Source organism: Maniola jurtina, chromosome 7, assembly GCF_905333055.1.
Source record: "Maniola jurtina chromosome 7, ilManJurt1.1, whole genome shotgun sequence".
In the NCBI taxonomy this organism is placed as follows: Eukaryota; Metazoa; Arthropoda; class Insecta; order Lepidoptera; family Nymphalidae; genus Maniola; species Maniola jurtina.
In genome coordinates, this window is record NC_060035.1 from 15,636,529 (window position 1) to 15,704,170 (window position 67,642).

Sequence of the window (67,642 nt, forward strand, 5' to 3'; positions counted from 1 at the left end):
CACCATACCATATAAATTATACTTTATAGGTACAAAAATAAAACGCTAATCTAGAAATAAAGTAAGTAAAGGTAACTAATTCTGGGTGTAGTTTAACGTCCGAATTCATTAATTAATAATAATCTGCTTGAAGTCTGCTTGTTGTAACAGCGCGACAGCAGGCGAGCTCGCTGGTATCAGTAGCGAGTAGCTGGTATCTCGGCAGCTATTTCCACCCATCGCAGTGCCAGTGTAGATACACTTCTTGGAAAGTTTATTTCAATAAAAACTTTATTTCTATCTAGCCCAGGGTTCTGTTGGCATGGCATTCCGTAATTTCATCGATGTCGTAATTTACTTTGCCTACCTACTTTTAAAAAAAATTTTAATTTATCTAATGCAGAACATGCTGATTGCTGATGCAGCGTTAAGTAGACCTCGCTCGCCTCGCCTTGCATATTCAGTCTTAACTTGAAAGAACCTATATTAAACGGAAGGAGAAAACTGAAGGCGGAAAGAACTCCTAATAAAGCATAATCCCTGCGGATGCCTGCGTGCTGCGGCGCAAGCGGACAGACTCGTTACATCGTAGCCATGACGACACGTAGCAAGATCATTAGCATACCACCGCGCGGCCGCCCCTGCCACAGGGGACAGGCCAGCTCTCGTCGATGCCATGAGCGATCGCAGCTGTCGGCTGGTGCGGCGGGGGGACTGCAGTGACGGCGCTGGTGTCTGTTGCGAACTCTCTGTGGCGACATGACAGGGATTCCTTTTTCGAATGTGTCGTCGCTTGTTTCGCGTCGCGACTGGATGACAACTTACCGACAGCCATTCAAATAACCTGAAAACCTGCAAACTAATGAAATTATTGTTTGAAATCAAACCCGTGAAGTAGCCGAAATCAGTGTTTTAGTGATTCTGTTTTCGCCCGCTCATCCCGGAACGTAGAGGTTATCGTACTGTGAAACATTAATGCTTTGGTGCGAGTGAATGTAATTGATGTGCTGTATCGTGCTCGCGGCGTGCGAAGAGTGCTACTTGGTCGTGCTGGGTGCGGTACGCGGGGCGCTGCGCGATGAGCGTGTCCATGCGCTCCCTGTTGGTGGAGGGCCCCCAGCTGGCGAGGCCCCGGGGCCCGTACACGTATGCTAGCACGCCGCGCGCGCTCTACAACAACGCCAAGCTGAGGAGGGACCCGTCATGGTGAGTACTGCAGCAGTGCGAGGGCGCTGCGCGATGAGCTTGTCCATGCGCTTCCTGCTGGTGGAGGGCCCCCAGCCGGCGAGGCCCCGGGGCCCGTACACGTATGCTAGCACGCCGCGCGCGCTCTACAACAACGCCAAGCTGAGGAGGGACCCGTCATGGTGAGTACTGCAGCAGTGCGAGGGCACTGCGCGATGAGCGTGTCCATGCGCTTCCTGCTGGTGGAGGGCCCCCAGCTGGCGAGGCCCCGGGGCCCGTACACGTATGCTAGCACGCCGCGCGCGCTCTACAACAACGCCAAGCTGAGGAGGGACCCGTCATGGTGAGTACCTACTGCAGCAGTGCGAGGGCGCTGCGCGATGAGCATGTGCATGCGCTCCCTGCTGGTGGAGGGCCCCCAGCTAGCGAGGGCCCGCGGCCCGTACACGTATTCTAGCACACCGCGCGCGCTCTACAACAACGCCAAGCTGAGGAGGGATCGTGTTCTTTTCTGGTTCTCAATTCGGCCCTTGATTCAGGCCGAATTGAGAACCACCTCCTTTTTGGATGTCGGTTAAAAAGCCAACGAAAGCCTAAGAAAGGTTTCAAAGAATATAGGCGATATTCCAACCGTGTAACATAAAGCAACATCAATACAAGTTTGATAAACAGTTCTTTCACCCGTAAGCACTGACATACTCGTAGGTGCTGTGGGTACATATTTCAAGATAAGTATAGGTGCATATATCTACAAAAAATTGAATTCGTTTGTTTTACATAATATTACTTCTAATAATTGGCTAAGTACGTCTTTATAACACTTCGTTTGCTTAAAAATCAGTCATAATTGAAGTGGTTACTTCATGCTAAATCAACATGATTCAACAGTTTCTACGAGGGCGCTGACGTCACTAAGTGAACTGACCCAGGCAAGTGGCAGCGCTTCGTTTTGTTCAAATAATCGATTATTTATTAATCGTTGGTGGAATTCCACACAACTGCCCTTCTGCCGATCCCTGACAGTGATACTCGCCTGACAGTAGCCGTCTATCCCGCACGACGCACGACGTCATGGCTTGTGGACATGCACTCAGCAAATAATTCACTGGATTATAGCGAGCTCATTAAATAATCACTGGCAAATTGAACCATCTTGTTACGTGAACAAACTGATAAGTCGATCTACGAGTGAAAACCAGACATCTAAATAAAAAAAACCCATCAACAATTTAGTTTCTAACTTGGTTTCTAAGTAATGTTTCTAAACAGCAATTCAAAAACCTTAAATACTTAGTTTCAACATAAATTGTACCTGTCGTGATTTGTAAAAGAGATTATTTTTATTGGTCGAAAATCCTTGAGCTCCAAAACTGAATCACGCAGGGCCCGCTCGGGGTGACCCAACACACGAAAACAAACCGAAACTAAATTATATTGTTTCGTATTATTTAACTGTAGAGTACCATATACCAAATAATCTAAAAAAACTTTCTAATAGTTAGTAACAGTCTTCTATATAAATTACTGTTTTGGGAAAATCTTTTTTAAGCGATGGCACACACAGAAATCATAACATCTTGTACGGTGTAGCCGCGTAGAGGCTGTGCTACGCGCACCGTAGACTATGTTCCACAGAAGTAAACTCGTAATCTCTCAGTTTTGCTGCGATAGTCACGTACTACTAGTTACTACTAGAAGGAGGATCACAACTCTTTATAAAGTCTTTAAAATGTTAAAAGCACCAAAATAATTGTAGTCGCCTGTCGCGTGCCAAGCGCTCGCCGCTCTCCGCAGGCGTCGCGCGAGCGGCCAGACGATGGTATCAGGGGTCAACGCTGATCCCTGATAATTATTTGAAATACCTACAATTATTAAATTTTTGAATTTTTATGAGTCTAGAAACACTATCGCTTTCTCGATCTCGGAGCTTGTTTTATTTGCATGTCATGTCATGTACGGGTGTGTAGGTAAGGTACCTATTACATAACATAATGTGCTAATAGCACGCACTTCTCGACCAATTTGGCACTGAAGTGTTCCCTCCCTAATGGCAGGCGGTCAACAACCGGCGTATGTGTTAGCCACCAGCATCGCGTGATAGATCACGGGGCGGGATAACTGTTCACGAGCTGTGATTAGCATACTTGGAAGTTGGACAGGAGCATTGCCCTTAACCTTGGGATGGAGGGGGCGGGGGGGGGGGGGGGGGTGTGAGGGGTTAGGGGTGAGAGGGCTGCCGTGTATGGGCGGCGGGCGGCGGGACGCGGGCGCGAGGCGGCCGCGTGGTCGGCGTCGTCTCGGCAACGGGCGACCACTTCCGTTCCCCGGCGAGTTCTTTATACGAAATTTGACGAAAATACCTCTACCGCTGAATAATCAGGGTTGCCGATATATAGTTTTAATTTACCATCATGATCGTCAGCCTGTCGTGGACACGCAACGTTGGACGCGGACTTCCGCAGTGAGCGCCACCACTCCCGTCCTCTGCCTTTTCTAGCGCATACACTCATAAGAGTACCTACCTAATCAATTCAAGATTCCTTCGATTATACCTGTAGTAAATAATTTTTGATTCACTCACGATCCCACTCTTCATAACAATTTTTTTCGCTATCGTAATTTTAACCTATATCCACCATCCATCCGGCATAGGGCTCCTTCAACATTCACGAAAGAAAAAATCCCGTGCGAGGCGAGGTCACCACTGAAGCACCTCGGGACCGTGAAGTCTACCCATTCGAGTTACACGCTTGCCGCCAGCTGCGCCACTCGCCGAGCTATGGTCACTCGCGGCTCCTCTACGGATCATCTCGTTTCTGGTTTAACCACGAAGAAACAATCCCAAAATAACTCTCTCACCCATCCACTGAGTGACTTACTAAAGCTTTCCTTTATATAAGACATATCAGCAGTGGGCGTGTTTGCATCCGTGGCGCAGTGCTAGCCTGTGCGCTGTGCTCTAGTGGAGGTCCCAGGTTGATTCCCGGCAGGGGCTAAGAATTTTATAATTTCTAAAGTTTCTGGTCTTTTTTTTTATTCACTATAGGCAAGCGCTTGACCACAATCACACCTGATGGAAAGTGATGATGTGGCCTAAGATGGGACGCGTTTACCTAGAAGGTGCCTAGGTCTGGTTTGGTGGTTGGTGTCCGCCGTGGCTAGTTGCCAGCCTACTGGCAAAGCCGTGTCGCCAAAGATTTAGCGTTCGGGTATGATGCCATTTAATAGAAATCAAAGGGGTGTGGGTTCGATAAAAACTGCCATACCCCTTCCAAGTTAGCCCGCTTCCATCTGGGACTGCATGATCACTTAACTTGTATCTCAATTTAAAAAATATAGGTATGAGTTACTTCTCAATCGGCGGGCGCCAAACCGTTCACTGTTCGTAACTCAGTGACTCAACGGTCAAGGAGTGGACTGTAATCTTAATAAATATTCCTGTATTATTGTTGTATAAATAGTATCAAACATTATATACGAATACATATTTTTAACCTTACGCCTCTGCGTAGCATAAAATATTAACTACGTATTTTGAGGAGGATTCGCCAATTACTGCCAAATCGACCTCGATTAAGTTATTACGGTAGACTTGCTTTCCAGTAACCATGCGAGTGTACTTATATGAAATGTGAAGCGATTCGCTTCCTCGTTTCTGATACGAACTGCTAGAATATTGCCTTCCGGTTTCCTCGCTAATTACAATATTGGGACCTTCACAAAAGACGTGTGAACAGGCATCCTCTAGGCAAGCGCGCTCCATCTTACCTATAAAGCCTCAATGGCTCAACGGTTGAGGAGCGGACTGAATTCCGAAAGGTCGGTTGTTCAAACCCCACCCGTTGCACTATTGTCGTACCCACTCCTGGCACAAGCTTTACGCTTAATTGGAGGGGAAAGGGGAGTATTAGTCATAATTAGCATGGTTAATATTCTTTAAAAAAAAATCTTAGCCTACATTAGCACCTATTTTGGTGTGAAAGCAGCTAAGCGCATGCACATTTAGTTGTTAAAAATGTGAATCTTATTTACTTTATAAAGTGTAGCGAATACAATTAAGCTAATACCTAAGTAGGAAACAGCGTTCCTCTGCTATCGTAACACTGGCAGGCGCCAGCACACAGCGCACATCGACAAAACGAGATAACAACGGTTCGAGATACCGTCCCCGTCGTGCGCTTTAGCGCGCCCGCACTGTGCTCGCCGCCGCCGCTCCCACCACCGCTCACCACTCCAAGCGACAATGAGGACCGGTGAGGGCGACGCTTTTGTGAACAGTGGCAAACATTTCGCGAGTGAAAAATTTTATGTTCGAAAATGTATCCGGTAGCGTGAGTTTTTACTCTCTCATAATATGGATGATAAATGACAGGCATGTGATGATCTCTACGACGACTTGGACGGTGTTATATAACGCTCCTTGATGATATGTTGAATTTATTGTTTCCAACTGAACACTTCGGGAAAAGCAATGTTTGTGATAACATTTCCATGGGAGTGATATCACGAGCGTGGTTCCCCGCCGCGGCCGCTGCCGGCACGCGGCGCTTGCGCGACGCTGCGTGCCGCAGTAGTGGCCGCGGGGGCGGCTGACCGCCGGCCACTCGGCCGCCCGCCGCCGCCGCGTGCCATGCCCTCGCCGCCATGCCGGCCTCGGACGCGTTCACCGTCATAAGCCGCGAGGCCGAGGCGCCGGCCGCACTCGCCGCGCCGCCTCGCAGCGTCAACGTCGTGCGGCCGCTGCGGCGCGATGCCCCGCCAGCCGCCGTGCTCGACCCCCGCTTCACGCGCGCGCTCGACTTCGAGCTGCGCCGCCTGAAGCAGAAGGAGATCCTGGAGGCCAACCTGCGGCGCCCCACGCGCCTCCGCCGCCGCGCCGCCGCGCTCGCCGCCTCCGAGCCCGACCTGGCGCGCGCGAGCTGCACGCGCGCGCGCGCGCCGCGCGCCGGCGAGGCCAAGCCGCGCTTCGTGACTACGGTGCCGTGCGGCCATTTCCTGCCGCCGCCGCCCGACGTGGCGAGCCTGCTGGGCCTGCACGCGCTGTACCCGCCGCGCGAGCGCGATAGGATCGTGTACGAGTACTCCAGCCGGCCCGCACCCGTCGCGCCGCGCCGCCGCCGCGCCGCGCCCTGCGCGCGCAGCGAGCTGCCGGCCGGCACGGGCTCCGGGCGGCACGCGCAGGCCGGCGAGGCGCTGCGCGGCGTGCGCGCGCTCATCGCGGGCGTCGCCGGCGTGCGGCGCCTGCTCGAGCGGCGGGACCGCGTGTTAGTACATCGTCAAATGACTTTGTTAATAACTTAGTTTTTTGAAAATAGATATGCTGTCGCCCCTGCCGGCCGCGCTAACTGGAAAGAGTAACTGACTGTAAAGAGGCGATTGTAACAAATCAGCATCACACGCGCTGCCCAGTGCTGAGTGCGGGCAGCCCACACACGCTGCACAACTACCTAATATAAACTACGTATAACTACCTAATATACCAATTATAACAATAATAATTGTAATGGTAATGTGAAAATATGAAGGGATTTAGGCTTATCAGTGGAAGCGGGCAGAGGGTGGCGCGGCCTACTTCCGGAGCGGCTCGACCAGCGCGCGGTCAACCACCCCTCCAGCTTTGTCATGTATTATACGCAACTCACACTGTACACTTTACAAGCAGCTGACGTCATCGACATTGGTGACGTCATCGACATTGGTGACGTCATCGACATTGGGACAGTCACAGGCGTTTACGATCACGTGACTAAAGTAGACTAAAATCATTTTCTTTGTCGATTTTCTCCTAAAATACTTATCTTGTATTTTTAGGGTACCATACCTCAAAAGGAAAATCGGAACTCTTATAGGATCACTTTGTTGTCTGTCTGTCCGTCCATCCGTTGTGTCTGTCAAAAAACCTAAGTATAAGTAGGGTGCTTCCCGTAGGTATTATAGCACAAGCAAAAGAATAAATCCGAAAGCCGTGAATTCGCGGTTACATCATTAAAAAAACCGGCCAAGTGCGAGTCAGACTCGCGCACTGAGGGTTTCGTACTCAGGTATTTTTTCCAACATTTTGCACGATAAATCAAAAACCATCTCACTAATATTATCACACTTTAATATTATAAAGGCGAAAGTTTGTGTGTATGTATGTGTGTGTGTGTGTGTGTATGTTTGTTATTCCTTCACGCAAAAACCACTAGACGGATTTGGCTGAAATTCAGAATAGAGATAGATAATATCCTGGATTAGCACATATGCTACTTTTTATCGCGGAAAATCAAAGAGTTCCCACGGGATTTCGGAAAACCTAAATCCACGCGGACGAAGTCGCGGGCGTCCGCTAGTTATTCATAAAAAGAAATAAAAATCTGTTTTAGAATATACAGGTACAGCCCTTTCATATGATACCCCATCATATCTTACTTTGAAAATTTAAACACAATTTTTTTTAAATGATGTACCTACCTAACTACAAATTCGCGGTTTCAGATTTATTCCTGTACTTGTGCTATAAGACCTATACCTACCTACCAAATTTCATGATTCTAGGTCAACGGGAAGTAAATAGGTTTTCTTGACAGACACGACGGACGGACGGACAGACAGACAGACAGATAGACAGACAATAAAATGATCCTATAAGGCTTCCGTTTTTCCTTTTGAGGTACGGAACCCTAAAAAAATTAAAATGTGTTAGAATTTTCAAAGTAAGATAATTATACAAAGTAGGGTATCAATTATTATGAAAGGGCTTTACATTCATGTACATTCTAAAACCGATTTTAATTTATTTTTAAGCATAGTAATTTTTGATTTATAGTGTCGAAAAAACTACCGAGTACGGTCCTCTTTGCGTGAGTTCGACTCGCCCTTGGCCGGTTTTTTTTATTAGACTTGGTTATTTGGTTTCTGAATCCAAATTCAATACTGATACCATCAATAGATCCTAATCTTACACGCAGCTGTCAGATGCTCCCGCTCCCGGGCAAAGCGTTTCAGTCATTGTGCGATGTGGCCTGAAAGAGTATCATCAGCAAAACCTCCAAACTTGTATAATATTAAGTATTAATATTTAGTAAGATTAGGATAAATTACATAATACCTAAATAAAAGATTTATTTCAAAACTGAATTGAGAATTTATTTTTAAATTTCCTCAGCGAAGCTGAAGGCGAGCGTGTGATCTTCACAGACAATGCAACGATCGTTCGGGATCCTCGCACTATGTTTTAAGGTGACACATGAACTCTGAAAGGGATGGGCACCGCATCTTCCACTATTCTCTGTCTGAAGCTGGTCGCTGCGACGCACGCCACTCGTAGTCGCCTCGCCTCGGGACAACTCGAAGCTCCATGGTAACGATCGTAATTCGTTGTTTCCAGCGGCAGCCTGGCGCCGGGCGCGCCGGCCGCATCGGGCGCGTCGGGCTACTCCAACGTCATGCACGACAAGCGCGTCGTGCGCGGGAGCACGTTCAGCTCGCACCCCCACGCCGCCGTGAGTACAATACCTACTAATATTTTTTCATCTCACTCGCTCGGTAGAGATTTCTTTGTCCTTCGAAATCTGCGTGGAAAGTGGAAATTTTACCCGCTAGCGTGGAAAGTACTTTTGAAATTCGAACGTCACGAGCCACACTACGTTCACTAGATTTAACTTGTTCGCCAATGCATCGTTCGCTTTATTTCTTAGATTTAGAATATAAGGTTTATTATTGTGTGATTTGCAATGGTACCAACACAACTTCAGGAGAGGAGACAAAAATAAAGTTAACGGTCTGTAACTATGGTCTTTGGAAGATAAATCTAATAATTTTTTTTTAATCGTCCAACGCATCTACCACTGCTGGCTCAAAATGCCTTTCCTACCGGGAAAAACCAGTAAGAAGCTTGGCTGTTTCTGTTTTCAAAGATTTGATATAGAGACAAGAGTACTACAAGAGATACGATGTAGAGTAGAGACGGGAGATTAGTTTGTATGCGTATAGACCTCCACTAGTTCACTTGACTCGAGCGGAGCAAAGCGGGCATTAGAACAGAAGTTGAAACAGCAACAACCTATCAAATGTTACTGCATTCAATGTTTGTATGTAACGTGGTGGTCCTTTGATCATCACTGTAATGATTAATACTGTCACCGTTTGTGTGTACCTACTTAGGACTAATTATGTATGTTTTATTTATTCCGGTAATTATATTTTAAGCAATTGTTTAAAAACTAAATAAAAACTACATTCATAGAACTCTGGAAAGTAATTTAACTTTATCCTTATCGAGGTCGGTAGATACCTACTACCTATACGCAATGTTTTCTAACAGGATTTTAATTAGTGCAAATGTATGCCAATAATGCGGAGTGTAACAAACACAACGTGGCGCGCACTCGTATCTCATGCGGGCAGCGGGGTGCGCCGCGCGCGACAAGCGGCCGAGGCTCCATGCGGGTCGCGGCGAGCGAGCGATAGCGCGCCTCTAACTAACCGCTAAACATTGTATGCTTCTTTTGGGTCTCTACGATTGATAGTGCGACATTACATTGCCCACTACGTAGCTACGTAGATAGGTAGGTACCTGCTTTTCAATTCATTTCATTTCATTTATTTGCTTTCATAAAATCTACTTATATAATGGTACACGTGGTATTATAGTGTTATTCATAGGTAAGTAATCATAGTGAATTTCTGCCTGTTTAATGACAAAAAGCCCAGACACAAAAACATTGTTCTGTGCTCGATAAGTTTCACCATAATGCTCCCTGAAACACTCGAACCCACTTTACAACAAGAATGCAGATTGCAGAGACGACCGCGTGGCCGGCGCGGGCGTTTCAAATCGGTCAATGAAATTACCATCAATACTTCATTAGCTCACAATGGAACCCGCGCAGTGTTCAGCAAGCGCCTCGCTACGTTCGGATATAACCCGAGTTAGCCGCGTCGTAAGAATCGATTTGCGATGACATCGTGCGACGACGCTTGGACACTCGTATTGTCGATGCACTTCCGAGCGCCTCCCCGCCTACCCCCACAGTCTTACACTCGGCTCTTTCACGTTAAGTGGGTCATCTAATCAATCAATTGATTAAACGGCTTCGTTTGTACAATAGTCATTTGGTCAACGAGATAGCAAAGTGCGTTTTAGTTGTAAGTGCCTAGTTTGAATCCCGAGCGAGCGAAGGATTCTGATTCTAAGTTAGAATGCTGAGTGTAGTGACGGATTCAAAAGCACAAGAAACGAAAAATTTAGCTATTGTGTTAGGTACGTACCTATAGTGCGCGACAGGTTGAGATGTCAAGCGGGATGGGGGCGCCCCGCACACCCGCACAACCCCCGCGCCAACCCGGGGCTAAACGCGTTTACTCCACAGGGTGATGGCCTGGAGAGCAACGCGGCGCGCGCCGCACGCACGCGCCGACGCGCGCTGGCGCGCCGCGCGGCGCTGGCGCGGCTGCGGCCCGGCACGCCGCCGCCCGCGCCTGGGCGCCGCCACCATCCCATACAAACGGAATACTACCTCGAGGAGGTACTGCCGCTTTGTTTATCGAAATACATACGATGGTTGGCGCCGATTCAGTTAGTGCCGTTATCGGGAAATATTTCTTGAGGTTTCCTGCGAGACATGAAACGGAGCAAAATGGATACAATTAAATTACTTATTTACTGTCTTCAGCTTGGAAAAAAACATAATTTTATACTTTGCATGCTCGTTAATCATCTTTGAAATAAGAATTTGCAATCGCCTGAAATTAAGTGTTTTAATACTATTATTATGATTGTGCCTAATAGAACAGGAGGAAGTGGTATGATGTGTGCATGCGTTGTCGGCAGCTGTTCGACAAGGGCGTGGAGATGGAGGTGGGCGTGCAGACGGACCTGTTCGCCGACCGGCCCGCCACGCCCGCGTACGCGCCCGCCAGCACGGGCGCCGACGCCGCCACGCAGATCTGCCCCGGAGACGTGAGACCCACTCCCGTTCCCGCACACACGCCTCGCGACCTGAAACACCTATTTCTGGCTCTAAAATTGATATTTACAATTTACTACGCGCTTGACGTTAAATAATAGCATCCTGCCAGTTCAATTCTGAGATACCCACGTCGATTTCCACCGGGAACTCGCCGAACCCAAACCGATATGTGAAGTAGGCCCGATAATAGACGTTACAACATGTGCGACCGCTCTGCCCTCAGCTGTTCGACTTCGACCTGGAGGTGCAACCCATCCTGGAGGTGCTGGTGGGCAAGACGGCGGAGCAGGCGCTGGCCGAGGTGGCGCAGGAGGAGGAGCTGGCGGCGCTGCGCGAGCAGCAGCGCCGCTACCGCGAGCTGCGCGACGCCGAGCTGGCCGAGCGGCAGCGCCTCGCCGCGCAGGACGAGCGCCTGACGCGCGAGAAGGTACCGCCACCGACGCGCCGCGCGGCCGCGGCTGTCGCAGCGCGCCGGCTGACGTGTTGCCGTCCGCAGGAGCGGCGCGTGGCGGAGGCGCGCGCGGCGCGCTCGGCGGGCGAGGAGGCGCGCGCGCGCGTGGCGGCCGCGGCGCTGGTGCAGGGCTACGTGGCCGAGCTGCTGCCCTCCGTGCTGGCCGGCCTGCGCGACTCGGGCTACCTGCTGCGCCGAATGCAGAGAGGTTACTGAACCCTTTTTTGAATCTGGCAGTCCTCACGTCACGCTAGATGACGCCGCTCGATCTCATGCATACGTTGTACCGCCATCGCACGCTGCGACGAAAGTAGTTTACAATGAACAAACTAGATCTCGCCACAGAATATTCCATCACTCGCCACACATCCTCGATCAGATCACGCCAACGAAGTTTTTTCTCCACAGAACACTTGTGACTACATTATTATACGTAGTCCTAAGATACCAATAACAATAATTAGACAAACTGAGCCCCAAGCATAACGACGGCCCGAAGAAAGATCTTCCTACTAGAATGCACATCCCCTGCTCTCATACAGAAACGTGGCGTAAGATGTTTACAACTCTCCGGTAGGATCCCGTCGGAACACGCTCCCACGCTTGGAGCCCGCAGTGCGCCTCACGTAGGTATAATTGGGAGCATCCAGTGCAAGTCAAGTGCATCAACAAAAGATTTGGCAATTCCTTAGAATACGAGAACAGGATTAAATTTTTTATATAGATTACTTAATGGTATGATCGATAAATAATTGTTCTTACTTCTATACTAGTATTATAAAGATGAAACCTTTGTATTTTTGTATGTTTGTATTGAATAGGCTCAAAAACTACTGGACCGATTTCAAAATTTCTTTTACCATTACTTAGAGGGATTCTTCCGAATCCGTATAGGCTATATTTTATCCCGGAAAATAGATAGGATTTTTCGTGGTAGTGTCCACCCGTGCGAAGCCGGGGCGGGTCGCTAGTGTTGAATAATATCAAATAAAGTGTACCAAAACTTTTGAAGAGAAATTGTCGGCAGCAGTACCTACCTACACATTTCACCTTTCACAAGTTAATGGAAGACATTATTTGTACAGTAGTTGAAACTAATCTCTTCGAAGTCGTGCGAAAGGTATTACAATAAATACTAACATCCATACTTAATAATAATATTATAAATTCGAAAGTGTGTCTGCTACATTTTCACGGGCCAACAACGATTTTGATGAAACTTGGTACAGAGTTAGCTTAATTCCCGGAGAGACACATAGGCTTTATGAATACGAGAGGTTTGCATCTGAAATCAGGAAATGTGTCTAATTCGTCTCCTGATTGCAGCTGCAATACAACCCCCTGATGGAAGACCAGCATTTATGTTATTGATAATATGCATGCCTACAAGCGTCCAGAAACGAGCCAGGCACTAGCAAAGGACAACTATAAATTCGTGCCTCTGCTAGTGGTACCTGCGCGTACGCACACCATTCAGCACCACGAGACATACCATATAAAATTGCTTCTATCATCCTAAATTTTTTAACATTCCTCTCAACGATATCTTAAACAGCTTTAACAGCTAAGAAAATGTCCTGCAGGTGTGGAAGAAGAGTTCATGCCGTGGCTGGTGGAGGCGGTGTCGCACGAGCTGGAGGCCATCATCACGAGCAGAGACGTGCTCACCGGTATGTACCTCACGTACCTGTCTCCTTGTTGCGAAGAAGAGTTCATGCCGTGGCTGGTGGAGGCGGTGTCGCACGAGCTGGAGGCCATCATCACGAGCAGAGACGTGCTCACCGGTATGTACCTCACGTACCTGTCTCCTTGTTGCGAAGAAGAGTTCATGCCGTGGCTGGTGGAGGCGGTGTCGCACGAGCTGGAGGCCATCATCACGAGCAGAGACGTGCTCACCGGTATGTACCTCACGTACCTGTCTCCTTGTTGCGAAGAAGAGTTCATGCCGTGGCTGGTGGAGGCGGTGTCGCACGAGCTGGAGGCCATCATCACGAGCAGAGACGTGCTCACCGGTATGTACCTCACGTACCTGTCTCCTTGTTGCGAAGAAGAGTTCATGCCGTGGCTGGTGGAGGCGGTGTCGCACGAGCTGGAGGCCATCATCACGAGCAGAGACGTGCTCACCGGTATGTACCTCACGTACCTGTCTCCTTGTTGCGAAGAAGAGTTCATGCCGTGGCTGGTGGAGGCGGTGTCGCACGAGCTGGAGGCCATCATCACGAGCAGAGACGTGCTCACCGGTATGTACCTCACGTACCTGTCTCCTTGTTGCGAAGAAGAGTTCATGCCGTGGCTGGTGGAGGCGGTGTCGCACGAGCTGGAGGCCATCATCACGAGCAGAGACGTGCTCACCGGTATGTACCTCACGTACCTGTCTCCTTGTTGCGAAGAAGAGTTCATGCCGTGGCTGGTGGAGGCGGTGTCGCACGAGCTGGAGGCCATCATCACGAGCAGAGACGTGCTCACCGGTATGTACCTCACGTACCTGTCTCCTTGTTGCGAAGAAGAGTTCATGCCGTGGCTGGTGGAGGCGGTGTCGCACGAGCTGGAGGCCATCATCACGAGCAGAGACGTGCTCACCGGTATGTACCTCACGTACCTGTCTCCTTGTTGCGAAGAAGAGTTCATGCCGTGGCTGGTGGAGGCGGTGTCGCACGAGCTGGAGGCCATCATCACGAGCAGAGACGTGCTCACCGGTATGTTCCTCACGTACCTGCCTACTTGTTGCGAAGAAGAGTTCATGCCGTGGCTGGTGGAGGCGGTGTCGCACGAGCTGGAGGCCATCATCACGAGCAGAGACGTGCTCACCGGTATGTACCTCACGTACCTGTCTCCTTGTTGCGAAGAAGAGTTCATGCCGTGGCTGGTGGAGGCGGTGTCGCACGAGCTGGAGGCCATCATCACGAGCAGAGACGTGCTCACCGGTATGTACCTCACGTACCTGTCTCCTTGTTGCGAAGAAGAGTTCATGCCGTGGCTGGTGGAGGCGGTGTCGCACGAGCTGGAGGCCATCATCACGAGCAGAGACGTGCTCACCGGTATGTACCTCACGTAACTGTCTCCTTGTTGCGAAGAAGAGTTCATGCCGTGGCTGGTGGAGGCGGTGTCGCACGAGCTGGAGGCCATCATCACGAGCAGAGACGTGCTCACCGGTATGTACCTCACGTACCTGTCTCCTTGTTGCGAAGAAGAGTTCATGCCGTGGCTGGTGGAGGCGGTGTCGCACGAGCTGGAGGCCATCATCACGAGCAGAGACGTGCTCACCGGTATGTACCTCACGTACCTGTCTCCTTGTTGCGAAGAAGAGTTCATGCCGTGGCTGGTGGAGGCGGTGTCGCACGAGCTGGAGGCCATCATCACGAGCAGAGACGTGCTCACCGGTATGTACCTCACGTAACTGTCTCCTTGTTGCGAAGAAGAGTTCATGCCGTGGCTGGTGGAGGCGGTGTCGCACGAGCTGGAGGCCATCATCACGAGCAGAGACGTGCTCACCGGTATGTACCTCACGTACCTGTCTCCTTGTTGCGAAGAAGAGTTCATGCCGTGGCTGGTGGAGGCGGTGTCGCACGAGCTGGAGGCCATCATCACGAGCAGAGACGTGCTCACCGGTATGTACCTCACGTACCTGTCTCCTTGTTGCGAAGAAGAGTTCATGCCGTGGCTGGTGGAGGCGGTGTCGCACGAGCTGGAGGCCATCATCACGAGCAGAGACGTGCTCACCGGTATGTACCTCACGTACCTGTCTCCTTGTTGCGAAGAAGAGTTCATGCCGTGGCTGGTGGAGGCGGTGTCGCACGAGCTGGAGGCCATCATCACGAGCAGAGACGTGCTCACCGGTATGTACCTCACGTACCTGTCTCCTTGTTGCGAAGAAGAGTTCATGCCGTGGCTGGTGGAGGCGGTGTCGCACGAGCTGGAGGCCATCATCACGAGCAGAGACGTGCTCACCGGTATGTACCTCACGTACCTGTCTCCTTGTTGCGAAGAAGAGTTCATGCCGTGCCTGGTGGAGGCGGTGTCGCACGAGCTGGAGGCCATCATCACGAGCAGAGACGTGCTCACCGGTATGTACCTCACGTACCTGTCTCCTTGTTGCGAAGAAGAGTTCATGCCGTGGCTGGTGGAGGCGGTGTCGCACGAGCTGGAGGCCATCATCACGAGCAGAGACGTGCTCACCGGTATGTACCTCACGTACCTGTCTCCTTGTTGCGAAGAAGAGTTCATGCCGTGGCTGGTGGAGGCGGTGTCGCACGAGCTGGAGGCCATCATCACGAGCAGAGACGTGCTCACCGGTATGTACCTCACGTACCTGTCTCCTTGTTGCGAAGAAGAGTTCATGCCGTGGCTGGTGGAGGCGGTGTCGCACGAGCTGGAGGCCATCATCACGAGCAGAGACGTGCTCACCGGTATGTACCTCACGTACCTGTCTCCTTGTTGCGAAGAAGAGTTCATGCCGTGGCTGGTGGAGGCGGTGTCGCACGAGCTGGAGGCCATCATCACGAGCAGAGACGTGCTCACCGGTATGTACCTCACGTACCTGTCTCCTTGTTGCGAAGAAGAGTTCATGCCGTGGCTGGTGGAGGCGGTGTCGCACGAGCTGGAGGCCATCATCACGAGCAGAGACGTGCTCACCGGTATGTACCTCACGTACCTGTCTCCTTGTTGCGAAGAAGAGTTCATGCCGTGGCTGGTGGAGGCGGTGTCGCACGAGCTGGAGGCCATCATCACGAGCAGAGACGTGCTCACCGGTATGTACCTCACGTACCTGTCTACTTGTTGCGAAGAAGAGTTCATGCCGGCCTGGTAAAGAAGTTTCAATTCAAGTGGTACTAAATACTAATACGGCACATGTTTTTGCTGTTGCAGAAATTGTTCGTGACGTGGTGGAGGCGCGCGCAGAACTGTACGCCGCGGCGGGAGAGCGCGACGCGCTGCACCACACGCCGCCGGACTCCCTTACGCCGCCCTCCGCTCCTGAGGAAGCAGGTAACGTAGACAGTTCGTGACGTGGTGGAGGCGCGCGCAGAACTGTACGCCGCGGCGGGACAGCGCCACACGCCGCCCGACTCCCTCACGCCGCCCTCCGCTCCTGAGGAAGCAGGTAACGTAGACAGTTCGTGACGTGGTGGAGGCGCGCGCAGAACTGTACGCCGCGGCGGGACAGCGCCACACGCCGCCCGACTCCCTCACGCCGCCCTCCGCTCCTGAGGAAGCAGGTAACGTAGACAGTTCGTGACGTGGTGGAGGCGCGCGCAGAACTGTACGCCGCGGCGGGACAGCGCCACACGCCGCCCGACTCCCTCACGCCGCCCTCCGCTCCTGAGGAAGCAGGTAACGCAGACAGTTCGTGACGTGGTGGAGGCGCGCGCAGAACTGTACGCCGCGGCGGGACAGCGCCACACGCCGCCCGACTCCCTCACGCCGCCCTCCGCTCCTGAGGAAGCAGGTAACGTAGACAGTTCGTGACGTGGTGGAGGCGCGCGCAGAACTGTACGCCGCGGCGGGACAGCGCCACACGCCGCCCGACTCCCTCACGCCGCCCTCCGCTCCTGAGGAAGCAGGTAACGTAGACAGTTCGTGACGTGGTGGAGGCGCGCGCAGAACTGTACGCCGCGGCGGGAGAGCGCCACACGCCGCCCGACTCCCTCACGCCGCCCTCCGCTCCCGAGGAAGCAGGTAACGCAGACAGTTCGTGACGTGGTGGAGGCGCGCGCAGAACTGTGCACCGCGGTTGCGGTCTGTTGCGTCGCAACAAGTGCGACCTGTCGGCGCCACGTGCGCTCGCGCCGCCACAATGCGCTCATTACTCGCCGCACAACATATGCCGGCAGTGCGCGCGACTGTGGGCCGCGCGGCGCTCGACGCACGGGCGACAGTGGCGCGCACGCGCGGCGAGGGGCGGCGCGCGCGGTCGCGGCGCATTAGCCGACACGCAGTGATGACATTATAATATCGTTTTGATGTGACTTCCCCGCAGCGGCCGCACGTGCGCATGTTATTGTATACGAAACTAATTCATTTGGGCGTTTATCTGAGGACAGCGCTATTGTACCTCTCGATTACGACTCATTTGTCGTTTAGTTGTGCTTTACAACAATGTATTATGAAGCAGTTATTTTAAATCCTTCTAATGTTTATTTCAGTTATGTACCTATACTTATTATTTACCCACGAGATTCTTGTAATGTCTGTTGAACCTGGAAAAGTGAACTTAAACAATATGTAGCTAGTAGGTATCCAAAGGATAGATAGGTAGGTACTTATCTATAGTTTATTTATAATAAAACTGTAACTGGATGATTTCTAGTTAAAACTACTGAACGGATTTAAATGAAATTTTGTACAGTGGTAACTGATATTTTTCGTAAGGAAAATCCGTCATGGATACCACGCGCCACGGGGGAGCACAGTGGTTATGTCGGACTCCTACCGACTAAAACCTCACGAGTTCCATCCCACCGCTGATGACGGAGCACAAGGGACCTCAACACCTCGTTACTCCGCCATCTGCCGCAGCAGACCCACCACTGGGATACTACGCACCCCCAAACACCGTTAGAGGCATGCTGGAACCACAGCACGCCAACCCGAGTACCGCGCTGCGAACGATGGACCGTCCCATGTCCATCGCTCACAGCTCCTCTAGAGGGCTAGGGTTCACGGAGATGGCCACGTTCCCCATCCTCAACATCCGTCTCAGCCCACCCCCTCCCTGCCAGCTGTTAGCCGCGGCACTCGGCAGGGTACACCGGCCCACGCGCTGCGGTCACCCGCAACACTCCGGCACACAGGAGGTAACCTGGCTAGTGCCCCATACTAAGCCGTGACCAGCCCTAACCTGAACAAGCCGTACAATGCATACATACATAATGCGTACCTACTTGGCGTAGGCAGATTGTTAAAATGTACGAGTACTAAGAAAAACATTATGCACATATAGGTATATCCAAATAAGGCAAGGTACATACAGTTTCCACACGAGCTCCGTAATGTCTACCACAATCGGTATGCGGCGTGGCGGCCAGCTAATTAAACTTAGAAAGCACAGAGCGGGTAATCGGATTGAGTGGAGATTAGATTATCAGTAAGTAAATAATAATTAAACACAGCGATATCGGCGCACGTGCGCGCGGGTCGCTGCCGGTTCGAGCATTTCTTGTTTGGCCTGTCGAGCAATAATGTCGTAAACACTTCGCAATGTTAAACTATAAAATATCTAGTTATACTGCATGTTTAGGGTTTTAGAGTCTATAGAAGCATGACATTTTGCACATTTCCTTACATATATTATGACTTAGTGAATTCTAATGAAGGATTTTTGAAAATTTGTCCTCTAAGAGGGTAATAGAAGATGTTTTATATGGAAGTTGACATTTTTGAATTTAGAAATATTCCCAATCCACCGACGACGCGACGTGTCCTTGACATGAAACTGCCAAACCTAGAGCAGGGCGGCGCTTGCATAAAGCTCATCTGGACGCGGACCCTAATATAATCCTACTCTATGACGCGGAGTGCGCGCCGATTGACGCGAGCGCGGAGTGGACACCATGCGTTCGCAGCCATGCGACACAGCCATGTACTAAGATAAATAAAGCGTCGGTCACGCTGCAGCGCTGTTTCTTCAATCGGTTCAGTAGGCAGTCTACGGTCTGCTCGGCTTTGTTGTCTATCTGTCCGTCTGTCGTGTCTCTCTCAAGAAAACCTATTGGGTACTTCCCTGTGACCTAGAATCATGAAATTTGGCAGGTAGGTAGGTCTTATAGCACAAGTAAAGGAAAAAATCCGAAAACCGAGAATTTGTGGTTACATTACAAAAAAAAATTAAAATGTGTTTTAATTTGCAAAGTAAGATAACTAAGTATATCAAGTAGGGTATCATATTATTATGAAAGGGTTTTGCCTGTAGGTCCATTGTAAAACAGATCTTACTCAGTGCGCGAGTCGGACTCGCACTCGACTGGTTTTTTTAATCGATAGAGGAGCTTAGCGCCATTGTTCCATAAAAAAATTGGATTCCAACTCCTCTATCCTGATGCTATAACAGGGGAGCTGGGCGATCCACGCGGGCGAAGCTGCGGGCATCATCTAGTTTTTGACGTGACAACGTCTTATACGTCGATAGAGCCGGCTGCACGCCCGAAAAAACATGATTCAATGCGGCGTTACCTCGCTCTGAGGCGTTCCATATAAGGCTTGAAGTGTGTAGAGGCACTGCGAGTAATCATTTTAGAGGCTACGCGTGCCACGACGTAGCATAATTCGTCAGTTGCATCTAGCCCGTTGTATCGTGTTGACGTTTACAAATTGTAACTTAAAATTGTGAATTATAATATATATTTTTTTTAGTGTTCATTTCTTTTGTTTTTATTACTACCCTGGTAGAGAACACGGCGCTACTATATATCCAGCAACATCAGTCGTACATTAGATATATATACATTAAATACCTGTACAAATATACCTGTACATTGGTGACTCGGACTTTGAACTACCAGGGTAGCGCGTGTTAATTTTATTAAAATAGTAACGTAACGTAAGCTAGGGCAACTCAAGTTAACACGTGTAAGGAAGTGAAAAACTAAAAAACTGTAAAAATGGCGCAACCTACGACAGTAGTGATGGATGAAGACACGCATCTAGCGTCGATATCTATCACGTCGAAGATCCCGGAGTTTTGGACCGACCAACCTAGGGTCTGGTTTATCCAGCTGGAAGCAATACTGGCACCACAAAAACAAGGAGACGCATCCAGGTATAATATAGTGGTATCCAAGCTGGGTAAGGATGTCATACAACAAGTGACGGACATCCTCATCAATCCTCCGGAAGAGCGTAAGTACGAGGTACTTAAAGAAAGGTTGCTAAACATATATGAAGAGTCGGAGAACCGCCAGATACAGAAGCTCATCGGGGAGATGGAAATGGGTGATCAGAAACCCAGCCACCTCCTCCGAAAGATGCAGGATCTGGCCAGGGGTAAAATTAGTAATGATACCCTAAGCGTTTTATGGCAGAATCTGCTACCAGCAGCAGCACGAGGCGTTCTGGCTGCGACAGAAGCCAAAGATCTAGATAGACTAGCCGTGATTGCTGACAAAGTAATGGAAACTATGAAGTCCCAACCAGTAGCAGAAGTGGCAGCAAAGGAGGCGGTACCTGGAACTTCGTCAATGGCAGCTGAAATAGCCAGGATACATGCAAGGTTGGACCAGCTGGACAGGTCCAGAGACAGTTGGCGAGGCAGGCGAGGTCGCGGAAGGTTCCGTGGTCGTTCGCGTTCCCGAGGACGAGAGAACAGCAGGTCCAGACGTACCCCGGATAGCCCGGACTGGCTCTGCGTGCATCATTTTAGATACAGGCAGAGAGCTGATCGCTGCGAACAGCCGTGCACCTGGAATACGAAGCAGGAAAACTAGTGAAGATGCAGGTGGAACCGGTGGGTACCTGCGTCGCATTTGGGAACCACCGTTTATGTATTACGGATAAGGACAATGGCATACGTTATTTAATAGACACAGGTGCGAACATTTCAGTGTTGCCTAAAAGTTATAAATCAGTGTGTGACAGTGCAATGAATAATAAATACAAACTTTATGCCGCGAATGGTAGTGAAATACAAACTTTCGGAACAAAGACTCTAGTGTTAAATTTAAGATTGCGTCGTGCGTTTAAGTGGACTTTTGTAATAGCCGACGTTAAACAACCCATTTTAGGAGCGGATTTTTTAGCTAAGTATAATTTGTTAGTAGACTTAAGAAACAGACGATTGTTAGATCAGGAGACTAACATGTATGTAATTTCCACTATAGTAAACTCGGAGCATTCATCTATTTTTACTATAGCCGAATCGCATCCATGTTATTCTCTCCTAAGTAGGTTCCCAGAATTGACAATGCCAGCGACGTTCAAAGAACCACCACGTCACAGCGTAAGACACCACATCGAGACTTCAGGACCTCCGGTGCATGCGCGCCCAAGGCCGCTGCCGCCGGACCGATTTAAAAAGGTAAGAGAAGAATTTCGCCTTATGCAGGAAATGGGTATTTGCCGCCCGTCAAAGAGTGCGTGGGCGAGTCCTCTACACGTTGTACCTAAAAAAGATGGTAATATAAGGCCGTGTGGAGACTATAGAGCGCTGAATGCAATTACGAAGCCTGATAGATACCCAATTCCTCACATAAAGGATTTTACGTTTATTTTAGCCGATAAGAAAGTATTTAGCAGGATTGATATTAACCGAGCGTATCATTTTATTCCGATAGCAGAGGATGACGTGGAGAAAACAGCTATCATTACACCTTTTGGTTTGTTTGAATGGCCATGTATGTCTTTCGGTTTAAGAAACGCAGCACAAACGTTTCAACGTTTCATGAATAATTATGTCTTACAGGATTTAGAGGCAAATTTTCAACAAAATAACCCGGATTGTGCGAATTATAAAGCAGAATTTGTTTTTTCATACTTAGATGATTTAATAATAGCTAGCGAAAATAGTTCGCTTCACGAAAAACATTTAGAGGCCGTTTTTGAAAGACTACAACAAGTTGGGTTAACTATTAATTTAGCGAAGTGCGCGTTTTCACAAGATAAAGTTGAGTTTTTGGGTCATGAGGTTTCAGCCAGTGGCTTAAGGCCGTTGCCAAGCAAGGTCCAAGCCATTGTAGACTTTCCCAGACCGAAAACGGTAGAGGAACTTCGTAGATTTCTGGGCATGGTAAATTTCTATAGAAGTCATTTGCGTCAGGCAGCCGAATATCAAGCTGAATTAAATAAGTATCTTCACGGAGCAAAGAAACGTGACAAAAGTAGTATAGTGTGGACAGAAAGTGCTATTCAAGCTTTCGAACAATGCAAGTTGAATTTACAGAACGCTGCTTTGTTAGCGTATCCGATAACAGGTCAAGTGCTTGCTATAATGGCAGACGCGTCAAATAGTTGTGTTGGAGGCACATTACAACAAAGAGTAAATAACGAGTGGGTTCCGTTAGGTTATTTTTCGAAAAAATTGACTGACACGCAACAAAAGTACAGTACCTACGACAGGGAGTTACTTTCGCTTTATTTGTCAGTGCAATATTTTAGGAACATGTTCGAAGGTAGAGATCTCGTTTTGTATACAGATCATAAGCCGTTAACGTTTGCGTTTAAAAAGCTAAGTAGTAGTAAAGAAACGCCGCGAAGGACCCGTCAGTTATTATTTATTAGTGAGTTCACGACGGATATACGCTATACAAAAGGCGAAGAGAACGCGCCCGCGGACGCGTTATCGCGCGTTGAAACAATTTCGTGCCCGTCTGTACTTGACTTCACAGAAGTGGCTATTGCGCAAGCCAACGACAAAGAGCTTACAGAATTGCTAGGAACAAAAAAACGGTAACACGAGACTAATAAAAATTGACTTGCCGAGTGTAAATAAGCCCATTGTTTGTAACTTGCGAGGCGATAAGGCTAGGCCTTACTTACCAAAACAGTTTAGGCGTATCGCATACGAAACAATACATAACCTAAGCCATCCAGGCATTAGAACAACAAGGAAAATGGTAACTAATAATTATTTTTGGCCTGGGATGAATAAAGATATAGGTATTTGGGCTAGGTCGTGCATAGAGTGTCAAAAAGCAAAGGTTCACAGACACACTATGTCACCTTTAGGGCAATTTGCAAAAGTAGATAGAATGTGTCATTTACACATTGACATTACAGGTCCATTCACTATTTCAGAGGAAGGCTACAGGTATTGTCTTACAATGATAGATAGAGAAACGGGTTGGCCGGAAGCATTTCCAATTAAAGATATTTGTGCGAAGACAGTAGCCAAACTCGTGTATGAAGGATGGATTACTAGACATGGGTGTTTTATTAATTTGAGCTCAGATCAAGGAAAGCAATTTGAAAGCAGTCTCTTTAGACAGTTAATGAAATATTTAGGGGTTCATAAGTTTAGGACGACACCGTACCATCCACAAGGTAATGGCATGATCGAACGATGGCATCGTAGTTTTAAGGCCGCCTTAATGGCGAGATTAAAGGACAATAGATCGTGGGTTGAAGAAATGCACACCATTATGATGGGACTACGTGCAGCACCACGCAGTGACACAGGGGTAAGTGCCGCGGAATTAACCTTCGGGCGAACTCTGAGGCTCCCTGGAGAATTTTTCGAACCATCGGATAGTAAGATAACGGACGGTGAGGAGTACCTAAAGCAGTTGAAACAGGTAATTAGTAATTTAAGACCGAAACCCGAGACACACAGAGACTCTCGGACTATTTTTGTGCACCCTGCCTTAAAAGACTGTAAAAAAGTTTTTGTTAGAAACGATGTAATGCGTAAGTGTCTACAACCACCATATGACGGTCCCTATGACGTCATAAAGCGGTTGGAAAAAGCATACTTAGTACAGTTACCCAATAGACAGGCCCTTATTTCTATTGACAGGTTGAAACCGGCTTTTGTCCTGGATATCGAAAATCCACGACAAACGCCGGGTGAAACGTCATGTAAGAAAAAATGTAGATTTAGTGACGATGACGTTTTGCCGACTCATACAATCCGTACTACTCGGAGTGGGAGAGTCAGCAAAACGCCCGTTAGGTATCAGTAGAATAATTCGAATAGTAACTAGCAATTAAGCAAATGAGTATTACGAAATAAGTATTGTAAAATGGCCCCGATCCGCATATATTATTTTTTATTTTATTCATGTATTATTTTTTATTAGAAGTCATAACTAAACCTTATTATTGAGAGTGTTAGAGTGGTTGACGATTGTTATAATTTATTGGATAGTGTGTAAATGTAAAATGTAATGTAACCAACATTCGAAGCGTTGAGTGCAACGAAGGCTGGATGGCGTGGGAATAGCAACAATTGAACGTGGTATTGCCACAGCGACCCCGTCGCCACCCGCTCAAGTTGTAGTGACCTCATCTCAAGTATGATGTGTTAAGAGATGTACCATGTATCGAATCAAAGGAACACTTTAACTGGGTGACGTGTTTAAATTATGATTTGTTGGGTAAGCGGATCGGAAACATTGCTAGGGTTGTTGAAAAATAAAGAACGAATATTGTGAAATAAAATTAAGGTTGCGGAAATTTGTATTTGTTTAATTTTTATTAAGATAAAAATTTGGGGTGGTGTGATGTAGAGGCACTGCGAGTAATCATTTTAGAGGCTACGCGTGCCACGACGTAGCATAATTCGTCAGTTGCATCTAGCCCGTTGTATCGTGTTGACGTTTACAAATTGTAACTTAAAATTGTGAATTATAATATATATTTTTTTTAGTGTTCATTTCTTTTGTTTTTATTACTACCCTGGTAGAGAACACGGCGCTACTATATATCCAGCAACATCAGTCGTACATTAGATATATATACATTAAATACCTGTACAAATATACCTGTACAAAGTGCAAGCGAGAGCGCGGAACGAGCGACAAAGAAGCACAATCGGCCTTTTTGTCACGTTCAATTATCGTCAGTAAACAAACAGACTTTACAGACAACCAATTTTTTTTAATTAAATTCGATATCGTAAAAAAAAAAAAAAATTATTTTGTTTGTAAAAAATGGAAATATAGGCTTAACTCGTAAAATCATAAAATAAATCGGCTTTTTTAATCGTAAAATCATAAAATAAATTAATCTTTTTTTTTTTGTCAGCCCTAGCACAGACTACGGTCTATTTGGGCTGCAAAATTCCAAACACCAGTCTGTTTTTTATCTAGTGCTTTGGTCTATAAAAAATGGTGAAAAATGTTTCTCTTTAAATTAAGTCTATTACTAAATAAATAAATTAAAAAAAATAAAAATCGTGTAGTGATTAGCGAGGGCGGACGGAGGTCGGTTCCGCCGAGTCAATATTGTCGCAGAACTCCCGCACGCAGCGAGCCGACTCAGCTGCCCTCTCCCGCCGCACTTGCTGCAAGGCGCGCTGCGACCGGCCTCGCAGTTCGCACGGGGCGTATTGTTTGTGCAGCTGCGGCGCGCCGGTCGCCTCCGCACAATACGATCATGTACAGTGCTTAAATGTTACCATTCAAGCACTTCATTAAAACGCGCATCGCGGACAATCAAACCCGGCGCGCGAGGGAGTCTGCGCCCTTTCTGATTTTTTAAACGATTAATCACCTGTTGTTGTGTCGATAACAAGCCGCGTATTACTCGCGCGGCGAGCGGCGAGCGGCGAGCGGCGAGCCTTCAGAGGGCACAGGGCGGCGCGAGACTCACCGCTTCGTTTCCCTAGTTTAGATTATTAAACCCTTTGTCACCAGAGCTAAGCTTCGACGATAAAGAAATTTTGTTTCCCTCGCTTTGCATATTTACACATCTGAACTCTTTAAAATCTTACAGCGTCATAATGTAAGTTCAAAAATCTATATATTTAAAAAATTAATAGTTCGTATTTTATTTTCCAGAATTGGACGAGTAGCGGTGCCCCGCGCGTCCGCAAGTCGTCAGCGAGGACGGAAGCCGACCACGACTCGACCGACTCACCACCGCCACACCACAGCAGGCGTCGTCACCGAGCTGCAACAATATTATATTATAATGATAAAACTGCATGCGCTGCGCTCACGAGAGTGTTCGTGGAACTTTGAGGCGATGCTCATACACCGCTGAGCGTGGACACTGGACACAACTAGAAAAACCCGTGTACCTAGAGACTTCATTATTATTATTATTGTATAACATTTTTAGGAATGAAATATTTGTGTTACTGGTGGTATTTTTACAACTATTCAAAAAATGCGTAGTCACACGCGCTGCGCTCGCGATGACGTCACACGCGCCGCGCTCGCAATGGCGACGTCACACGCGCCATGCTCGCTGCGATGAACGTTTAGTGTAATGTTTATTTACTAATAAAGTTACTATCTTCTTTGTTAACTCTAAGTTTCAGTTATTTTATAAAACTACGATATGCTACTTTGCCAAACAGGTACCTAGACGCGACTAGATCTGTCCGTTACACTCGACATGGCACGATCATATTCCAAGCACGAGGAGACCGTACTCCACTGTCGCGCCCGCGCCGTCGGTCCTGCGAACGAGCGTCTCATACAAACTAGACCGGATAGCTTTAAATACTCAAAGTAAGTATCTAACTTATAAAATGTAGGGTCGGTAATTTAATCCTCTTCGTATGTGACATTCAATTTTTGTGAAGTTAAACGCAACAAGTGCGCCGCGCGGGGCGATTAGTTGCGGTATGTGGGCAGCTGTTTATCGCGGCGATCTGCGGAGGGTGCCGGCGACCCTCCGGGCTCCTTCGCCACGGAGCCTCCTATATATAGATCGCTCGCGGGAGGCTGGCCTCACTCGGACGCGGCGCTGCGCCTGCACATCTCCGAGCATCCTACGCGAGCATGTGGGGCGCGCTGGTGCTGAGCCGGCGCGGGCTGCGGCGCGGCGCGCGCTCGCGCACCTTTGCGTTGCGCGAGCTGGAGGACGCCGAGCACGCGCCGCCGAGGGAGAACGTGAGTCATTCGCCGACTGAGCGCTCAGGTGTCTAGATCTGTACGCAACCGGCTGACCGTCGTGATCGTGTGTAGGTGTACGTGGACGTGGACGCGGGCGGGCAGCTGTGCGCGCGCGGCGGCGTGGCGCGGGCGGCGCGCGCCGCGCGGCCGGCTGACGCGGCGCCGCACGCGCACGCGCTGCTGTGCGCCGCGACGCCGCGCGGCCGCGAGCCGCGCCTGCTGCTGCGGCTGGCGGCGGACGCGGCGCCGCTGCTCGAGCTGCGCCTGTGGTTCGACGAGCCCACGCTGGCGCTGCTCGACATGCCCTTCCTCACGCTGCGCAACATCGTTGGTGAGTCGCCGCCCGAGCCCGCGCCTCGCGCCGCACGCGACCAGATCTCCGACTCATTCATTCGACTTTTTCAGCCACGGCACGGTACGTGTGCCACGAGTGCGGCGCGCAGTTCGAGCAGCCCAACCCTCTAAAGCTGCACCTGTTCCTGGCGTGCGCGCCGCTCGAGCCCGGCGCGCTGTGGCGGCGCGTGACGGCGCGCCTGCGGGCCGCGGCGCCGCCCCCCGCGCCGGAGCCCGCGCGGCTGGAGGCGCTGGCGGCGGCGTGGGGGCGAGGCGCGCGCGGCCACGCCTGCGTGTTCTGCGGCAAGCTGTACTCGCGGCGCTACGGGCTGAAGATCCACATCCGTACGCACACGGGCTACAAGCCGCTGCGCTGCCGCCACTGCCTGCGCGCCTTCGGCGACCCCAGCAACCTCAACAAGCACGTGCGCCTGCACGCGCGCGCCGACGAGCGCGCGCCGCACGCCTGCGCGCTGTGCCGCAAGCCGCTGGCGCGCCGCCGCGACCTGCTGCGCCACCTGCGCGCGCACCACGCGCCCGACGCGCTGGCGGCAGGCGCGGAGCTGGAGGCTGAGGAGCTGGACGGCTGAGTGTCGGACCCCGACACGACGATGTCGCTCGTATCGAATGTACAGCTCGAAGCACATTGGCGGAGAGTTGAAGCGCTGGGCCGCGGTGGCGTGGCCACTGGTACCTGTGACCGGGTGTGTGATTCTAATCAGGGATCAGGAACCCCGCCAAGACGAGTAACTATACTATCTATTTCAAAGGTCCGAGCATTTTCTTTGTAGATAAAAATTGTATTACTAAGAATTCAATTATTGTGAGTGAATAAAGAAATAATGCTAAGTTAATAAGTAATTGAATTAAAAATAATGTTTGTTATTATTACAACTTACAAGAGCATAATCCCTACTCTCCTTTTAATTGATTTTGTTATAGAAATGAAAAATCCCACCAAAACATTTCATGTAAAGGTTGCCAAGACTCACAAGTTCATAATGTTTTCACTGTTAAAAAGTTATGAGATCTCTAGTAGAGGCAAGCCCTCAGCTGCGCTTAGATTTGTGCTGGCCATGGGCCCTATCCCAAGTATATAGCTCTCCATCCGCGACGCGCTACGCGGTACGCGCGTCGCGGCTGGAGAGAATATCGTGCGGTGCGCTGCCGCGACGCGCGGTTCAGTTCGAGTGCGTGGGCACCTTTAAGTGCTCTTGACTGTATCACATTTACAACAATAAATAACAAATAGGTAACTCTACTTACAAGCTCTGATTCTACAAACCCTACATTTTGTTTAACAAAGTACGGCTTGGCCGTTTATTGTTCGTGGGATTTTAATATCTGATATGATATATCATTTAAGCCTGGAATAGCTTGTGCGATTATCACAAAATACAATCAGTAACTGTCGCCCAAACTATTCCTTTGCGCCTTACAATATGTTCTCATCTCATGTAATAGTTTCACGAACATTAAACGGCCAAGCCGTACTTTTTAAATCAAGATGTACCTATAGCCCAGTAATTTCGTGCTCAAAAAGGGGCTTATCAGGAAAGTTTTCCGGGAGTTTTGCAAATTGGTGGTATTATAGATTTCGATCTTTCGATGTGCTCTTTCCGAATTTTCATTTTGCGACCTCGTATCTTTGCCGCTCGCGCCGCCATCTTGGAAAAATGGCGTCCAAAAACAGTTTTTTGACGATTGACGACTTTTTTCCGACTCATTTCACGATGAAAATGGCTAGGTAAGAATTAAACTAGACAATTTCCTACAATTTGTGTAGTCACCTTTTTTTGTAGACTCAATAGTTTTAGCGTAGGAACTAGGAACGCCACAAAGCCCACACCAACACTTGTTTTGGCCAAATAACTCATTTCCACACCACGATGTGGTAGAGCGAGTGGCGCTGTTTTTTTTTAATGGTGTCGCCAGGAGACGGTAATCACCTTCAATTTAGCCCTCACTTCGTCCAGAGAAAACTAACACTCTTCAGAATTGTGCTCGAGATAAAAGTAAATATTATACTGCATCGCAGTTTCGATCTCACGTGCATAGCCTTTTTTTTAATCGCTGGAGAATATGAAAGCTCGCTTACAAGAGTGTGTTGAAAGAAATGGTCATCATTTGGACTACATTACATATTTTAAAAAACCGGCCAAGTGCGAGTCAGACTCGCGCACTGAGGGTTCCGTACTCGGGTATTTTTCCAACATTTTGCACGATAAATCAAAAACTATTATACATAGACATAAATAAAAATCTGTTCTAGAATGTACAAGTCTTCTTTCCTTCCTTTCATATGATCTTACTTTGAAAATTGGAACACATTTTAATTTTTTTTTAAATGATGTAACCACAAATTCGCGGTTTTCAGATTTATTCCTGTAGGTACTTATGCTATAAGACCTACCTATAGTGCGTTTCATCGAATAGTACCTATGGCTCCCGTCTGTTGGGTGGTCATTGGCACCATATTGGCATGAGAAGACGCAGATTTTGTTTATTTTCATTTCATTCATTCAGGAAAATCAAATGAAAATAAACAAAATCTGCGTCTTCTTATGCAAATATGGTGCCAATGACTTGGACAGACAGGGGAGCCAACATTACGCCATAGGACCTATTCGATGAAACGCACTATGCCTGCCTTTCATGATTCTAGGTCAACGGGAAGTACCCTATAGGTTTCTTGACAGACAGACAGACAACGAAGCATAGATATGCAACGAAGTGATTCTTTAAGGGTTCCGTTTTTCTTTTTGAACTAAGGAACCCTAAAAAATAAAATCCACAAGCCTTTATTACATTTTTTTACTATAATAATTAATATTGTTTAATTATTCGTTTCGTACTTCCCGTTGACCTAGAATCATGAAATTTGGTAGGTAAGTAGGTCTTATAGCACAAGTACAGGAATAAATCTGAAAACCGCGAATTTGTGGTCACATCATTGAAAAAAAAATTAAAATGTATTTCAATTTTCAAAATAAGAAAACTATACCAAGTGGAGTATCACATGAAAGGGCTTTACCTGCACATCCTAAAACAGATTTTTATGTATAAAAGTTTTTGATTTATCGTGCAAAATGTTGGAAAAAATAGCCAAGTACGGAACCCTCAGTACGCGAGTCTGACTCGCCCTTGGCCGGTTTTTTTATTTTAATTTTGAAATAGAAAAATTCCCGCTGGACACCTTTACTATGCAGTGAAGTGACGAAGAGGGTCTGGCACGATGCGTTGCGGCGTCGCTGCGTCGTTACATGGAAGTATCTGTGACGTCGGACGAGGCGTTGCGGCACCGCTCAGTTGTTTACGAATACATACATATATGGTGTAAACGGGAAGGGGAGCAATGAAACGGCGGCTGGGTGTCGAGTCGTTTATTGCGCTAGTGCTGCGCCACCTTGGCGGCGATGCGCTTGTCGCGCTCCTCGGCGATGGTGAGGCGCACGCCCTTGCCGCGCGGCAGCGAGATGTAGGCCTTGGTGCCCTTGCCGATGATGAACACGTTGTGCAGGCGCGTGGCGAACGTGTGCCCCGTGGAGTCCTTCACGTGCACGATGTCGAAGGAGCCGGGGTGGCGCTCGCGGGACACGATGGTGCCCACGCGGCCCAAGTTGCGCCCGCCCGTGATCATGCACAGGTTGCCCGACTCGAACTTGATGAAGTCCATGATCTTGGCCGACGCGATGTCCAGCTGGATCGAGTCGTTGACCTGCGCACACCGGACGTGGGGTTAGTGTCGCGTACAGCGCGCGTCTCACTCGCACGGCTCGCCGGCACTCACCTTGATGAGCGGGTCGGGGTAGCGCAGCGTGCGCCCGTCGTGCGTCACCAGGTAGGGCACGTTCTTGGGCCCCGTGCCCACGTGCCGCACTTTGCAAAGTTTGTACTGCAACACAACAACGAGCCGTGGTTACGAGTCTGCTCGCTGGTAGTGAAGTCTACTAACTCTACCAACAGTGGGAATGCTTATTAAACCATTTCACAATTTTAAAATTATTATTATTTATTTATTTTTAAGTTCTGTACAAAATGTTGAACAGAATATTTTGGGTGCTTGAAATATTATATTTTGTGAGCTAGACATCCAACAAACTGAAAGAAAAGCCAAATAAATGTTCCTTTGTTTTGGACGACGGATGGACAAACATACAGACAACAAAGTGATCCTGTAAGGATTCCTTTTTTCCTTTTGAGGTACAGAACCCTTATAGGATCGCTTTGTTGTCTGTCTGTCTGTCAATCTGTCTGTTCGTCGTGTCTGTCAATAAAACCTATAGGGTACTTCCCGTTGACCTACAATCATGAAAGGCAGATAGGTAAGTCTTTTACATTTCATAGTCTTTTAGCACAATTGAGGAATAAATCCGAAAACCATGAATCATTAAAAAAAAATTAAAATGTGTTTAAATTTTCAAAGTAAGGTAACTAATTATTCCTAATCCTAAGAAGAAAAAAAAAATTCTTTAATTTCGCGGGGCACCACGTTATTTGATTATATACCATTAGAAAGTATTTCAGTATTTTTTTTGAATTTTTTAAATGACATTTAGAGGTCTCAGGTTTGAATTTTAAATAAAAACTCAAAATCTGTATTTGTTAGATTCTTTTATTTTTATAGCCGGGACATAAAAAATATTACAAAATTATTGTTGTTGTTATGAATTAAGATATTATGTAGATATTTGAATCATTTATTTTTTAGATACGCATGCGCACAAACCAATTTTTAAGTTACGAGTATTATGATACGCACGTGGAGCCCCGTTCATGGCAGCGACAACTCGTTGGTGGGTCGAGTTTAAAATAGTGAAATCGTTTCCACAGATGAAGGAAATATAATTATTATAAAGTAAAGTGTGACATGACTGTTAATTTTTCAATTTTCTAGTTTCTTATATAGGTTATAAACGCACGAAGTTGCATAATTTGCCCTAAAATAGAGATTTTTCAAGGGTCATAACTTTCAAAATAAATATAATTTTTCTAAATTTATTATTTTAGAGCATGGATAATGGAGAGATATAACGATATGTGGCTTAGTAATAGATCTAGAATAACAAATAATAATAGAATAATAGGCGTAATACGTTGATATGGAGGAGTGCTTACGGCTTATGTTTTTGTTTGTATGATGGGTCCAAATCTCGACGCGTCGGTACAGATGAGAGGTCAAGGGGAGGCAGGGGAAGAACCGATTGTCTATATGAGCGCGTAAAATGTAATATAAACACCTGAATGAAACCATAATTTGAGCTGTCCTTCAACACTTTTTGTAAAAAATTTGACAGCTGGTAGCGACCTCTAAATCATATCAAAACAAAAAACAAAAAAAGCTTATTTAATATTTAGAGGTATATAATCAAATGAGAAAGTGCCCCGGGGATAATTCAAAAGTCGAAAAATAGGGACCACCCTAGTAACTATACCAAGTGATATACTGAGGATACCAAGTGGGGCATCATATGAAAGGGCTTTATCTGTACATTCTAAAACAGATTTTTATTTATTTTTGTGCATAATAGTTTTTGATTTACTGTGCAAAATGTGGAAAAAATACCAGAGTACGGAGCCCTCTGTGCGCGAGTTCAACTTGCACTTGGCCGGTTTTTATTATGATGTAACTACAAATTCAAGTTTTTGGATTTATTCCTTTACTTATGCTACCTACCTCCCTGCCAAATTACATGATTCTAGGTCAACGGGAAGCCCCCTATAGGTTTTCTTGAAAGCCACAACGGACAGGAAGATGGATGGACAGATAGACAGACACAGATGGATAGACAGATACACACAGACAAACAAAAATAAGGGTTCCGTTTTTTCCTTTTAGGTACGGAACCCTAAAAACTGTACCTTAGCTTCTTCTGGAGTTATCCTATGGATTGTGAAACGTCCCTTTACATCGTAGATCAGGCGGAATAGCTCATTTGTCTTCTCAATCGATACCACATCTGAAAACACAAAACAATGCTTGAAACAAGTGTTTCTCTTTGCCGCTCAACCAAGCATCACAGCATCAGCATCAATCAGCATGCGGAACCAAGTTCAGGGGAAGCTTTAAGGTCTCAGCTCATTAGCTCCCAGTCTATGTCCCCTTAATCTTCAAATTGAGCTAAGCTAAAGTAAAGTAATTTATTTCACAATGCTTAACAAATGAAATTAATAGTCCATCCTAACTGTAATCTGTCAATAGCTACTTAGCAAACTTTAGTAGCTTTTTCAAAAATTGTATTCTTTTTGAAATGAACATCGCCAGAGTGCACTAGAGTGAGGGAACTGTTGGCTTGATCCCGACTCAATATAAGTCAGATATTAGGCTGTGGTGATTATGAAACAAAAATAGGCAATTCATAGGCTACCTAGCATTAAATGTAGGACACCTGAAAGTGATATCAAAGCCTCAATGTTCTGTCACTAGTTCCCTAACTATCTGAACTGTGCCGTTACTAATACAGATAATTTCATTAATAATTTCGCCCATTAATGAGCAAGCTCAGCCAACCCTTTAGTTTTCATAGGTTTTTTAGAAAACTATAAGTCTGAAATATTGCATAGATTCTTTTTTCATCATGTAGCTCACTAAGACAAGATTTTTTATTCTCATCCATCTCTAGAGACAAATATTATATGTTAAAGTTTGTATGAACCATTTTATACTCTGGATCTCGTTGGCTCCAAACTTGGTTAGATGGCTTTCATTACAAAAAGGGAGGAGTCTCAGTTTTTTCAAATTGCCACAAGATACACACAACTAAATTCCTTCTTTTTACTTTTAATTTTGAAAAATCAGCTTCCAAAGGATTGTTAAAAACTTAAATACACACTTACAGGTAAGTAGCTGTGTTGTTTCACAACAGCCATATCCTCTGGGTGCACCTACACACACATACACCTGTGACTGCACTCACCCATGAAGCCGGCGGGGTAGGTGGGGTCGGTGCGCACCTTGCCGTCCACCTTGATGAGGCGCTGCTTGACGATCTTCAGCACCTCGTTGCCGGTCAGCGCGTACTTGAGCCGGTTGCGCAGGAAGATGACGAGCGGCAGGCACTCGCGCAGCTTGTGCGGCCCCGTGGACGGCCGCGGCGCGTACACGCCGCCCAGCTTGTCCAGCATCCATGCTTTGGGAGCGTTCAGACGCTTCAAATGCTTTTTAGGTCCACGAGCCTAAAACGTAAACAAACAGTCTTTAGTGTCACGGAGCACAGCTTTTCCACTATGTTATGAATACCACTCGTCAGATCTTGACACGTCAACGTAGTCGCCTTAAAGTTACACACTACACAGTTTAACTGAGCTCAGAATAAGCGGTCGGTTTATTCGCTCTCATCGAAAAATTGACTCGCGGGTTGCTGAACTTCATTTCAGAATTTTGGCCAAAAATATAGTATGAACACGTTTACTAAATATGCACTAGCGCCGCAAAATAATTCAAACCTATGGTTTCAATAAAGCCCCCGTAGATTTAAATAGATTTTAATCAAAATTTTCAACTATAACTCACCATGTTGGACACAAATTTTAACAAGAAAGAACTTCAATGTCAATTGTCAAAAATCAAAATCACAGATAACTATTATACTAGTCTAGAGAATCAAAATTGATTCATTTAAATGTCAAAATATTTTATGGAGCCGCTTCATGTTTGTCACAGACCAGAAATCCTTGCTAGGCTACAAATATACGTCAGGTTTTTTCATCAGGTCCCGTCCGGTCTGGCTACCACCTGGCTACCTGAAGGCGTAGGAGCCATACATTTGTTTGGAGGTATCCAAGCTGTAAGCTGCCGGCAATCAGGTTTTATTGCCAATCCGGTTGCCTGAAGGCGCGGTCTGCATACTTCACGTTAGAGACGAAATAGACGTCCGGTTTTTTTCTCCGGCTTGCCAGCAATGTTGCCAGCTTAGGGGTTTTCCCCCCCAAATTTAGGGGGTAAATAAGGGAGGTGGAATTTTTCACTTTTTTACTTTTTAGTGCTTGTCGTTTTTGAAGTCAGTTTTATTTTTCTTTTGAATTTTTTTTATTAGGGTTCCATACCTCAAAAGAAAAATTAAACCCTTATAGGATCACTTTGTTGTCTGTCTGTCCGTTTGTCGTGTCTGTCAAGTAAACCTATAGGGTACTTCCCGTTGACCTAGAATGATGAAATTTGGCAGATAAGTAGCTCTTATAGCAAAAGTTAGGAAATAAATCCAAAAACCGTGAATTTGTGGTTACATCACAGATAAAAATATAGATAGGAAAACCGCATTTGAAAATACTTTAAAATCGCACAATTATAATAAACAACATTTTGACAAGAACAGGAGAACGTGTGAATTGGGGCGCCAGCCAGGTAACCTCCCAGTGTGCCTGGATGCTGCTGGTCCCTTTTGGATGCGTCTGAGGGGAAGAGCAGTGTTCGGGCCGGTGCGCCCCGGTAACATGGCTAATAATTTCTCTTCGGAGATATTGTTGGCTATGGCTAATGACCTGGCAGGGGGGGAGGTTTCTCCGCGTGTCCCTCTGACTAGCAGAGGGCACAGTGGACGAAGCGGCGGATGGGACGCGGGCGACGTGCGTGTCCCAAGGTCGGGGGACGCACTTCGTTGGTGCGTCACGGAGGTGCGGTGTTGGGGACCGAGCAGGTCCCCGGTGGAGGGTCTGCCTCGGCAGACGTCGCTGGCTGGGTCGCGGTTGTTTGCTTCGGCCGTTCCCGTGACCCAGTCGCCAGGCGACGCGCAGTAGCGCCGCTGGGGTTTAGTGGGTATTCCGGTCGCCTCTCGGCCGGCGAGTCCCACATACCCTCCCTTAGCTGGCTGGCTGGCTGGCTAGCTTCCGGGGGGGATGCGTAAATGCATTCCCCAGCGTCAACAAAAAAAAAAAAAAAGAACGTGTGAATTAAAAGTAGGAGACCTAGTTAATGTTGAAAATCGTAATCGTTTAAACAGGAAAAAACTAACACCACAGAGTACTTTTTATACAGTATACACATACAGTGTTTGGCTTGCAACCAATCGGATCTAACGACAAGCATAGGGGCAAGAATGAAAAACAAGGACAAATATAATAAATTACACGACATCGAACCTTGCATTGAACATATCGAAGTGGTTGAGTCTATTAAAAATCCCTTGGCGATGATAGGTATTAATTTTTACCCATTTTGTACCTATTAACTAGGTTTTTTTTTATTTCCTTTTTAATATAACCTATATCTTTGTATGTATTATACAGAGACGTGCTACCTAAATGTGCATGTCTCTGGTATTATATCAATAAGCAATACGGCCAGCTAGTGGCGCCATCTGTTATGTCTAATCGAAATTAATTTAATTATAGTAAAATGGGGTTTCTGTCGCTTGGTATATTTTAATAATAACTATATTTATATTTATGAACTCAGAATTTTTCCTCTTTCGTTGGACATCCCACCCGACACAACAGCAATAAAAAAAAATTTGAGACCCTCACTTTTTTTGATGTAACTTCCGTCAGGCCGATTTTTTTCGTATAAAGTATAGCCTATGTCACCCGGGCCATTACAAAGAATCGATTGACACCTCATTCATTAAAATCGGCCCAGTAGTTTAGGCGCTACGGTGGGACACACAGAATCTGGATACAAACATACATACATATTTACATATTTACATACATACATAGACTGCTAAAATCATAACCCTTCCTTTCGCCTTTGCCGTAGTCGGGTAAAAATACGTTAAACTTGATGACAGCAGTGTAAGGGGCTAGGGTAGCTTAGGTTCAAAAAAGTTAGAATCCAGAGCCATAAAACCATTAAAAAGAAAAACTAGGGTAGTCTGTAGCAAAGAGTAAAGTAAATGCAGAGACGTGCTACCTAAACATGATGTGCACTTCAGCTTTAATTCCCTGCAAAAATAAATTCTGTTGCATTAGCATAAAGTCCAATTTCTAATACAATTATGCTAAGCGGAAAAACGAGCCGAGCGAGAGGTCTATAAATTGGAGTGTGTCACTGTCTAATGGATTGCAAGCATAAAAAAATATTTTCTATGGTACGAATTATGATGTAGCTCACAAGGTTCTTATTCATTGTTTATTTAATTTCAAACAACAAGATTACTTTCTTTTGTTTTCGCAGTAATTTTCATACTGTTATCTTTATTTTATAATGTCATTAAAATATCATTTAGTTTAAAAAGTATTATAAATATTTTTTTAAATTAATAGGATGACAACATCTAAACAACATTTAAATTTTGCTTGACACCCAGTGTCAAGCAAAACAATATGGCGAACATTCTGTACTATACTATATAGAAGTAGTAAGGTAACCATAATTTCATTGTCTAATGGAAGTGTTTTTTTCTGTTTATCGATAGATTTCTCAAAAATGAAGACTTAAGGCAAAAATGGATCGCTGTCGTTCCAGGAAATATCACCAAATATTCGGCAGTTTGCGGAATGCATTTTAAAGCGGAAGATTTTGCTACGGCTTCGTGTGCACTGAATTTTTTTTAAAAAGAAACGCTGTACCATCAATTTTCCCAAAAGTATGCCTTGCTTACGAACTTCCTAAAACTGTTTAGGACCTAAACACATGCACCAGATTATACAAAATAATTTTACTTACCTATATTATAGGTACCCATACTTAACATGACTGGTACTTTTTCGCAGAACAAAAAAAAATTAAATTTCTCTACTTTTATAACTACAGCGCGGCAGACTATAGCCTAAACCTTTATCATTCTGAGAAGAGACCCGTGCTCAGTAGTGAGCGGCGATGGGTTATCATGATGATTCATCCTCTCCTATTCTCATATAATCCGTCAAATGTCTTACATTATCAAATCGTGTTGTCACCCTAATAGAAAGGGACACACTCCAATTTAGCGCTATCTCAATAGGCTCGTTTTTGGTGCCTCAGTGCACAATCTTGTTTAGGTAGCATGTCTCTGAGTAAATGTAATATAGGTTGGACTTCGTCTGTGATGGCGTTTGCTGGCGCGCGTGCTGTGCTTGTTTGGAGTGTTTTTTTTTTGTTAAGAGTGGCTGGTTTTTGTGTTAGTTGGTGTTTTTTGGTGGTGGAACTGACTGGAAAACGCTCTAAAGGGGCGCCACGCGTGTCGGCGGGCGCCGGCGCAGACGGAGTCCATACTTGTATAAATTCAATAACTTGAAAATATCACAAACTTGACATTGGCTAATCAGAGTAAAGCCAGATTTAAAGAAAAAAAAAAAAAAAGTCTGTATAGTGTAGTCTGTCTTTGATTTACCTTGTAGGTTATGATATTATAACCTAATGTATTTAAAAATCATTTTTAAATTTTAACTTTCTAATTTCTAGTTTTGAAATACTTATTTCATAATTAATATTTGCATTGGAGCATAGGTAATGGAATCATCTGATGAAAACTTTGCTTGGACAGATGCTTCGAGTACTTCTAGCAAAGACACAGACATGTATGTGTTTGGGCTTCTACTCTTTATTTACCCTTTCAATTAAAAATATATTTAGTTATAGGAGAATAAATGCAATCTGGCAGTAGGTAGACAGGTACTTATATTAATAGTTAATAAGTTGGTTGTACATATTAATATGTAATAAGTGGAGTGAGATAAATGGAGTGCCTAAATAAGAATTCTAGGCGTTTACCAGTTTGACTAGAACTTCTCAAAAACTAAGTATTACACAGTTGAGTAACCAAACAGAATGCCCACAACCACTAAGGTCATGCCACCAGCGTCTGTGAGTGCCTGCCATGTGCCAGCTCGACGTAGCCGCTGCTGGTGTCTTGTTCGAGCCGTCCCGATGCATGTGCTGCCCATTTTACTAATCTCTTTGCATTCATAAAACTCCTTTGCAAATAATTTGTAATTCTTTTTAGGGTCGTAGATATGAAGCGAGGTTCTGATAGAGATGAAGCTCACAAGAATGAATCCCACGGTGGACCAGAAACTATTCAGGATGAACAAAAACATAGAGAAAAGAAACGAAAAAAGCATGCCATTCATGAGGAGATAGAGAATAATAATAGCAATTATCAAATAAACCAATCTATAAAGTCTGAACCGAATAGTGATTTTGATGCGCCTAAAAATAAAAAAAGGCACAAACGTGATAAAACAAGCTCCAGCAGTCATCACGATGAAACCTTACATGAAGCTGAAGACTACTTAAATCTTAGAGTCAAGCAAGAACAGGCTACCTTTGTAGAACCTTCTCCAATGAAAACGAAAAAGAAAAAAAAGCATAAAGAGAAATCTGATAATAGTGAAGAACAAGAATTAGAACTTTCTGTACCATACAAAGATGAAATTGATATTGACAATTATAATTTACATGGTTCATGTCCCGTTAACGGTGATCACTCTGAAATTAGTGAATTAGATATTAGTGACAGAAAGAAAAAGAAAAAAAAGCAAAAATTATCAATGGAATATGACACAAGTGAAATATTAGAGGATTCAGAAGATAGTCATAAAACAAAGAAGAATAAAAATTTGTATGAAGCTGAGGACTACTTGAATCTTAGAGTCAAACAAGAACAGGCGACTTTTGCAGAACCTACTCCAATGAAAACTACAAAGAAAAAAAAGCATAAAGAGGACCTTAAACAAAATGAACCAGAATTAAAACTTTCTGCACCATCTAAAGATGAAATTGATGTCCATGAACATAATTTAGATACTTCATGTCTTGTTAACGATGATCACTCTGAAACTAGTGAAATAGATATTAGTAACAGAAAGACAAAGAAGAAGAAAAAAGAAAAATTATCAATGGACTACGACACAAGTGAAATATTAGAGGATTCTGCAGATAGCTGTCAAACAAAGAAGAAGAAAAATAAAGAGTTATTACAGGCTGATGATGGCAATGATGAGTTGCAACATGAAGAAAACAGTCAAATTTCAAATTCAAAAATTTTGAGTTCTACATTAATTCAAGAGAACGGCTCCATTCAAGAGAATGACAGGAAGCAGTACAACAGTGACGCTTCCACACTTGAAAGTAACCCCAGAACTTCTGCTCACAAGTCAAGCGAAGTATCTTTAAAAAAAGCTTGCAGAATATCAGATAGAATACAATTCGAAGAAGACAGTGTAGACTATGAACCTAAGGAAGATAGTCCAAAACTTGACGTTCAGCTCCAACAGTTCATCAGTTCCAGTGTGAACTTGAGGCAGTTGCAGGACTCGGCCGGTGAGCCCTGCATCAGTGATGACGATGAAGTTTGGATTTTCAAAGTGCCTCATGACATTTCAGTTGGCGATTTAGAGAATAAAAACTTGACATTAGATGGTAAGAAGAAAGTCAAGATAAATGGAAACACTTATGATACCAACATCGACACTACTGTAAGTGCGACTCCGATACTCATATTTAATAAAAGAAAAGCATGTATAAAAAATATACCATCGAAGGGTGTTATAAATTTACGTAAAAGGATTCCTAAAATTCATATTCCATACGAGTCATTGACGATGAGTAACGAAAATACGTTCATTCCACTGCCCGATACCAAGTGCCGCCACCCCTTGTTCGGCGCGCACTACAAGAAGGCCGCCCGCGTGCCGCCGGCGGTCGCCGAGCGCCTGCACCGCGCGAGCCTGCCGCCCCGCGCTGCTGCCGCGGGCGCCGCCAACCAACCAACAGTCGAGACTGAATCAGATGTCGACGTCAAACCTAACATTGAAGAGCTACACTCCCACAGAAAGAAGAGAAAAATGAAAGAAAAACTAAAGAAGGAATCCGATACTGACGCGAATCCTGGCACCGAGGCACTGAGTTCCAAAAAGAAGAAAAGAAAAAGTGAAGAAAGACTCAGGTTCGAAGCCGACAGTGAGACGAAACCTAGCATGGAGGTGTCGCACTCCAAAAAAAGGAAGAAAAAAAATAAAAGAAGACTCGAGACGGAATCTGACATGGAGATGAAACTAAACACCGAGGCGTTACACTCAAACAAAAAGAAAAGGAAACATAGTGAGGAGAGGGGAGCTCGGAAGAAAGCCAAACGAGAGAAACACGACCCCAGCGGCGCCGACGCCTGGGACTCCGAGCGAGCCATAGAGAAGAATCTATTTGATTTTTAAAAATGTGTATTATAAAGAATATTTTTACTATCGAATTGTTATTATTTGATATAATGCATAGGTACTTTGAGTTTTGAAATATAATAACTAACGGTTTCTGATTGAGACTATCCGCCCCGTCTGGGGTATACCTAGTCTTTGATCCTGATACTTATCAATCGAATAGGTACTAAGTAGTTAGGTACTATAATCACAGTATAGTTGCCAAAATCCAGTTAGGTTATGTTAGGTTCTATTGTTGGGTAATATTTGTAACTTAGTTGAAATGTAGGGATTGAAGGTACCTCCACAAGTGAGTATTGTGTCCGGCTAGAAGTAAGGAAGTCTTCATAATAATATGTATATTTAGCGCCAGCTCTATCTAAAACCTTGATTTTTTTTTTTAAATATGAACCGGTCAAAGTAATAAAATGATCAATTTGACCATCCCTGCTGGTCATTATTTCATAATATTTTTGGTGCTCAGTTGTAATAGAATCAGTATTTTAGAGGATCGTTTATAAAACATAAGTAAACATAAAATTATTTGATACTAGAGGATGCCCGCGACTTCGTCCGCGTGGATTTAGGTCTCAAACAGTTCCCACGGGATCTAATCCCGTGGGAACTGTTTGATTTAAATCACGGGATATATTTGTGGGGGTATTAAAATTAATAACAAAATCTTATCGTTGTGTTAGTTTTTAATAAAACCTGGGACTTTAAGTACCTACTTACCTATTCTCAAGCATAAGTACCTAGGTACCTAAAAGACATATATATCTATGCCTAAAAGCAAGCGTTAGGCTTGAGTTTTCCATTCAGCAGAGACATTTCCTACAATAATTATAATAGGTTAGGAAAATAATAGGTTGGGAATTTTAGGTAGAAAGTAGTGTACCTAGGTTCTAGGACCTACATTCTAGTTCTTTGATATGTATATCTAAATTTATGCCTAGATCCTCACATTCAGTGATATATTTGTGAATGATGTCAGCAAAATCTTCATCTACGTCAAAGCCGAGACGAAGAGCGCGAGTGTGGTCCAGCGCGGGCGGCAGCGACGCCACGATCCGCTCCACGCGCTCGTCGCGCTCCCAGCGCACGCGCGCCGCCGCCGCCGCGCCCGCCGCCGCGCGCAGCGCCGCCACCATGTCGCGCACCGCCACGCTCACGCCGGGCAGGTTGAGCGCGCGCGTCGCGCCCAGCGCGCCCGGCGCCAGCGTCGCCGCGCGCAGCAGGTTGCGCGTCGCCGCGGCCGGGCTGCACAGCCACAGCCGCAGCGCGCCGTCCACCGGCACCGCGCACGCCGCGCCGCGCAGCGGCTCGCGCACCAGCGCGCTCGCGAACGACGTTACGGCGCTGTTCGCCTCGCCGCCGCGCACGCTCACCGTGGGCAGGCGCACGACGCGCGCGTCCAGGTGCCCGCGCCGCGAGTAGTCGCTCAGCAGCAGCTCCGCCATCGCCTTCGCGCAGCCGTACGAGCTGCGCGGCGCGGGCGCCACGCGCTCGTCGGGCGGCGCGGTCTGCTCGCCGCCGTACACGGCGACGCTGCTCGCGAACACGAAGCGCAGGGCGGGCGCGCGGCGGCGCGCCGCGTCGGCGAGCGCGCGCGTGGCGTCGAAGTTGGCGCGCAAGCCGAGCTCAAGCTCGGCCTCGGCCTGGCCGCTGACGGCGGCGGCGAGGTGGAACAGCACGTGGCAGTCGGCGCGCACGACGCGCTCGGCAGCGCCGGGCGCAGCCAGGTCGAGCGCGAGCGCCGCCACGCGCGCGTCGCGCTCGGCGCGCGGCGGCGGCGCGGCCAGGTCCACGAGCAACAGGCGCGCCACGGGCAGCGGCGACTGCGCGTCGAGCAGCGCGTCCGTCAGGCGTCGGCCCAAAAACCCCGCCGCGCCGGTCACCACCACATTCATTCCGGCTAGTAGGTATATATATTAAGTATAATGTATAGTAGTATGTATTCGTTGGAATTCAAGGATTTGACGATCGTACCTTCCCGAGTGTGTGTATTAAATGTTTCATTTTATCATTCATTTTCACCAAAGTCTGTAAATACATAATACTAGCTGATGCCCGCAGCTTCGCCCGCGTGGATTTAGGGTCTGAAATCCCGTGGGAAATTTTGATTTCCCAGGGCAAAAGTAGCCTATCCGTAATAGCCCGTCCTCGGGATGCAACGTGTTTCTGTACCACGTAAAAACATTTAAACGGATTATCCTTTAAAAAACCCGACGGATCACCAGGATTTAGGAATGCAATTACAGCATCAGGGTTGAGGAGTTGGGTCCTCGAGGTCAACGACAAAGTCTTTACTTGGTACGGATACCTTCAATATCAATCAACTAGCTGATGCCCGCAGCTTCGCCCGCGTGGATTGGTCAGATCCCCTGCAGCATCGGGATTGAGGAGTTGGACTCCAAATTTTTTATGAAACAATGTCGCAAAGTTCCTCTATCGATTAAAAAAAAAAATTACGCAAATCGATTCAGAAATCTCGGAGATTTTGGTGTACATAGGTAGAAAAACACAACTCCCTTTTCGAAAGTCGGTTAAAAAAGTAGCCTATGTTACTCCCTGGTCAATCCTCTACTTGTCCCGTCAAAATCGGTTCAGCCGTTCCGAAGATTAGCCTTTTCAAACAGACAGACAGACAAAAATTTTATAAACGTGTGATTCAGTGTTGGTATCGTTCAAATAATCATAAGAGCTTAATATGAGGTAGTTATTTCAAAATTACAGACAGACACTCCAATTTTATTTATTTATATATTTTTTATTAATAAGTATAGATTTAACTGTAAACATTTACATTACGACTCCGAGATAAAAGGCATTGGGTTAAAGGTGCGAATCTGTGAAGACTTGGAGTAAAAACAACAATAAATGTGGCAACTACCTAAATAAATCTCTTTTATATTACAAAAAACCGACTTTCAAAACCACTACAAAGTAAAAACATAAGTTTTGTTTGTACACGCGTAGCGTAAGTAGTTAGTTATTACCTATGTTGAAGTCGGGCGAGCTTCACGTGGTTTCACACTTTGATTTCTAGTTTTTTAAGGGTTCCGTACTCAAAGGGTAACAACGGGAAAGAAAAAACCTTTTTCGGCTCTTTTTCATGTACCTTTGGGAGCTACCCTGAAAAACTATTTAATTAAATTTCTAATTCAATAGATATTTGGTTTTGGGTCAGCGTTCTACACCGAATACCAGTATTTCAGGTTTGTAACTCATTTCGTCGAGGTATTTACCTTAACTAGAGGCCTGTGACACGCAAACAGATAGACAGCAGCATAGTCAAGAGTGACATGCATTATGGGTTTTTACCCTTTGGGTACTGAATCCTAAAAAACTAACTGGAGTCTGGATGTTGCTAGAGTAAAAATGTAGAACACTTTCGATCAAGCCACCTTTCAAACAAAAAAAAAAACTAAATTAAAATCGGTTCATTCGTTTAGGCGCTACGATGCCACAGATACACACGTCAAACTTATAACTCCCCTCTTTTGAGTCGGGGGAATAACACGGGGCTAGAACCGCGTTACACGGTAAGCGTACGTTCGATAGCGACAGCACAACACTACAACTGCCCTACACGAGACGAGGCGGGGGGAGATGCTCCCGCCCTTGACCTCAGGCCCCGACTGCATTCAACTCGTACGCTATCTGTACCTACCTACCTAATAAGTTACCGGCCTTTACCGGCTGAAACCGATTCTAGGAACAACTAATTTGGAATATCTATGTTACCGGCAAGTTACCGGCCGTTACCGGCCTATTACCGGCTAACACTGATTCTGGGATGAATTTTGAACATGTTACCGACCAACCCGATTCTACCTCACTAGGATGAACCAATAATTTGGATAATATTCATACATGATTCATATACCTTCAATTCATGCCTTCAATGATCAACTCTAGCAATAAATTATATCGTCATAGAACCATCATAGAACTCTTAAATAAAGGAAACTCAAAGACATAGTTAATAATTTTTAAATTTCATCATATAAGATTTTTCCAATTTTCATCCGTGTTGTTGAACGACTGGTGGTAATGTCATGGATGAAGGGTAATGTCAATGTGACGCGTGACACGTGACACGTGACACTTGGGCAATGATTTGGGAACTGGGAAGGTCAGCTGGAGGATACAAATGTCATAATAAATCAATGAATGTGGCCGTTATGAGTTAAGAGTGATTAAGAGGGAACTGCAATTTAATTGAATTCTGCATGTACCAGTTATTACTTGGAACTTTTAACTTTCCATAGCACTTACTCCATTGCTATACAAATACTTTCCCTAATAGCAATACTAGATGTGCTTCAAGCTACACTTTAAAAGTTCATAAAGTAAGTCATATTTATTAAACTTCTGGGAAGGTAGGTACCTAGCCGCTTTAAAACACTTTCAAATTTTGTTTCTTGTGTACCTATGTTAGCTTAAACTAATATTATAATAGTACTTAGTACCTACTCTTCTTTGTTGGGTAGGTAATTTAAAAAAAAATAAGTACCTAGGTACAATATTAATAAGTTCTTAAGTAGGAAAACCAAAGTGAGTAGGTACCTATCTTCTTGAATATTGCTTAAACAAAAAACCGTTTTAGATTAGTTTAGGCGTGAAATCTGGACAAGTGAGTTTTTGCATGGAGATGGTTTCATATGATGGATAATATTTGTACACACAATATTGAGAGATTTAGCATGTTATTTTAAGACCATACTTTTTACTTTCATAGGTTTTGCTCTAATCTATGCCTAAGACAAAGAAAGATTTTTTGTAAGTATTAAAAAAAAATTTAGGCTCAGTATATTTGGAAATAAAGGAAGGGAATGGCAATTTTCATCTATTTTCTTAAAAACTGTTTATTTATAAAGTTATAAAAAATATAGTAGAGGCCTTCACAACAATCCCTTTCATTTAGTATGTCACATGGTATTATTTGCAAAACTTTTTTTTTAATTTGCCTCTGGAAAGTAATCCCGTATTCAAAATGCATTCATTTATTTACATTACTCATCTGTACGCGGGTTGCAGAAAGTTATATACTGTACTAAATTTTGACTGAATCAGTGTAATGGATTTGGAGCAAATTGGCTGTGACCTGAGATAATATCTGAGTGATCCTTCCTATAAGGGTCCCTTATTCATTTAGTTGGTATCAAAGAAATATTGATATTTTAACTATTCAAAAAATTATACAGTTCACAATGTTAGCTTTTAGGTACCTTTGAAATAACGAGCAGATGAAACAAACAATAATTGTGTGTTGTATGTTATCATGTTGGTAATTATTAGTTGCTGTGAGCTTGGAATTGAACGCCGATGGAAGCGATAGCGAGGCGATTGCCGTAGCGAGCACTTGCACAGCGTGACCACCTGAAGGTGACAAATGTTCATAATACATTATCTTCACTCAGGGCTCTATGTTGGCTATGTTATTTTGTTGTTTGTCAAATCACATCACAAAGTTATCATGTGTAAAGGTATGTTTTGTCTGTAAATTATCATTTATTGAATACTTACACTAAAAAGCTATATACACTAAAAAGGTTTTTAATGTATGTAGTCATTGCTTGGTACCTAAAATATCAATTCACCAGCAAAACTTTCCCAATCCCCATGGCTTAAGAGTTCAGTACCTTGCAGCATCAGGATTGAGGAGTCGAGATCCCAAGTTCAATGATGTAGTCTATGCTTGGTACCTAAAATAATATTGCACCATCCACAGTTCCTGAATCCCTACAGTGTAGGAGCGCTGTACTCTGCATCATCAGGATTGAGGAGTTGAGACTTGGAGTCTAATTATGAAGCTGTTGCTTAATATCTACAGTTCACTATGATTATTTCCTGAATGTTGATAACTTAGGCGGGCAGTAACTGTAGCATCAGGATTAAGCAGTTGGAGAGGATTTCTAATGGGACCACCACAGAAACTTCTGCTGTTGATTGAAAAAACATTGCAAATCGGTTCAGAAATCTCTAAGAAATCGGTGTACCTACGATATATTTAAAAGAACGGGCCGAATTGAGAAACAAAACTATTCAAAGATTTCCTAAAATTCGCTTGCCTCACCCGGGAACCGAACCAGCTAAAAAAAATACTCACTGTTTTATATTCCACTAGTCGATACAAAAAAAAACAGGTCTTACGCTCGCCTGTCCTACCAGCTGTCCATAAAGTCGAATAGGTACTTATTTAGTACACAGGCTCCTTCACGTTCACTTTCAACAAGTAAAAGACACATTGTATAAAGTATAAGCTAAGAGTCTTCTAAAGTCACCGAGTGGCGCAGGTTTTCAACAAAATTGAATGTGACAGACGCTATTCGAGAAGTTCCCGCAACAATCAATAGGAACCACCGCTCGTACAAGGGACTCGACTGTCTCTATGAAACAGAAGCTCACTGGCCAACCGAAGTGTCCAACACAGATCAAGAAGAACCTGCTGGTGAAGAGAAGATAAATCATGTGACCGATAAAAGGATACCGGCAGAAGCGCTACCCGACATCTCTTGGTTCTCAAATCGGGACAAGTTTCGACGCGCAACAGCAGAGGAAGCAACAAAGAAAATGATCTCCTGGCACTTGGCGATTTGTGCAAAGGTTGACTGACATTTTCTGGGTACGCTGGGTGAAAGGAGTACCTTCCTGAACTCCAACACCTGCGGGAGCCAAACGGACAAGGACCTGCAATACAAGTCAACGACCTCGTACAAATAGTTGACCCAAACCTGCCACGCAATGTATGGGTACGAGGCAGAGTTATAGCTACATACCCGGGAGCAGACAACGTCGTGCGTACAGTGGATATTCGGACCAAAGGTGGCGTACTACGGAGGCCAGTTAGGAAGCTGGTGTTACTGCCCCTGTCGACAAACGACGACGAGCCCGCACCGACAGATGATGCGACACAGTCGCACGGCGGTATTTAATAATATCATATTATTAAATAATAATTTAATAATATTAATAATAATTCTAAACACATTTCCGTCTTACGCGAGGCTTCTGACGAAAACTTCAAAACGTCACGTGCGAGTCGGGCCTCGCTCTTTCAGGGTTCCGTACATAATTATGAACATCATATGTTGGCTACCGTATGAAAAAGTAATTCTTTTCCGAGCTAGAACATTGTAATAAACCGTGAAAGAAAATCTTAAAAAATGTTCGTCTGTTTTTGCCACAGTTTACAAACTAAGTATTTTATAAATCGTCGTTTTCAGTATTTGTTGTAAGTACAGTAGGTATATGGAACATAATATACTTAACTGCCGTAATTTTATATTCCTAACTAGTTTAGTTCTTGACAAAAATGATTTGAAATGAATCTGATATAAGTTTAACGAACTGGATCCGGCGAGACGGGCGTCTCTCCTGGACGCGGACGTGCGCGTGGCCGCGGCCGCCATTGTGCCGACGCGCATCGCGGAACTGCGCTTTGTTGGGAACGGGTTCCGCGCACGGCGGTGTCGCGTGTCGGCATTGTGCGCGCGCGCTATAAGGCGCGGCGCGGGCGGCGGCGCGCCTGTCGCCATGCACAAGCTGCTCGCCCGCGACCGACACGTTCCCGCGCGCCGCCTCTCCCGCGCCCTCGCTTGCCGACACACTCCGGTCGCCGCCGCGGAAAGCTTCGGGTCACTTGTTAGTGCGCTCTCTTTTCTATCGTATGTAGGTACGTATGAGCGGTGCGACTAAGGTGCCTGTGGTGTTGCAGAGGCAGATGGCGGTGGAGCGCGAGGCGCCGGCGCCGGGCGAGGCGGGCGAGGCGCCGGGCGAGGCGGGCGCCGTGCGCGTGCTGACGCTCGAGCACGGCGAGCACCTCGACTCCACGCTGTACAGGTGAGCGTCCGCGCCGCTCGCGCGGAGCGGCCGCTCGTCGCCTCGCTAACCAACACCGTTTGCAGGTTCGAGAAGGGCGTGCGCCTGCAGTTCGCGCCCGGCAGCAGCCTGCTCGGCCGCAAGCTGTTCCTGTACACCAACTACGTGGTCGCCGATAGCGGTGAGTCGGCGCGCTGCGGAGTCCGCGGAGGACGTGTCGCGGACACTTGTGTATGACCGTGTGTGTCGCGCAGCGGACGAGAAGGGCGAGGCGGAGTTCGTGCGCAACCAGTACTACGGGCTGGAGTGGCGGCGCGGCGGCGACGGCGAGGCGGAGGACGAGCGCGCGGGCGAGGCGCTCGGCTGCGGGCTGCTGGTGGGCGACGCGGACGCGCACTGCGAGCTGCGGCTGGCGCGCGCGGGCGCCTTCCACTACTACTTCGTGTACGACAGCCCGGAGTCGCGCGTGGGCCCGCAGGGCTCGGGCTGGTTCCACGTGGCGCCGGCGCTGGGCGTGCCGCTGGACGGTGTGGCGTGCCAGACGGTGCTGGCCAAGGCGCTGGGCCCGCTGCCGCGCTGGGCGCGCGCGCTGCGCGTGGCGCGCGAGGCGGGCTACAACATGCTGCACTTCACGCCGGTGCAGGCGCGCGGCGCGTCCGACTCGGCGTACAGCATCGCGGACCAGCTGCGCGTGGACGCGCGCTTCGGCGCGCCCGGCGCCCCGGAGCCCGGCTACGCGGACGTGGAGCGCGTCGTGGCCGACATGCAGCGCGACTGGAAGGCGAGTATCCTCCCCTGTATACTATTTGTGACATTCACGTTTTTCATTTGATAACGATAACGTTGACTTTTCGATAATCGTGCTTTTTGGATCCTTATTAATATAATGTCATCACAATAGAAACACGAATGTGTACAGTTATTTTTCAGTAGAAAATAAAATACCACGTTTGTAAACGGACTGAGGGCCGCTGTCAGCGACGTAACATAGCTCTTAACTGCATTTAATTGGTGACCTTGTGCAAATTAATTATTTACCAGACAGCGCCATCTATGATTTTTTTTATATTTTTTATTTAGGACAACATACAGCTTATTACATGAGTTCCTAGTCTATTAAGGCAAATACATTGAACCAGTTAAGTTTTCACACAAAGGACTCATTATCTAATTACCACAATTCCCGATTATTATTTTGGCTCGCATTGATTCATTCCTTCACAAGCACGGTAAGGTTTGCAGCCGACATCAGGAAACGAATCAGACATACTTCCTGTACCTATATCATGTGGTTTAGAACATTATTTGTTCACGAACACTTGTATTTTTTTTTTATGTAACCACAAATTTACGGTTTTCGGATTTTTTCTTTACTTGTGCTGCTGAATCTATCTGCCAAATATGATTTTAGGGCAATGGGAAGTGCCCTAGTGTTTTCTTGACAAACACACAGACAGACAATGAAATGATCATATACATTATAAAAATACATTAACTTATATACCTACTCGTTACATAAACGCCCGGCAGGGGCCAGGGGGAGACCAAACGGCCGGGATTTTTTTTTCTAATCTTTCCTCTTTCTTTCCTCTGGTCGAAAGGATCCAAAAGCCCCGAGTCGACGGACGCTCTCTAGTCGAGTCCTATCTCGCTGTGCGCCCTGAGGTGGTGGTTCGGAAACGGATTTGAATATAATACGGCCGGAAAATTGTGCAATCTAGATCATGTCCTTGTTGAACAGTGCGCCGCGCCCCGGCTGTTTGTAAACCCAGCTCATACACACACTTTACACACCATCTACATGTACTCGCGTTGCCCAGACTGCGAGCTGGGTTACTCTTGAACAAGCTTCGTCGCCCAACGAAAAGGTAGATGTTCTCTGATGACATTTAGCTGTATGTTGTCTAAGCTCGCTTTAAGCTTAAGGGGACAAGTAGGGGGCGAAATAATTTTAAGACGGTAAAATATGTCAACCATTTTGAATTTGAAAATGGTTAGGATCATTTTCGTAATAAGCAACCTTCAAAATTTCAATATCACAATCCATATCGATTTCCGGGTGATTACGACGCCCGCAGATGCTGTCCATCAGCGACGTGGTGCTCAACCACACCGCCAACGAGACGCCGTGGCTGGCCGAGCACCCCGAGGCCACGTACAACTGCCACAACTGCCCGCACCTGCGCGTCGCCGCGCTGCTCGACGCGCTGCTGGCGCGCCTCACGGCCGACGTGGCGCGCGGCGCGCTCGAGCCCGCCGTGCCGCGCCGCGTCACCGCGCACGAGCACGTGGAGGCCGTGCGCCTCGAGCTGCAGCGCCGCCTGCCCGACGCGCGCCTGCACGAGATGTACGCGTGCGACGTGGACGCCGTCGTGCAGCGCTTCCTCGGCCTCGCGCGCGGCAAGCTGCCGGCCGCGGGCGACGCGGCCGCGGCGGGCGAGCTGCGCCTGCTGCGCGACCCGCAGCGCCGCCGCCTCGCCGCCGGCGTGGACCTGGAGCTGGCGCTGCGGCTGTACAACGTGCGGCGCGCCGACTGCGGCGACGAGGAGGCGCGCCTGGCGCGCGGCGCGGACGAGCTGCGGCGCCGCCTGCTGGCGCTCAACGCGGAGGCGGAGGCCGAGCTGCGCGCGCACCTCGCCGCCGCGGTCGACAACTGCGTCGCCGGCATGCGGTGAGGACGCGCGACACGCACACCGCACCTACCGCGCCGAACTGTTATCACGCTCATTCGTTACAGTATGAAATGTTTCAGGTACTTTCGGCTACAATCGGACGGCCCGAAGATCGAGGAAGTGAGCACCGAGCATCCCCTGGTGCCGAGGTGAGTGCAGTTGTACACGTAGAGATCGGATGTTTCGCGGCTCCCTTTGATGAGGCCGCGAGTCCAGCGCTCGTTCATAACACCTACTGTTGATATAAACTACCTCGACCACGAATACAGAGCCACGACTCGTCTACAATGTCTAGTTTGCCTGATGTAATTCTATTGTACACAGTTGCTAAACTAAACTAAAATGACAAATAAAGATATTGATATATTCGATCGATTTATATCGAGATGATGAAGCGAATGTTGTTTCAAAGCGCTCACCGGCTTTCAGTTTACCACTAAATAATGTATTCTGGGATTTTTAGAACAAGAGTCTATTGCTAGTCGTCGAATTTCGAAGTTTTATTCATAATAATTATATTCGGAGCTTTGACACTCTGTTTAACGACATATCAGTATAGTGCCGTGGGTCGGCAGGTACTTCACGTTCCCCGGCGGCGCGGAGTCGGCGGCGGAGGCGGAGGCGCTGGTGTACGGCGCGGGCGGGCGCCTCGTGCAGGCGCACAACGGCTGGGTCATGGACGCCGACCCGCTGCAGGACTTCGCCGCGGCGCCGCACGACGCGCGCGTGTACCTGCGCCGCGAGCTCATCGCGTGGGGCGACAGCGTCAAGCTGCGCTACGGCGCCGAGCCGGCCGACAGCGCCTTCCTGTGGGCGCACATGCGGCGCTACGTGGAGCTCACGGCCGCCGCCTTCCACGGCGTGCGCCTCGACAACTGCCACTCCACGCCGCTGCACGTGGCCGAGTACATGCTGGACTGCGCGCGCCGCGTGCGCCCCGAGCTGTACGTCGTGGCCGAGCTGTTCACCAACTCCGACCGCGTCGACAACATCTTCGTCAACCGCCTCGGCATCACGTCGCTCATCCGCGAGGCCATGAGCGCGTGGGACTCGCGCGAGCTGGGCCGCCTCGTGCACCGCTTCGGCGGCCGCGCCGTGGGCTCGTTCCTGCGCGCGCCGCGCCGCGCCGCCGCGCCCGCCGTCGCGCACGCGCTGCTGCTGGACCTCACGCACGACAACCCCTCGCCGCTCGACAAGCGCAGCGTGTTCGACATGCTGCCGTCGGCGGCGCTCGTGAGCATGGCGTGCTGCGCCAGCGGCAGCACGCGCGGCTACGACGAGCTGGTGCCGCACCACGTGAGTGTCGCCGCGTCCCGCCGCGCCGCGCTCCGCCGACCGCCGTGTGACGCGAGTGTTGTTGCAGATCCACGTGGTGGACGAGTCGCGGCTGTACGCCGAGTGGGGCGAGGCGGGCGAGGCGGGCGACGGCCGCGTGGGCGCTGACGCGGCGCTGCTGGCGGCGCGCCGCGCGCTCAACGAGCTGCACCGCGAGCTCGCCGCCGACGGCTACAGCGAGGCGAGTGCTCCGGCGACGCGTCGCACGGCGTCCGTCGCGTGCGCTCTCTCTGACGCGTCCGTCTGTTGCAGGTGTACGTCGACCAGATGGACGAGGACGTCGTCGCCGTCACCCGGCACGAGCCCCGCTCGAGGAAGGTGAGGTGCCCCTTCCCTGGCGAAACATTGCTGGCGTACATTTAGTTTTAACGAATTCATACATTTCCGTGTCGGGCGCATCCGGCCGTCACTGCTTCCCGATGCTCTGCACCACCGAGAGAACGCTTAGTGCCATACAGAAGAGGTTCTCAAGTCGTCGGATTTTGTTATTTTAGATTACTCGAACATGCCTGGACCGATTTGGTTTTTTTTTGTTTGAAAGAGTATACTTCCCGGGTGGGCCCATATACATTTTGTGAAGATCTGATGAATAACTTCGGAGACGGAGAACAGAACTCCTCAATGCATAATATTAAATTGCTCGCGATCAGTGTAATAGTAAACAGTAGGTTTTTAATTAGGCATAGCATATTTTAAAACAGTCTAAAAATTGTAAAGTAAAAAAAAAACCGACTTCAATAACCACAAACACTAAAAAGTAAAAAATGATTTAATTTATTACTGACTATATTACGAGTATGTTTAAGACTATATTATTATTATGTTAAGAGTTAATGTAACTCTGCTAAGCTGCCAATGTGAAGTCAAACAATATGTAGAGTGAACAGATCTTGCGGCTAATTGGTGGCACCGCGCCGGATCGAATAGTAGATTATTCAACATGGAGGTAATTTAATGTCTTCTGTCCAACGCGCCATGGTTCCTGCAGATATCGGAAATTCATGAGCACTTAAACATCAACACAGTAAAGGAAGAAATTAAAAATTACAGTTGCAACTACAAAACAAGACTTACTAACCATCCAAATCGCTTTGACAATGCCGCAGGCAATCCGTCCACTAAACAGAAAGCATATACTGGACATTCAGCTGAGACTTGTGGAGTTTTCCCGCTGGGGAAGTCGTCTCCTAGTGATCGCCAACTTGTCCTCCAACCAGTCTGCTCATAGTCCCCCGAGCGATCGCATGATAAGGCAACCCCTCAAACAAATAATGTCTTACGTCACGGGCGCTGGGATAAATCCCAAGCGAACGAGGGATTTTAGAGTAACTCCCGAGCGTAGCGAGCGTGTTGCATCTAGATCCTGAGTGAAGCGCGGGGTTTAGAGGCGCCCAAGACAAAGACACTATTACCCCGCGTTCAATACTCTAATTTTCATACCTCGCGAGACAATAGAATCAAATCACAGGCGCGATGTTGCAGTCGGTGATCCTGGTGGCGTTCACGGCGTTCTCGGCGCCCGAGCCGGCGGCCGGCGCGCGCGCTCTGCCGCCGCTGCGCTTCGAGGGCACGCTCGACGAGATCCTGCTGGAGGCCTCGCTGCGCCACCGCGACCACGAGTGAGTACCACTCCCGCCTCCCGCCCCCTCCGCCGCACCCGCACTCACCGCGCCCTCTGTGCAGGAGCACGGGGCGCGCGTTCCAGCCGCCGGGCGCGTTCGCGCGGCACGCGCAGTACATCAACGGGCTGAGCGAGTACCGCGCGACGGTGCGGCGCGGCGTGCCGCTGGCGCAGTCGGCCGTGTTCCGCGGCGCGCGGCGCGAGGGCGCGCTCACGGTGCTGGAGTTCGGCGCGCTGCTGCCGGGCACGGTGGTGGCGCTGCGCGTGTCGCCGGCGCCGGGCGCGGCGGCGGCGCTGGGCGCGCTGCGGCGCCGCGTGGCCGCGCTGCACGCGGGGTGCGACGCGCTGGCCCTGCGGCCGGCGCTGGCGGCGCTGGGCGCGGCGGACTACACGACGCTGCTGTACTGCTGCGACGCGGAGGAGCGCGAGCGCTGCGGCGGCGCGGGCGGCGTGTACGACGTGCCGGGGCACGGCGCGCTGGCGTACGCGGGGCTGCAGGGCGCGGCGGCGCTGCTGGAGGAGGTGGCGGCGGGCGACGCGCTGGGGCACGCGCTGTGCGACAACCTGCGCGCGGGCGACTGGCTGGCGCGCTACACGTGGCAGCGCCTGGAGGCCGACCCGCGCCTGGCGCCGCTCGCCGCGCGCTACCGCGACGCGCTCGAGCCGCTCGCCGAGCTGCCGCGCTTCCTCGTGCCCGCCTACTTCGAGGTGAGTGCATTTATTTCGTGCGAGGATTGAAGACTTGGGACTTGAAATTCAATAACAGTCTATGCATCATCGGGGTTGAGAAGTTGGGAGTTCGAGTCTAAACATAAAGTCGTCGCTTAGTACCTACAATATTAATTCACTATGAATACTTCCTGAATCAGGATTAAGGAGTTGGATCCGCAAATTTTTATGGGACCGCCATGGAAACTTCTGCTGTTCATCAAAAAAAATTGTAAATCGGTCCAGAAAGATCGGTGTACAAACTTAAAAAAAAAAAACTGAGCTGAGGTTTATTTTATATTGGTTGTTACAGGTATGATCTTAGTATTAATATTAAATAGAGTTGCGCGTACACTTGGGTCACCGCTAGTGTCGATTGCCATTGGCATTGACAAATGACTTTGACAATAAGTTATCAGACTCTAGAGACACTATTCTAGTTGTCTCTGCTACACCACGCTGCTTTTGGAAGTCGGCTAGCAACCAAATAAAGTATTCGATAACCACCAGTCGTAACTCTCGTGTGATGCGTCGTGCAGGCGATCATGGGCGGGCTGTATCGCGGCGTGCGGCGCGGCGCGCTGGCGTGCCTGGGCGGCGCGGCGCGCGGCGGGCCCGCAGCGCGCGCGCTGGCGCTCACCAGCGTGCAGCTGGCGGGCGTGGTGCCGTCGGCGCGCCTGCCGCCGCCCGCGCCGTCCGCCGCGCCCTCGCTGTCGGCCGGCCTGCCGCACTTCGCCGTGGGCTACATGCGCTGCTGGGGCCGCGACACCTTCATCGCGCTGCGCGGCCTGTTTCTGCTCACGGCGCGCTACGACGACGCGCGCCACCACATCCTGGCGTACGGCGCGTGCCTGCGCCACGGCCTCATCCCCAACCTGCTGGACGGCGGGCGCCGCGCGCGCTACAACTGCCGCGACGCCGTGTGGTGGTGGCTGCACAGCATCCAGCAGTACTGCGCCGAGGCGCCGCAGGGGCACGCGCTGCTGGCCGCCACCGTGCCGCGCCTGTTCCCCAGCGACGACTGCGAGCCCGCGCCGCCCGGCGCCGCCGACCAGCCGCTGCACGACGTCATGCAGGAGGCGCTCGACGTGCACTTCCAGGGGCTCGTGTTCCGCGAGCGCGACGCCGGCCGCCAGATCGACGCGCACATGTCCGACCGCGGCTTCAACGTGCAGATCGGCGTCGACCCCGACACCGGCTTCCCGTTCGGCGGCAACGACGCCAACTGCGGCACGTGGATGGACAAGATGGGCTCGTCGGACGCGGCCGGCACGCGCGGCCGCCCCGCCACGCCGCGCGACGGCAGCGCCGTGGAGCTGGTGGCGCTGGCGCACAGCGCGGCGGCCTGGCTGGCGGCGCAGCACCGCGCCGCGCGCTACCCCTACCCCGGCGTGGCGCGCCGCCACCGCGACGGCGCGCTCACGGCCTGGACGTGGGCGCAGTGGGCGGAGCGCATCCGCCGCAACTTCGAGCGCCACTTCTGGGTGCCGGCCGCGCCGTCGGCGGCCGACGCGCGCCCCGACCTCGTGCACCGGCGCGCCATCTACAAGGACACGCACGGCGCGTCGCGGCCCTGGGCCGACTACCAGCTGCGTTGTAACTTCCCCGTGGCCATGGCGGTGGCGCCCGAGCTGTTCGACGCGCGCCACGCCTGGGCCGCGCTGGACAACGTGGAGCGCCTGCTGCTGGGCCCGCTCGGCGTCAAGACGCTGGACCCGGCCGACTGGGCCTACCGCCCCGACTACGACAACGCCAACGACTCGGCCGACCCGGCCGTGGCTCACGGCTTCAACTACCACCAGGGGCCCGAGTGGGTGTGGCCGCTGGGCTTCTACCTGCGCGCGCGCCTCGCCTTCGCGGGCGCAGCGGGCTGCCCGGCGCGCACGGCGGCCGCGGTGCTGGGTGCGCTGGCGCCGCTGCTGCGCGAGCTGCGCGCGTCGCCATGGCGCGGCCTGCCCGAGCTCACCAACGCCGGCGGCGCCTTCTGCCGCGACTCGTGCCGCACGCAGGTACCGAGTTATACTCTTTTAAGTGTCATTTTCGAAATATGTCTGTCGTTTCTCAGATCTTGCAACAGCAATGCCAGAGCTGTAAAGAGTAAAGCTAAGCGGAAGGAACGACCGCACGGCGACAATATCATTTCTCACTCACTCAAAACAAAGGCTCGTCAACACTGCTGTAGAAACCCTGACTACTACTTTCGACGTCCATCGCGTTGCAAAGCCAAGCGACCTAGTGCGGCGTCGCGATTAATTGCGTGAGTAGAACAGTGACAGTCCTCTGACGTGGAGCTGAGTTGAAACTGAGTTCGATTCACTTTATACTTTTAATTCGTTTTGTTATGCCGCGTCTCGTGAAGGTTCGCTTCAAAAGTGTAAATCACTCGCAGGCGTGGAGCTCCGCCTGCATCCTCGAGGTGCTGCACGACCTGGAAGCGGCGGCGCGCGCGCGGCCCCTGCCCGCCGACTGACGCCGCCTGCGCGCGCGCCGCCTGCGCCACGCGCCGCGCGCAGCCTCGCCGCGCCGCCTCTACGCCGAGCCCTACGAGCCGCTGCCGCGCCGTGCCGCGCTGCGCCGTCTGCTGCCGCGCCGCGCGCGCGCCGCCCGCCGCGCGCCGCGCCTCGCGCGCGTCTACAACCTGCTGCCCGTCGCGCGCGCCGGCTCGCTCGCCGCCGTCGTCTACAGCGACCGCTACTTCCGCTACGGCCTGCCGCTGCGCGCCGCGCCGCCGCCCGACCAGCGCGCGCCGCCGCACCACGCGCCGCCACCGCGCACGCCGCCCGCGCCCGCTGCCGGCCTACTGCACGCCGCGCCCGCGCCGCCGCCGCGCGCCTCGCCGCGCCGGGCCTCGCCTCGCCGCGCGCGCCGCGACCTGCCTGCGGTGTTCGAGGCGGGCGCGCGCGGCGCCGCCTACCCGCCGCGCCGCCTGCCGCTGCTGCACCGCCAGCCGCCCGACGGCGCGCAGCCGCCGCCGCGCGGGGTGGCCGAGCGGCGCTGGCGGCACGAGTCGCCGCGGCGCGACAGCGCGGCGGACGCGGCGCCGCGGCCCGAGTTCGCATTGCCCGACGGCGCGCGGGAGGAGCCGCCACCGCCGCCGCCGCCGCTGCCGTGCGCGACGCCGCTGCGGCGCAAGGTGCTGAACACGGAGCGCCCCGGCGGCGGAGCGCGGCTGCGCGCGTCGCGCTCGGTGCGCGCGGCGGTGCGCGTGCTGCTGGCGGCGAGCGGCGCGCTGTACGCGCTGGCGTTCCTCGCCTTCTACTTTCTAAGCCTGCCCTGAGTTGCCCGCCGCACTCACAGATTCCACAGTCACCCATATTGTTATGTAAAATCTCCCCGGAGGAGTTATTTTTAAAACGAACGTGCTGGTCCCTCCTCTTTAATTTTTGATGTAACGATGTTGAACAACCTCATTGGTGTTTTTTAGGACAAATTGTTCACCAAGCTACTACAACGGCTGGCCTCTATAATTTTTTAAACCCTTAATTTTTGTCACTTATTTGTGACAAAAATGAACTGTCCAACGCGGGAGTTCCCTCGGAGGCGGGAGCTCCCCGCGTACCTCATTACCTCTGAAATAACTTACATTTAATAAATAGCTCGAGTAATTTTTATAGGTTTTCTAATTTGTAGTCATACTATCTATCTAACTCCTTAATCTTTCTTGAAAATACAATCTTTTGAGTAATTCTTATAATTGATAAAAGTAATTTATTTATGTTAGTGTGTGAAAGCGAGCAAGCAGCGCTCTCTCTCGCTCACACGCAGTTGTTATTTCTGTTATAGTTCTTGTTTCATACGAGTACCTACCTGATACATGTTGGTAGAGATAATTAGTTTAATAATATGAATGTTATAACAAATATAGATTAATGTTCAACAGTAAGTGTTAGTAGTATTTACAATATGCGTGTGTTACCGAACTGTTCCTTAGTAAAATACAGAATATAATAATAATTTAAGTAGGTAGGTACTTAAATTAAATGTTGTTTTAGAGCGTTTGTAATTTGTTGTAAAAGGTTTAAATTTGAATAAATATTTATGATCAAACACATTTACAGACTTAATTCTTATACTGTTTTATTATAACTATGAATAACAAATAATTCTACTAACAAGTTCTGATCCGTTTTCCGTTTATCGTAAGGAATATGAAATTTCGGTATATTATGTACCATTTCCTGTAATTTAACAAAATCTAGTTTGCAAGTTGTGACTGAGACCAACGAACATTTTTTGGGGTTTCTTTCACGGTTTATAGCGATGCTCAGAAAATAAATATTTCATACGTATATGTACGGAACCCTACGGAAAGAGCGACGCCCGACTTGCGCTTGACCGGTTTTTTAGTCCGTTCCGCAGTTGGGTAAAAAAAGTTAAAAAAATTATAACCCGACGAACTTGAACCTGAAGTGCTATCATCGTCTTGACTCTTGAGTACGATAAGACTCATGACGTATTAGTTACGCCTGTTTATTTAGGTGTATTGAAGTCTTCTGGCAGTTTAACATTAATAACGTTATATAATTCAATTTAAATGCCGTTAAATAAATTAATGACGTTATTAATGTGAAACTGCCAGAATACTTCAATACATCTAAATAAACAGGCGAAACTAATACGTCATGAGACTTACTTTTTTTGATGTAACATCCGTCAGGTCCATTTCTTTCGTATAAAATAATATAGCCTACGTAACCCGGACCTTTACAACGAATTAATTGACACCTCATTCATCAAAATCGGCCTAGTAGTTTAGTAGATTAGTACCTATACATAAATCTATACATATAATAAAATTGTAGAAAAGTGGTGTCTGTACAATGGAAATATATAAAAAAAAGTAGCAGGGGTTGTTAATTGTTATTATATCGATGCCGAACCCGAAATTGTAATTAATTTTTTTTTGTCTGTTGGTCTGTGTGTTTGTGCACGCTAATATCAGAAACGGCTTATTCGATTTAGATGCGGTTTTCACTAATATATTGTAGTAAGCTTCACTTAACATATAGTGTCTATTTCATGTCAATCGGTTCATAAATAAAAAAGTTATGTCAATTTAAAAAATCACGGCGAACATATTTAACGTACAGAGTACGTACTACACGCCTCGCGCCTAAGCGTCCGTGGCTATATAAAGCGCGGTCACTATTCCACGCGAACGAAGTCGCGGGCACAGCTAGTATAAAAATAAAATACCTATATAAAAAATATGCGGCTAAAATTATAACCCTTTTATCTAATGAAACCCTTGCAATAAAAAAATCTGAAAAATACTATCAAATTAGTATGCAGGACAACATTTCTTTAAAAAAAATTAAAACTAACACAAAATAAATAAGTGACGAGGAAACGACGACCAACATAACATGTAGTTCGAGTTAAAGTTATCGTGAAGAAACTGTAGGGAGGAAGGCAGCATTTATAACTTTGTAAACTTAAGGAACAATTGCTAACCGTTAGGTTATGTTAGGTTATGTTAGGTTATGTTAGGTTATGTTAGGTTATGTTAGGTTATGTTAGGTTATGTTAGGTTATGTTAGGTTATGTTAGGTTATGTTAGGTTATGTTAGGTTATGTTAGGTTATGTTAGGTTATGTTAGGTTATGTTAGGTTATGTTAGGTTATGTTAGGTTATGTTAGGTTATGTTAGGTTATGTTAGGTTATGTTAGGTTATGTTAGGTTATGTTAGGTTATGTTAGGTTATGTTAGGTTATGTTAGGTTATGTTAGGTTATGTTAGGTTATGTTAGGTTATGTTAGGTTATGTTAGGTTATGTTAGGTTATGTTAGGTTATGTTAGGTTATGTTAGGTTATGTTAGGTTATGTTAGGTTATGTTAGGTTATGTTAGGTTATGTTAGGTTATGTTAGGTTATGTTAGGTTATGTTAGGTTATGTTAGGTTATGTTAGGTTATGTTAGGTTATGTTAGGTTATGTTAGGTTATGTTAGGTTATGTTAGGTTATGTTAGGTTATGTTAGGTTATGTTAGGTTATGTTAGGTTATGTTAGGTTATGTTAGGTTATGTTAGGTTATGTTAGGTTATGTTAGGTTATGTTAGGTTATGTTAGGTTATGTTAGGTTATGTTAGGTTATGTTAGGTTATGTTAGGTTATGTTAGGTTATGTTAGGTTATGTTAGGTTATGTTAGGTTATGTTAGGTTATGTTAGGTTATGTTAGGTTATGTTAGGTTATGTTAGGTTAGGTTAGGTTAGGTTAGGTTAGGTTAGGTTAGGTTAGGTTAGGTTAGGTTAGGTTAGGTTAGGTTAGGTTAGGTTAGGTTAGGTTAGGTTAGGTTAGGTTAGGTTAGGTTAGGTTAGGTTAGGTTAGGTTAGGTTAGGTTAGGTTAGGTTAGGTTAGGTTAGGTTAGGTTAGGTTAGGTTAGGTTAGGTTAGGTTAGGTTAGGTTAGGTTAGGTTAGGTTAGGTTAGGTTAGGTTAGGTTAGGTTAGGTTAGGTTAGGTTAGGTTAGGTTAGGTTAGGTTAGGTTAGGTTAGGTTAGGTTAGGTTAGGTTAGGTTAGGTTAGGTTAGGTTAGGTTAGGTTAGGTTAGGTTAGGTTAGGTTAGGTTAGGTTAGGTTAGGTTAGGTTAGGTTAGGTTAGGTTAGGTTAGGTTAGGTTAGGTTAGGTTAGGTTAGGTTAGGTTAGGTTAGGTTAGGTTAGGTTAGGTTAGGTTAGGTTAGGTTAGGTTAGGTTAGGTTAGGTTAGGTTAGGTTAGGTTAGGTTAGGTTAGGTTAGGTTAGGTTAGGTTAGGTTAGGTTAGGTTAGGTTAGGTTAGGTTAGGTTAGGTTAGGTTAGGTTAGGTTAGGTTAGGTTAGGTTAGGTTAGGTTAGGTTAGGTTAGGTTAGGTTAGGTTAGGTTAGGTTAGGTTAGGTTAGGTTAGGTTAGGTTAGGTTAGGTTAGGTTAGGTTAGGTTAGGTTAGGTTAGGTTAGGTTAGGTTAGGTTAGGTTAGGTTAGGTTAGGTTAGGTTAGGTTAGGTTAGGTTAGGTTAGGTTAGGTTAGGTTAGGTTAGGTTAGGTTAGGTTAGGTTAGGTTAGGTTAGGTTAGGTTAGGTTAGGTTAGGTTAGGTTAGGTTAGGTTAGGTTAGGTTAGGTTAGGTTAGGTTAGGTTAGGTTAGGTTAGGTTAGGTTAGGTTAGGTTAGGTTAGGTTAGGTTAGGTTAGGTTAGGTTAGGTTAGGTTAGGTTAGGTTAGGTTAGGTTAGGTTAGGTTAGGTTAGGTTAGGTTAGGTTAGGTTAGGTTAGGTTAGGTTAGGTTAGGTTAGGTTAGGTTAGGTTAGGTTAGGTTAGGTTAGGTTAGGTTAGGTTAGGTTAGGTTAGGTTAGGTTAGGTTAGGTTAGGTTAGGTTAGGTTAGGTTAGGTTAGGTTAGGTTAGGTTAGGTTAGGTTAGGTTAGGTTAGGTTAGGTTAGGTTAGGTTAGGTTAGGTTAGGTTAGGTTAGGTTAGGTTAGGTTAGGTTAGGTTAGGTTAGGTTAGGTTAGGTTAGGTTAGGTTAGGTTAGGTTAGGTTAGGTTAGGTTAGGTTAGGTTAGGTTAGGTTAGGTTAGGTTAGGTTAGGTTAGGTTAGGTTAGGTTAGGTTAGGTTAGGTTAGGTTAGGTTAGGTTAGGTTAGGTTAGGTTAGGTTAGGTTAGGTTAGGTTAGGTTAGGTTAGGTTAGGTTAGGTTAGGTTAGGTTAGGTTAGGTTAGGTTAGGTTAGGTTAGGTTAGGTTAGGTTAGGTTAGGTTAGGTTAGGTTAGGTTAGGTTAGGTTAGGTTAGGTTAGGTTAGGTTAGGTTAGGTTAGGTTAGGTTAGGTTAGGTTAGGTTAGGTTAGGTTAGGTTAGGTTAGGTTAGGTTAGGTTAGGTTAGGTTAGGTTAGGTTAGGTTAGGTTAGGTTAGGTTAGGTTAGGTTAGGTTAGGTTAGGTTAGGTTAGGTTAGGTTAGGTTAGGTTAGGTTAGGTTAGGTTAGGTTAGGTTAGGTTAGGTTAGGTTAGGTTAGGTTAGGTTAGGTTAGGTTAGGTTAGGTTAGGTTAGGTTAGGTTAGGTTAGGTTAGGTTAGGTTAGGTTAGGTTAGGTTAGGTTAGGTTAGGTTAGGTTAGGTTAGGTTAGGTTAGGTTAGGTTAGGTTAGGTTAGGTTAGGTTAGGTTAGGTTAGGTTAGGTTAGGTTAGGTTAGGTTAGGTTAGGTTAGGTTAGGTTAGGTTAGGTTAGGTTAGGTTAGGTTAGGTTAGGTTAGGTTAGGTTAGGTTAGGTTAGGTTAGGTTAGGTTAGGTTAGGTTAGGTTAGGTTAGGTTAGGTTAGGTTAGGTTAGGTTAGGTTAGGTTAGGTTAGGTTAGGTTAGGTTAGGTTAGGTTAGGTTAGGTTAGGTTAGGTTAGGTTAGGTTAGGTTAGGTTAGGTTAGGTTAGGTTAGGTTAGGTTAGGTTAGGTTAGGTTAGGTTAGGTTAGGTTAGGTTAGGTTAGGTTAGGTTAGGTTAGGTTAGGTTAGGTTAGGTTAGGTTAGGTTAGGTTAGGTTAGGTTAGGTTAGGTTAGGTTAGGTTAGGTTAGGTTAGGTTAGGTTAGGTTAGGTTAGGTTAGGTTAGGTTAGGTTAGGTTAGGTTAGGTTAGGTTAGGTTAGGTTAGGTTAGGTTAGGTTAGGTTAGGTTAGGTTAGGTTAGGTTAGGTTAGGTTAGGTTAGGTTAGGTTAGGTTAGGTTAGGTTAGGTTAGGTTAGGTTAGGTTAGGTTAGGTTAGGTTAGGTTAGGTTAGGTTAGGTTAGGTTAGGTTAGGTTAGGTTAGGTTAGGTTAGGTTAGGTTAGGTTAGGTTAGGTTAGGTTAGGTTAGGTTAGGTTAGGTTAGGTTAGGTTAGGTTAGGTTAGGTTAGGTTAGGTTAGGTTAGGTTAGGTTAGGTTAGGTTAGGTTAGGTTAGGTTAGGTTAGGTTAGGTTAGGTTAGGTTAGGTTAGGTTAGGTTAGGTTAGGTTAGGTTAGGTTAGGTTAGGTTAGGTTAGGTCAGGTTAGGTTAGGTTAGGTTAGGTTAGGTTAGGTTAGGTTAGGTTAGGTTAGGTTAGGTTAGGTTAGGTTAGGTTAGGTTAGGTTAGGTTAGGTTAGGTTAGGTTAGGTTAGGTTAGGTTAGGTTAGGTTAGGTTAGGTTAGGTTAGGTTAGGTTAGGTTAGGTTAGGTTAGGTTAGGTTAGGTTAGGTTAGGTTAGGTTAGGTTAGGTTAGGTTAGGTTAGGTTAGGTTAGGTTAGGTTAGGTTAGGTTAGGTTAGGTTAGGTTAGGTTAGGTTAGGTTAGGTTAGGTTAGGTTAGGTTAGGTTAGGTTAGGTTAGGTTAGGTTAGGTTAGGTTAGGTTAGGTTAGGTTAGGTTAGGTTAGGTTAGGTTAGGTTAGGTTAGGTTAGGTTAGGTTAGGTTAGGTTAGGTTAGGTTAGGTTAGGTTAGGTTAGGTTAGGTTAGGTTAGGTTAGGTTAGGTTAGGTTAGGTTAGGTTAGGTTAGGTTAGGTTAGGTTAGGTTAGGTTAGGTTAGGTTAGGTTAGGTTAGGTTAGGTTAGGTTAGGTTAGGTTAGGTTAGGTTAGGTTAGGTTAGGTTAGGTTAGGTTAGGTTAGGTTAGGTTAGGTTAGGTTAGGTTAGGTTAGGTTAGGTTAGGTTAGGTTAGGTTAGGTTAGGTTAGGTTAGGTTAGGTTAGGTTAGGTTAGGTTAGGTTAGGTTAGGCTAGGTTAGGTTAGGTTAGGTTAGGTTAGGTTAGGTTAGGTTAGGTTAGGTTAGGTTAGGTTAGGTTAGGTTAGGTTAGGTTAGGTTAGGTTAGGTTAGGTTAGGTTAGGTTAGGTTAGGTTAGGTTAGGTTAGGTTAGGTTAGGTTAGGTTAGGTTAGGTTAGGTTAGGTTAGGTTAGGTTAGGTTAGGTTAGGTTAGGTTAGGTTAGGTTAGGTTAGGTTAGGTTAGGTTAGGTTAGGTTAGGTTAGGTTAGGTTAGGTTAGGTTAGGTTAGGTTAGGTTAGGTTAGGTTAGGTTAGGTTAGGTTAGGTTAGGTTAGGTTAGGTTAGGTTAGGTTAGGTTAGGTTAGGTTAGGTTAGGTTAGGTTAGGTTAGGTTAGGTTAGGTTAGGTTAGGTTAGGTTAGGTTAGGTTAGGTTAGGTTAGGTTAGGTTAGGTTAGGTTAGGTTAGGTTAGGTTAGGTTAGGTTAGGTTAGGTTAGGTTAGGTTAGGTTAGGTTAGGTTAGGTTAGGTTAGGTTAGGTTAGGTTAGGTTAGGTTAGGTTAGGTTAGGTTAGGTTAGGTTAGGTTAGGTTAGGTTAGGTTAGGTTAGGTTAGGTTAGGTTAGGTTAGGTTAGGTTAGGTTAGGTTAGGTTAGGTTAGGTTAGGTTAGGTTAGGTTAGGTTAGGTTAGGTTAGGTTAGGTTAGGTTAGGTTAGGTTAGGTTAGGTTAGGTTAGGTTAGGTTAGGTTAGGTTAGGTTAGGTTAGGTTAGGTTAGGTTAGGTTAGGTTAGGTTAGGTTAGGTTAGGTTAGGTTAGGTTAGGTTAGGTTAGGTTAGGTTAGGTTAGGTTAGGTTAGGTTAGGTTAGGTTAGGTTAGGTTAGGTTAGGTTAGGTTAGGTTAGGTTAGGTTAGGTTAGGTTAGGTTAGGTTAGGTTAGGTTAGGTTAGGTTAGGTTAGGTTAGGTTAGGTTAGGTTAGGTTAGGTTAGGTTAGGTTAGGTTAGGTTAGGTTAGGTTAGGTTAGGTTAGGTTAGGTTAGGTTAGGTTAGGTTAGGTTAGGTTAGGTTAGGTTAGGTTAGGTTAGGTTAGGTTAGGTTAGGTTAGGTTAGGTTAGGTTAGGTTAGGTTAGGTTAGGTTAGGTTAGGTTAGGTTAGGTTAGGTTAGGTTAGGTTAGGTTAGGTTAGGTTAGGTTAGGTTAGGTTAGGTTAGGTTAGGTTAGGTTAGGTTAGGTTAGGTTAGGTTAGGTTAGGTTAGGTTAGGTTAGGTTAGGTTAGGTTAGGTTAGGTTAGGTTAGGTTAGGTTAGGTTAGGTTAGGTTAGGTTAGGTTAGGTTAGGTTAGGTTAGGTTAGGTTAGGTTAGGTTAGGTTAGGTTAGGTTAGGTTAGGTTAGGTTAGGTTAGGTTAGGTTAGGTTAGGTTAGGTTAGGTTAGGTTAGGTTAGGTTAGGTTAGGTTAGGTTAGGTTAGGTTAGGTTAGGTTAGGTTAGGTTAGGTTAGGTTAGGTTAGGTTAGGTTAGGTTAGGTTAGGTTAGGTTAGGTTAGGTTAGGTTAGGTTAGGTTAGGTTAGGTTAGGTTAGGTTAGGTTAGGTTAGGTTAGGTTAGGTTAGGTTAGGTTAGGTTAGGTTAGGTTAGGTTAGGTTAGGTTAGGTTAGGTTAGGTTAGGTTAGGTTAGGTTAGGTTAGGTTAGGTTAGGTTAGGTTAGGTTAGGTTAGGTTAGGTTAGGTTAGGTTAGGTTAGGTTAGGTTAGGTTAGGTTAGGTTAGGTTAGGTTAGGTTAGGTTAGGTTAGGTTAGGTTAGGTTAGGTTAGGTTAGGTTAGGTTAGGTTAGGTTAGGTTAGGTTAGGTTAGGTTAGGTTAGGTTAGGTTAGGTTAGGTTAGGTTAGGTTAGGTTAGGTTAGGTTAGGTTAGGTTAGGTTAGGTTAGGTTAGGTTAGGTTAGGTTAGGTTAGGTTAGGTTAGGTTAGGTTAGGTTAGGTTAGGTTAGGTTAGGTTAGGTTAGGTTAGGTTAGGTTAGGTTAGGTTAGGTTAGGTTAGGTTAGGTTAGGTTAGGTTAGGTTAGGTTAGGTTAGGTTAGGTTAGGTTAGGTTAGGTTAGGTTAGGTTAGGTTAGGTTAGGTTAGGTTAGGTTAGGTTAGGTTAGGTTAGGTTAGGTTAGGTTAGGTTAGGTTAGGTTAGGTTAGGTTAGGTTAGGTTAGGTTAGGTTAGGTTAGGTTAGGTTAGGTTAGGTTAGGTTAGGTTAGGTTAGGTTAGGTTAGGTTAGGTTAGGTTAGGTTAGGTTAGGTTAGGTTAGGTTAGGTTAGGTTAGGTTAGGTTAGGTTAGGTTAGGTTAGGTTAGGTTAGGTTAGGTTAGGTTAGGTTAGGTTAGGTTAGGTTAGGTTAGGTTAGGTTAGGTTAGGTTAGGTTAGGTTAG

General features: G+C 47.3%; 7 protein-coding genes across 12 annotated transcripts; 4 read left to right on the plus strand and 3 right to left on the minus strand.

The window, feature by feature from the left end:
- Positions 1-615: 615 nt before the first annotated feature.
- Positions 616-26,111, plus strand: LOC123867219 (radial spoke head protein 3 homolog). 3 transcript variants are annotated; one of them, XM_045909152.1, is made up of 10 exons: positions 616-1,185; positions 8,534-8,648; positions 10,518-10,673; positions 10,979-11,107; positions 11,341-11,544; positions 11,614-11,776; positions 13,152-13,238; positions 16,435-16,501; positions 17,192-17,244; positions 25,995-26,066. In XM_045909152.1, the coding sequence occupies exons 1-10, from the start codon at positions 1,058-1,060 to the stop codon at positions 26,006-26,008; spliced, it is 1,116 nt and encodes a 371-aa protein (XP_045765108.1). In that variant the 5' UTR covers positions 616-1,057; the 3' UTR covers positions 26,009-26,066. The 3 variants fall into 3 exon arrangements, with proteins under 3 accessions (XP_045765108.1, XP_045765107.1, XP_045765106.1); XM_045909151.1 differs by lacking the exons at positions 616-1,185; positions 8,534-8,648; positions 10,518-10,673; ... (2 more) ...; positions 11,614-11,776; positions 13,152-13,238 and adding an exon at positions 14,963-16,316; XM_045909150.1 differs by lacking the exons at positions 616-1,185; positions 8,534-8,648; positions 10,518-10,673; ... (3 more) ...; positions 13,152-13,238; positions 17,192-17,244 and adding an exon at positions 14,963-16,316 and having other exon boundaries at positions 16,435-16,554; positions 25,995-26,111.
- Positions 26,112-26,945: 834 nt separating this feature from the next.
- Positions 26,946-28,217, plus strand: LOC123866774 (zinc finger protein GLIS1). Its single transcript, XM_045908465.1, has 3 exons — positions 26,946-27,056; positions 27,132-27,390; positions 27,465-28,217. The coding sequence occupies exons 1-3, from the start codon at positions 26,946-26,948 to the stop codon at positions 27,980-27,982; spliced, it is 888 nt and encodes a 295-aa protein (XP_045764421.1). The 3' UTR covers positions 27,983-28,217.
- A 2,543-nt stretch (positions 28,218-30,760) lies between these two features.
- On the minus strand, positions 30,761-34,968 carry LOC123867221 (40S ribosomal protein S4). Its single transcript, XM_045909156.1, has 5 exons — positions 34,906-34,968; positions 34,310-34,568; positions 33,255-33,352; positions 31,183-31,287; positions 30,761-31,110 (listed from the first exon to the last, which is right to left on the minus strand). Exons 1-5 carry the CDS (start codon positions 34,906-34,908, stop codon positions 30,784-30,786), a joined length of 792 nt encoding a protein of 263 aa, XP_045765112.1. The 5' UTR covers positions 34,909-34,968; the 3' UTR covers positions 30,761-30,783.
- A 3,658-nt stretch (positions 34,969-38,626) lies between these two features.
- On the plus strand, positions 38,627-41,492 carry LOC123867218. 2 transcript variants are annotated; one of them, XM_045909147.1, is made up of 3 exons: positions 38,627-38,828; positions 39,254-39,693; positions 40,039-41,492. In XM_045909147.1, the coding sequence occupies exons 1-3, from the start codon at positions 38,761-38,763 to the stop codon at positions 41,460-41,462; spliced, it is 1,932 nt and encodes a 643-aa protein (XP_045765103.1). In that variant the 5' UTR covers positions 38,627-38,760; the 3' UTR covers positions 41,463-41,492. The 2 variants fall into 2 exon arrangements, with proteins under 2 accessions (XP_045765103.1, XP_045765104.1); XM_045909148.1 differs by lacking the exons at positions 38,627-38,828; positions 39,254-39,693 and adding an exon at positions 39,700-39,992 and having other exon boundaries at positions 40,023-41,492.
- A 655-nt stretch (positions 41,493-42,147) lies between these two features.
- Positions 42,148-45,020, minus strand: LOC123867220 (D-erythronate dehydrogenase-like). 3 transcript variants are annotated; one of them, XM_045909155.1, is made up of 3 exons: positions 44,989-45,020; positions 44,444-44,579; positions 42,148-43,359 (listed from the first exon to the last, which is right to left on the minus strand). In XM_045909155.1, the coding sequence occupies exon 3, from the start codon at positions 43,352-43,354 to the stop codon at positions 42,350-42,352; it is 1,005 nt and encodes a 334-aa protein (XP_045765111.1). In that variant the 5' UTR covers positions 43,355-43,359; positions 44,444-44,579; positions 44,989-45,020; the 3' UTR covers positions 42,148-42,349. The 3 variants fall into 3 exon arrangements, with proteins under 3 accessions (XP_045765111.1, XP_045765110.1, XP_045765109.1); XM_045909154.1 differs by having other exon boundaries at positions 45,000-45,015; XM_045909153.1 differs by lacking the exon at positions 44,444-44,579 and having other exon boundaries at positions 44,693-45,007.
- A 536-nt stretch (positions 45,021-45,556) lies between these two features.
- LOC123867217 (glycogen debranching enzyme) lies at positions 45,557-58,163 on the plus strand. The gene is made up of 13 exons (XM_045909146.1): positions 45,557-45,799; positions 49,168-49,292; positions 49,358-49,452; positions 49,526-50,052; positions 51,350-51,942; positions 52,024-52,092; positions 52,519-53,239; positions 53,307-53,459; positions 53,531-53,596; positions 54,761-54,897; positions 54,962-55,607; positions 56,147-57,616; positions 57,997-58,163. The coding sequence occupies exons 2-13, from the start codon at positions 49,174-49,176 to the stop codon at positions 58,075-58,077; spliced, it is 4,677 nt and encodes a 1,558-aa protein (XP_045765102.1). The 5' UTR covers positions 45,557-45,799; positions 49,168-49,173; the 3' UTR covers positions 58,078-58,163.
- A 144-nt stretch (positions 58,164-58,307) lies between these two features.
- LOC123866775 (loricrin-like) lies at positions 58,308-59,171 on the minus strand. The gene is made up of 3 exons (XM_045908466.1): positions 59,167-59,171; positions 58,522-58,836; positions 58,308-58,479 (listed from the first exon to the last, which is right to left on the minus strand). Exons 1-3 carry the CDS (start codon positions 59,169-59,171, stop codon positions 58,308-58,310), a joined length of 492 nt encoding a protein of 163 aa, XP_045764422.1.
- Positions 59,172-67,642: the final 8,471 nt, after the last annotated feature.

What these genes read in the sequence shown, in the direction of transcription:
- LOC123867219 (XM_045909150.1), top strand. Translation starts at nt 14,993, where the DNA reads ATGCCGTGGCTGGTGGAGGCGGTGTCGCACGAGCTGGAGGCCATCATC. An exon ending in GAGCAGAGACGTGCTCACCG is followed by an intron (nt 16,317 to 16,434) that starts GTATGTACCTCA and finishes TTGCTGTTGCAG; the next exon opens with AAATTGTTCGTGACGTGGTG.
- LOC123866774 (XM_045908465.1), top strand. Translation starts at nt 26,946, where the DNA reads ATGTGGGGCGCGCTGGTGCTGAGCCGGCGCGGGCTGCGGCGCGGCGCG. An exon ending in ACGCGCCGCCGAGGGAGAAC is followed by an intron (nt 27,057 to 27,131) that starts GTGAGTCATTCG and finishes GATCGTGTGTAG; the next exon opens with GTGTACGTGGACGTGGACGC. An exon ending in CACGCTGCGCAACATCGTTG is followed by an intron (nt 27,391 to 27,464) that starts GTGAGTCGCCGC and finishes CGACTTTTTCAG; the next exon opens with CCACGGCACGGTACGTGTGC.
- LOC123867221 (XM_045909156.1), bottom strand. An exon ending in CTACCCCGCCGGCTTCATGG is followed by an intron (nt 33,353 to 34,309) that starts GTGAGTGCAGTC and finishes TTGTGTTTTCAG; the next exon opens with ATGTGGTATCGATTGAGAAG. An exon ending in ACCCCGACCCGCTCATCAAG is followed by an intron (nt 31,111 to 31,182) that starts GTGAGTGCCGGC and finishes CGGTGTGCGCAG; the next exon opens with GTCAACGACTCGATCCAGCT.
- LOC123867218 (XM_045909147.1), top strand. Translation starts at nt 38,761, where the DNA reads ATGGAATCATCTGATGAAAACTTTGCTTGGACAGATGCTTCGAGTACT. An exon ending in TCTAGCAAAGACACAGACAT is followed by an intron (nt 38,829 to 39,253) that starts GTATGTGTTTGG and finishes AATTCTTTTTAG; the next exon opens with GGTCGTAGATATGAAGCGAG. An exon ending in CAAAGATGAAATTGATATTG is followed by an intron (nt 39,694 to 40,038) that starts ACAATTATAATT and finishes AAATTGATGTCC; the next exon opens with ATGAACATAATTTAGATACT.
- LOC123867220 (XM_045909155.1), bottom strand. Translation starts at nt 43,354, where the DNA reads ATGAATGTGGTGGTGACCGGCGCGGCGGGGTTTTTGGGCCGACGCCTG.
- LOC123867217 (XM_045909146.1), top strand. Translation starts at nt 49,174, where the DNA reads ATGGCGGTGGAGCGCGAGGCGCCGGCGCCGGGCGAGGCGGGCGAGGCG. An exon ending in CTACGTGGTCGCCGATAGCG is followed by an intron (nt 49,453 to 49,525) that starts GTGAGTCGGCGC and finishes TGTGTCGCGCAG; the next exon opens with CGGACGAGAAGGGCGAGGCG. An exon ending in ACATGCAGCGCGACTGGAAG is followed by an intron (nt 50,053 to 51,349) that starts GCGAGTATCCTC and finishes CGACGCCCGCAG; the next exon opens with ATGCTGTCCATCAGCGACGT.
- LOC123866775 (XM_045908466.1), bottom strand. An exon ending in AGCGGCAGGCGGCGCGGCGG is followed by an intron (nt 58,480 to 58,521) that starts GTAGGCGGCGCC and finishes CACCGCAGGCAG; the next exon opens with GTCGCGGCGCGCGCGGCGAG.